Below are 55,648 nucleotides of genomic sequence, written 5' to 3'. Positions count from 1 at the left end.
TATTAGTCGTGGTACAAGCTGGTCTTTGCCTTGTAGGCTCTTGTTCAGGTGATCAGTGAGATCCACTAAAAATGCCAACCAGAGAGGGTCACTGAGCTCATGAAGAGTCCTTCTCTCTTAAAACTGGACCATTTCTGATCTCAGGGAATAAAACCGCTGCAGCACAGAGCCACGACTTAGCCAGCGCACATGAGAATAGTAGAGCAGCCCCCACCCTACCCCCGCCCAGCACCAGCATCAGAGAGGGAGGCTTGAAATAGTCTGTGCTAGAGCCCTGGTACTCAAATCAACAGCCTTACCTCTACTTTCCTCAGCGGACACCGTAGATTCCTTCGCGCTAGCCTGTCCCAGCTGGATCTCCATCCGTCATACCTCCACACAGCTCGTCCCATGTAAGTCCCATCATGCCAACTGCACCTGGCACAGCTTCAAAAACATCCTCACCCGTCGTGGTGCTCTTTAGACTGCTAACATCAAGCAGCTCCTCCGTAATGCAAAAGTGATCTTCATTAGTTATTAGCTGTGCTCTCATCGCACACCGCGTCTGAAGCTTTCTACACTCACTTGCTTTCCTACGTTTCCTTAATTCTGCCATTTTGGGTCACCTGTAGCACATTTCTTCTTCTATTACTCATTTTATAGAGAAGCTGCCTCGTTCAAGACAGTTACTCCACCTAGCGGTGAGACTAAGAAGTACAATACAGTACCGCGCAAGTTCCATGTGTGGGCCACATTACAATACATTTTTAGTATTTCCTGCGGGCCAATCAAAATTATTAGTTTGGACCTCTTTAGGAACCACCATTGTTGTTTCCGACACTTGCTTCTTGCCGTAGTCACACCTAAACCTCACGCATAGCTTGCGCTGATTGGTCTGAACCACTGTGGTTTGGCCACAAGTAAGTAAGTATATGGCAAGATGGATTTTTCATATGATTGTGATCTCGTGAATCCAGCTGCCCCACAAAGTTTATTGAATTTGACTTTTGGAGATTAGGATGCTGCCATCTTTTTGGCATGATATCATCTTGTATAAAATCCATTTTGATTAGCAACCATGACATCATGCTGGTAATATGTTGCAAAATCATGCACGCAGCCAGGAGCAATACTCACGCTGAAAATTGCGAAGAGATTTGAATTTGCAAAAGATTTGAAAAGTTAGGTGAGAACTTTTGAGGCTTTATTGAATTATGTTTTGTTTTTTTTTGTTATTTTTGAACTCATTCAGGATAGAATGAATACGTTGGACATCCATTAGAACTTGAAAACTGCCCCAAAACTAAAGTCAGGCAGGCAGCTTCATTTTTATAGAAAGCTAATGTGTCCGTGTCTTGAATTACAATATGAATTGAGGTGGGGGGTGGAGAGTTTACGAAAAAAAGACCTCACCCTGAAAGATTTGAGACAGGAAAGTAGAAGCACCCCCCATCCCCACCTCCATAAAGACCCTCTGGACTGTGAACTTCTAACAAATGCCTTGAACTGGGCCACTCTGGACCCCTGTGGTGGGAAAATGTTCTGAATGGGCTACTTGGTCTGTGAGGAAGGAATCTAGTTGAGGGAATAAAGGCTCTTTTTTTGGAGGGGTGGGGGCTGAATTAAGAATGTGTTTGGAGCAGGGGCTTCATCAAGCAGGAGTGATGTTTTAATTACAATCAGTCAGTAAAGACCACTGAAATTATTGGAGACTTTAATGGGAATCTCATGCACAAATCACTTCAAATTTACGGGGTTTGTGGCTGTTTGCATGTTTAAATCTTTTTCAAACCAACCTCAGTAATATTTAAGATCATTATACATATGCATACACATTTGCACATGATTGACCAGTCTTTCCCTCATACTTCCTGGTTGCTCTCTGGACAGAGGACCCTGGGAGAATGTGTGTGTCAAAAGGTTATGCAATCAGCCCACCACGCTGAGACTGCACAGACCTCTAGTGTGCTGTAGGGAGTGAGTGTGTGGGGGTGTCTGAATGGAATTGGATAAAAGGGGCGGGGGTGGTGGTGGTGTTGGTGGTGGGGTCTTCAGAGAGGGGCAACTCAGAGGGAAAATTTCCCTGAGGACTAGACCAAAGTTTTCAGATCCTCAAATCTCCGCCCCTCCATGAATGTTATATAGTGAAACCTGAAACGACAACAGGTATTTGGTGCCCCACTCTCCGCTTGGAGCATTGTGCAACATCATGAAAGGTGAGTGCCTTTGAATATTGATCATTTCTTTCCGATCAGAGATTGAGATTCAAGTGCAATTAATGCTATTTATGAGATATAATGAACATATTCGTAGACATTTTACATTTTTATTTGATTGTTTATTTATTGGCAGCCATGCTGATTGAAAGTTGTTGTTTCAGTGGATCTCTGGCACATTTAAATTCTTTGAGACATCTCTGCAATGTGTCCTGCTTGTTAAAGGCCTGCAATACTGAAACATTACTGACATGCCCAAGTACAAAGACTGTGTTTACAGGAATCAAAACTTGGCTTTTACACCAAAACAGTTTAATTCAGCACAGTTCACACCATGCTGATAACCATGCTGTTCCATGCTGTAATCAGACAGCAGATGAAATGAGACTAAATGTGCTGTTGATGTAAGACATGGAATGTAATTCACCCCCAGTCAATAGCTTAACGAGCATGTGTAGCTCAGTTTGCATCATCTAGAGATGAGTTATCTACCAGAGAAAAGGGCTTCTGCAGAGCATTATCACATGGAACGTGGATATCGTGCAAAAGATCTATCTGTATATCAAACATGTGACACCCACCAAAATATTGATTATTGATTAATATAAGGGGTTTATTATTGTTGATTAAAATAAAGGGTTTGCTAATCATTCATAGCTTATGCTATTGCTTTTATTTCATTTTGTGCATCAACCACTTGTAGACATTTCAATTAGTATTCAATGTGACATGCAGCAAGTGTAAATCTTTATGTTGTACAGCTAGACATATGGTACTTGGGTCCCCACCTTATGTAACCAACCGACTATGTATTAGCCTACAGTTATCGCACTGTGGGAGCAAGCTACGGGATACGTAACTCTTACCTCTGACAAGATTAGAAGAGGAGCCAGATTACTGCCTTTTGTCTGTGAGATATCCAGGCTCTGGCATCCTCAGGCTTTTGTTCCTATAAATTGTTATTATGACTACATACTATACTAATGGCTGACTGATCTATCAGTGCACTCTTTGGTGTTTTGTCACTTTCACCTTGAAAGTGTTGACTTAGGTGGACTTATCTCAGTTAGTGTGACTCATGCTAGCTGAGTAGTGGTATACATGTAAAATGTAAATAAAAGACAGTAATTCCAAAAGGAAAAAGATATCATTTTAAATCAATAATCATTCATTGCTAGTATGTTAAAGGGGTCACCAAGGACAAGTATCACCTGAAGCTCTGCAGAGTCTTTCAACTCTTTGCTTTGGTTTTACTGCCCACAACAGCCAAGGTTAGTGACTGGCTGGTGATCATAGTGGAACATTAAGAAGCTAAAGAGCCAGGGGTTTCCACCAGTGCATGGTTGAAAACAAAAGAATGCGCTAAAAATGAATGAATATTGGATTAAATTTGATTAGGGGCTAGAAAAACCACATCAACTAAAGGTGGGATGTTATGTCAGTTGTGTTTACTACTTATTCCCGCTGTCAATAAGTAATGAATACTAATCAGCTGTGGATGGTATTCATTCAACCATCTAATTTTATGACCTAAGTGTGGATGGACATGATAACAGGCAGACTTTTAACAAAAAGGCCTTGAGTTGAGGGTTGAGTCATGTATTGCAAATAAGGAATTTAAAGAGCAACTTAACTCTTAACTTAACAGTAACTGAAAACCCGCTGCAGTGATGAAGAAGCGCACTGTGACATGACTGTCGGTTGTAGTTATAAACGCAACAAAGCACTTTTCTGACCACGCCCTTCAGGATACAAAGGGTGCGACGCACATGAAAATTTAAACCAGAGGAGCAGTGGAGTGTTGCTTTTCAGTGTGGTGTTGAAGGGCATTTTACATATGAAGCTCAATTTACTTTACAAGTTCATTTTTTGTTCATTTTGAGTTGGATTATGGGAAATGTAGGATCCTGCGTATTTAGACGTTGACCCACTCTGCTGCTTTGAGCTTGACCATTTTTTTAAACTCTCTTTTCAGTCCCCCATCTTCATAAAAGTCCCCCATCTTAATAGGAGTACAATACTAAATCACTGTTGTATCCCTTTAAACCTCTTACTACCAACAATTTAGCATACAAGGATGACCAACTAATGACCAACCAAGAATGAGCTGTAAGAAACAACCATGATAGCAAACTGTTCACTATTTCTTCCCAAAACAGTCTTGGGAAATCTGTCTGCTGCATCTGCTGCATATTTTAAATTAGGACCCATGGGACCCATGGTAAACATGAACACAGTAAACAGTTCCATCTATTAAAACTCTATGGGCAGAATTAGGTGCTTATGACTGGGGTCCCCCAAGGCACCAATACATTGTTGTTGTTGTTTTTATAAAGCATTAATTAAAACAGAAACAGAAAATGGCATTATGTCATTTAGGAACAAGCTGTTTGGAAAGTCACAAAGTCACAAAGTTACCATTTAAAACAATGTCCCAAATGTCATCTACATTTGAGTTTAGCCAAGAGGCAAGCAGGTTGCTCAGCATCTTCATTTTGATGTTATGTTGACATCCACAGATTTTGCACGTCAAAAGTTATTTTTTATATCTTGGAGAGTACTTGAATTGGCAGCCAATTTGCATTGTGGGTGATGTAGGTGTCAGGTGTTGACAGGGAAGAATACTTGGAATAAAAATGAAGATACTGCTTGTTCTGCTGCATCAATCTTGATACTTTTTTCTACAGTTTCATATATACGTGCGACGCTAAATCGGTGGAGCACTATTTTTGTATGAGGACAAAATAGGTTTTGTCTATAGTCAGCCACACATTCAGTCAATCAGTCAGTCATTCAATAGGTCAGTCTGTCAGTCACTCACTCAGTCAGTCCACAGCTTTTCAGCGAGAGGTGAAGTTGGCACTGTTTCCTGGGATAAAGCTTCACTGTGCCTCAATGAGGTAATTCCCAATCTTGGCATATTTTCTCACAGTGTGCCTCTCCTCTAATGGTCTGTAAGCATCTATGTATAAAAGCTATTTCAGCCTGACTACTATAAATAATGATGTTTAGTCTCACCTATTAAATGGATCGTTTGAAGTGAGGCATTTGGCTTGTGTGTTGGAACTTCACAGAACCCACAAAGAAACTGTGAAAAACTGAGGTAAACTGTGATCTGGCTGCAACGCCAGTGAGGATTCTCATTTGCCAGAACAGAGCAGAGGGGCTCCCCCTCCCCCCCCCCTCCTCCTCCTCTCCCAGTTGCACCAAGCCTTCATTCCCACCAAGTACCTGTAGAAAACAAGTCACTCTATTTTTACCTCACACCACAATCTGACTCCAGTGCTGGAAATTTTGGCAACCCAAACGGGTCCATCCCCCAAACCCCACGCACACAGCACACACAGAGTCACACTTGTGCTGCACCTTGCCCTTTGCCAGTAGGAGCACATTCCTAAAGTTGGCCTCACACACGGTTTCTGACTAAATGGGATTTCCATCCTGTGTTGTTTTGTGAACTGAACTCAAAAGACATGGCAGCGTTGTTGGTCCTGTGAGACTCATGTGTTTGTTTGTGTGGAAGTGTAAAACATAAAGGAAGGGAAGGTGGTTTGGTGTTGACATGTATTCTTATAACTGAATTAGTTTGAGTATGTCTCCTGCAGACTGATGACCAATTTGTTTGAATTTGCAGAAGCGACCATGATGTGCTTTATAGAGAGGCAAAGGGGTAACAGAGGGCTGGTGAGAGGCCTGTTAATGTAACCTGACAGGAGTGAGCACAGTCAGTGAGCTGTCTGTTTCCTCCACAGAGAGAAATTCTTTCAGCAGCTCTGGCCCCCGAAACAGGGTCTGGCTGAGGGCTAATGCGGTCACATAACATCAAGCCATTACCTACTCATCTAACACAGGAAAAGTGGCATACATTATGGCTCATGTAAACATAAACAGGCATATTTGACACGCCACATGCACAGTGGGAATTCTCTACGAGAACTAGCCAAGGTCCTGAAACTCCTTCCTTTCCCTCCTGTTTTTTTTTCAATCTTCAAAAAGACCCCATTTATTACATAGCACTTGACACATTTAATCTTATTTTTCACATTTTATTACCAGTAAACTTCATGCCAAAACTGCATATAGGAAGAAGAAGAATGTGCAGAAGAATCTCATGAATGATAAACAAGAAAAGCAAATAACAAAAGTAGAAACACACACATGAGCTGTACAAAAGTCTCTTTAATTCTTTAACTCTAACTGCAATCTGCCCTACTATGACCTTTGGACCATTGTCATCCTGCTATATCTATGTCTTTTGCCCCATTCCTTTTCTCCTCCGACCTTTCCTGTCTCACTCACAGGGTGCAGAGATGACATGGAGAACATGTCCAAGGTGGAACCCTCCAATGGGCACAGCAGGCCGCTGGACATCGTGCCCAGTACGGAGGAGGAGAAGATGACAGACAGGGGTCAGTGGGGCAACAAGATTGAGTTTATTCTGTCAGTGGCTGGAGAAATTATTGGCCTGGGGAATGTCTGGCGTTTCCCCTACCTTTGTTATAAGAATGGAGGAGGTGAGTGCTTGGATTCTTTATCTCTGGTTTGCTCTCTCTGACAAGTTTCTGCGGTTAGTCATTATCATGGCAGGACTATCACAAGGAATAGGCACTTGGTTCAAGCATGTTTTGATCTGTAGAGATATGTAATCAGTAGGTGCAGTAGCCTCTTTTTCCTTTAAGTACTGACCGCACCACAACACCTAGAAACTAATTCCATAATTTTGCACCAGTCTCATTACTTGAGTTATCTGAGTGAGCTGATAATTTAATGTGTGTGCTGATGCAGGTGCCTTTTTCATCCCCTACCTCATCTTCTTGTTTGCCTGTGGGATCCCCGTCTTCTTCTTGGAGACGGCTCTGGGTCAGTACACCAGTGAGGGTGGCATCACCTGCTGGAGGAAAATCTGCCCATTGTTTGAAGGTAATCTACCTATTTTCTCAAGAAAGATCATTTAATGGAAGTTTTAATGATGCTTAAAAAACATCCTAGAAGCTTCAGTGCCATACTCTCCCAAGATCTGTTTATTTGACATTTTCATTATGCTTACATATTGTGTTTCATGGTGTCTAGAATTATGCAATTATCTAATCATCACAGTGATAACAGCTATGTTTGTACAACAGTGTTAGATGAAAGATGAATTTCAGATGGGTTTGTGCATTCATCATTTTAGTGCACACTATAAGCATTTGTGTACATACAGCACACATATGTGTGTGTGTGTGTGTGTGTGTGTGTGTGTGTGTGTGTGTGTGTGTGTGTGTGTCTGTGTGTGTGTGGGATGGTGATACATGCAATTGTAACAGTTCACAAGCAACCAACTCCATTTCCACTTCCATTTAATCAGTTCTAATCATAAACCGTACAGGAGGACAGCTGGTGAAGAGTCAAGTCAGTCAATCATATAATAATGGAACCTGGAGGAGGTTAACCTAAAAATTGCATCTACTATAATTTACCCTCCATTTAATGTACTCCACTGTGATGCAGTCATTTGAAAGGGCAGGATGGGTTTAATCAAATACTGCAAAGATGTGCTTTTCCATAGTTGAATTATGCCTCTGTGTCTATAGTGAATAGATCTGTCAGATCTGTCATCTGTTAGTGATTCAAAATCATTTCTGTGAGTCACTGAAATAAACTACAGTGATTTCGTTCATACAAAGCTACAAGTATATTGCAAATCTAAATCTAATCGTGTTGTTCTCAGATTGCTGTTGAACACAACACTGTAAGCAAACAACAGGAAGCTCACTCACTGAGGCATCGTGCGAGCAAACGTTACCTGCAGCACAAGTTCCTCAATGCAAGATGCATCGCTCAATTAAATCTGTGAAACTAAATCACATGTTACATGTACAGGACACATGCATTAGGTCACAAAGCCCTGGTGCTCCAGGGGACTGTAGGGGGAACTGAGAGACACTGTGTGAAAATTTCAGTAAGCTAAGACGACCCCACTGCACACACTGTGCGGACAGAAGCCATAGTTCAGAGTTTCTATTTTGTCACAATTCCCATCCCAACCTCCTTTTAAAACACACTGTGTGATCACAAGTGCAGCATCTTACTGTTCAGTCATAAACTTGTTGTTTTTTCCAGGAGTGGGTTATGCTACCCAGGTGATTGTTGGTCTTCTTAACATCTACTACATCGTGGTGTTAGCCTGGGCCATCTTCTTCCTGTCCCACTCCTTCACCTGGGATCTGCCCTGGGCCTCCTGCAACAACACCTGGAACACAGGTGAGACACAGGACACAATGCTGAAAGCAAAAGATATGCTTCTGCTAGACATATATACTATGTGTACAATCATCAATCAGGTGTTGCCAGGTTTCCATCTTACCATGCTTATGGCGGTCTGAACATTTTATCTGCATTGGCCAGACTCTTATATCTCAAGAACTTAACACTAAATTTTTAGTGAAATGTCTCAAAAAACATTGAAAAACTAACGAATAGCTGTAACATTTTTTTCATTTATTTTCCTATCTATTTCCATACATTTATTTATCAGGATGAAATGGAATAACTTTGGTGATCAGCTGATTTTTTTATTTAGCACCATCAACAGGCCAAAATGTAGATTTGTTCAGTACTTTGGTTTATGACCAAATGCCTAAAAAAACTAGTGACATTTCCATTAGCTCCAGCTGTACTTTGTGTTTAGAGTTAATTAGTATATATTAGCATGCTAATGCCCCAAATTAAGATGTTGTACATGGTAAATATTGTACCATCTGTTATGTTAGAATAACTGTTGACTTTTCGTGTTGTTTTCTATATAAGATAATGTTGCAAAAGTAGCTGTTTAGTTTGTCTTTTCTGGTGTTCCCCTTCATCATTTCATTAATTCATAGTTTTATTTTTTTCTTAAAGGAGTGAATGTTTCTGCACCATTTCACTCCTCTGTCTCAGTGGTGGCATTGTTTCACTTGTCTGTGTGTAACTTGGAAACCTCAAATAAAGCTTGGATTTCTTCACAGGATTGAATGTCTTTTTGTCTTTCATTCATTCAAGATTCCTGTATGGCATTTCAGAGGGGGAATAGCTCCATCAATCACCATGAGAACACCACCTCTCCTGTCATTGAGTTCTGGGAGTAAGTGCCTTTTTGTTTGGCCATGTCCTCAAATGGCCTCGGGTGCCAACAAGTTCACCAAGTAATTTACATTATACCACATTTTTCAACCGGATGCAACTTTTACTTCTCATTCTGGCATTTTGTTGCTCTGCCTTATATCCTTAGAATCTTTATAACTCTTGTGAGCATAGGCCAAATACTACATCGGAAAAGTTGTGAGCTCAAATACACTGTGTGTGGTATAAAATGAATTCTAAAACAAGATAAAACATTTCTAGAGTTTGTCCATTTTTTCTTTGTGTCTGTCCCAGGCACAGAGTGCTGAGAATTTCCTCAGGTATTCATCACATTGGTTCTCTGAACTGGGACCTCGTTATCTGTCTGGCCGTTGCATGGGTCATCTGCTACTTCTGCATCTGGAAGGGCGTCAAGTCTACCGGCAAGGTGAAACTCCTGCTCCATTCATGACAGACGGACAAACGCCTTTTTTACGCTTTAAAACATTGTCACAGATTGTAAACATTGACTGTTTCACACTTTGGTGAAGGATTCTGAAAGGGATGCATTGTCATAAGTCTTTTAGAAATGCGTATGTCTGATTAGGAGGTGCTGCTGTTTCCCTGCAGGTCGTTTACTTCACAGCCACATTCCCTTATGCTATGCTGCTGATCCTGCTGATCAGAGGGGTCACCCTTCCAGGAGCCTCCAGGGGAATCCACTTCTACCTCTACCCGGACCTGGGACGGCTGTCTGACCCACAGGTAGGCTGGAAAATCACTTGAATTTTAGTTGTACACATATGTATGCCTGTATGTATGTATGCCTCATACAAGTGAAAAAAAACTAAACAAAATAATACAAAAAAAAGACAATGATGTCATCAAAGAGGTGCCATTTTGCCGTATTTTTGGTGTCATTTTGAAACAGAACTGGATCTGACTTACAAATAAGCAATAATATGAGCCAAATTCTAAAACTGAGTCTGGACTATTGATTTTGGTGGAGGTCTGCGCTCTCCGAGCCTCGGGATATCCAGCCCAACAGAGTAATAACGCACATCTACACTATGGTCATATTCACCCATACTATCTCTGGTGTGTTTTTAAGAACACGGAGTTGGTAGTGAATCAAAAGAGTCATGCATGAGTTGTTTCACTAGTGGCAGATGAACAAAACAAACCAGGTTACTTTAAAGAACCGGTCTCTTCATTACTAGTCATTGTGAGTGTTTCTGATCTGCTTCCCCTTTGGCTGAAGTGCGGTTTGGGCAACTAAAAGTACTTGGATATGATGTTTGTCTGTTTTCATGTTCCAGTCTGCAACTTTACTGTACTCTTTTGATGATATTATCGTGTCAGTTTTGGGCCGTGGCTCTTTTCAGTTATGCCAGTTTTTGCTGGATGCATAAATAGGCGACAGTTTGCTAGCAAGTTTGCCATATTGAGTTAAATAATGATAAACTTGTCAGTGTTCTTTTCACAGCTTGCTTCCACTGCCCCCAAGTGGCCCAAAACTCAGTTACTGCAGGGTTAAGGATGCAGGGTGCAGTTTAAACAAACAAGAAATGATGAACCCCTTTTTTCCCAAGGGCACGGTGTCATTTAATAATGTGTCCAGCAGAATGTCAAGGACTTATTCACTGCTGGAGGACAGAGAGTGGGTTTGGAATGGTGGTGCTGAGTGGGACTTTACTTTCCTTGCCGTTAGATTGCAACAAGTGTGAAAACCTAAAATAGGGGCCCTCTTCAATCCCTCTCAGGGCTCTGGGGATGAATCTAAGCCCCGTGTGTGCAGGCCAAGACAAGCTAGGCTGGTATAGTTGCTGCCTTGGGAATACCTGCTTTTGTGCAGTGTTGTATCCTGAGCTTGTGTTGTTTGTTGGACCCCCAGTCAGTCTGATCTTCAGTGCTGGCTGCCAGCTATCTAAAACATGCCCCAGTGCCCCGGGAGCACTTTACCAGAATTGTAAGCATAGAGAGGAACCTAATTAGAATTTTGAAGTGTGAGTGAGTGGTGTGAGAGGGTAGAAAAGTGCTGCACTTCATGCCTCGGAGTGACTGGGATGAATAATAGTCTTTGCTGGGTGGGCGATGGTGAAGTTGAGCGGGTGAGTTTCACAGTAAGGCGTTTAGGGATTTGATGCATTGGGAGATTTTAGAAAGAGATTCAAATTGACTTTCAATACGAAGGATACAGGGGGGTGCTGTGTGATAATCATGCTTATAATGAAGTTGAAAAGTCATTTTTCTGTGACTCTGGTGTTGCTGTGGTGGAGAGCAGTCCCTAACACTTCACACACTCCAGCAGAATATATTTTCCTAAGCAATGATGAAAAAGCAAACGCAGTCCTTTTTTTTGTGTATGGGTTCAGTGACTGTGTAGTTCTTTGAGCCTCTGTCTGTCTGTTAGATTGTTGTTATTTTGGGATGCCCCAATAGCCCACCTAGTAGAGTGAGTACCATTAATTCTTAGTCCCGTGCCCTTTGCTATATGTCGTCCTTTCTCTGTCCCGTTTCCTGCCACTATCTCATAAAGCAGAAAATGCCAAAAATATTTCTACCGTTTGATAATCTTGTTTCTTTTCCGTCCTAAGGTATGGATGGATGCTGGAACTCAGATTTTCTTCTCCTATGCCATCTGCCTGGGTTGCCTCACCGCCCTAGGAAGCTACAACAAATACAACAACAACTGCTACAGGTGAGGTGAATTATGATCAACTGTACAACACTACATCTCACTATTCCGTCTCAAAAGTCAGCAAAATTGAACTTCTTTGACCATGCGCCACCATTATAGTCTATATTTTATCTTTATATGTGGAGTATCAGATTTCTTGTCCAGATAATGCGAGTTACCGTTCTCAACCCGTTAACAAATGCAGCTCCTAATCATTATATGCCACTCTCTCTGTGCTGTTTCCAGGGATTGCCTGTCCCTGTGTTTCCTGAACAGCGGTACCAGTTTTGTTGCTGGTTTTGCCATCTTCTCCATTCTGGGATTTATGTCCTACGAGCAGAACGTGCCCATCTCAGAAGTGGCTGAATCCGGTTGGTTCTTCTTTTACTATTCGTAAATAAATGTCACTGTACTCACTGTGTTAGGTAGATTACCCTCAAGGAGACAATCTGAGACCTGTTCCAAAGACCTTCTAATTCTGCTGTTTTACTTTGGTTGAATTATTTTGAAAGGTTTAGGATTTGAGTCAGGGTAGTTGGATGCAATATTATGATATGATACCAACAAGAATGGCCCATAATGGTGTTTTTGACAAATGACTTTTAAAATCTGTCTAACTTAGGTCCAGGTTTGGCCTTCATAGCCTATCCTCGAGCTGTGTCCATGATGCCTTTCTCCCCTCTATGGGCCTGCTGCTTCTTCATTATGATCGTCTTTCTGGGACTGGACAGTCAAGTGAGACACACATGCACCTCAAAGACACACACAAACAGAGAGCTTCAATACTATAGTTTCAAAAATAGTTCTAATAAAGCACCACAGATTCTTTGTTAAGCAAAAGTGCACGAGACATACAGGCATAAACTCATATATGTGAATATCTCATACTTGCTTGTTTCTCTCTTGATCAGTTTGTGTGTGTGGAGAGCCTGGTGACAGCCATGGTGGACATGTATCCCTCCACCTTCCGGCGTAAAAACCGCAGGGAGCTCTTCATCTTGGCAGTGGCTGTGGTGTCCTTCCTCATGGGGCTCATCATGCTGACAGAGGTTGGTCTCAGTCACTTCATAATGTCTTTACAGAATAAGCATATCATTTTTTCATATAAAAGAAGGTGACTGCACGCCCCTAGTTTCTATTTTCTATTTTTCAAAGATGCCCCACGTTCAGTTAGTCAGGCATGATTATCATGATGAAATAATATAGAGAGCTGAATTAATGGTGGCTCGTTGAAGGCTTGCTTGTGTTTCATGCCTAAATGAAGATGTCCTTGTTTTTGAGATTTTAAGCAGGTTGATCACAATCTACCAAATTAATTTTAAAGTGAAACTACATATTTCTACCTACTACAGCTTCTTATTAGAGCCTTTCAGTCCTCACACCACAGCAGATTCTCCCCAAATCCCCTTATCCCCACCCAATTGTTTCTTCATCTGTTTGTTGTCTATCTTTTTAACATAATATCGCCTGTGTGACACTTTGCAAACATTTCTGTCTCCGCAGGGAGGCATGTACGTTTTCCAGCTCTTTGACTACTATGCAGCCAGTGGGATGTGCCTCCTCTTTGTGGCTATTTTTGAGACTGTTTGCATTGCTTGGATCTATGGTGAGTGTGTTAGCCAGGCTGTTTGGGAATGCGTAGCGGCCATAATCAAAAGACTAAGGCTTTATTCTCACAAAGCACCATTCATCCTTGTCCACACTGCCCTCTACGTTCAGCCAATCAATGAAAATGAATGCTCTGTTTTTTTCTCTGATCCACTGATTGGGAGGCATCAGGCTGAGGGAGTGTTATTTCACTCTGTTGGTGTTATTTAGAGAATAAAACCAATGATAAGATGATTAGTTAAATTAGTAAAAATCACAATACAGTAATAAACCATGTCACAGCATATCTTATGATTATTGTAAGTATTAAGTATTATTAATGTCATGTTTTTATGTTTACATGTCCGCTGGTCAGACAGTGAATATTGACACAGATGACTGTCAGATATTCATGTGTGCTTCCACTGCGTTTCCCTCATCTCGCCCTGATCACAGGTGCTGACCGTTTCTATGACAACATAGAGGACATGATCGGGTATCGCCCCAGCCCTGTCATCAAATACTGCTGGCTTTTCTTCACCCCTGCAACATGCTTTGTGGGTTTTACATTCATTTTCAATGTGCATGCTCTACTCTCCTGACAGAAGAGCAGCCTCTGCTGGCCAACACTGAAAACACATATCATACATCGAATACAACAGATACAACACATTCAATTTGCAAACTACCACAAATGGCAACACAAGTATTTTTCTATATATATCTTAAAAACCTAGATACTGATTAAGGTTAAGATTGAAGATTATTGTCAGCTATTTACTTGAAATATTTACCAGTATTTCATTTCATCAGGTATGTAGTATCCAGTCAACATCCACCCATACTAAACTATGAAATATGTTTCTGTTATCAGGGAACCTTTGCTTTCGCCTTGATCAAGTACTCACCTCTGAAGTACAACAATGAATATGTATATCCATGGTGGGGCAATGGCATTGGCTGGATCCTGGCTCTGTCCTCCATGCTGTGTATCCCTTTATGGATAGCAGTGAAACTGTATTACACCCCTGGAACCCTGAGAGAGGTACGTTTTACCGAAAAGCTGGCCTTTTTAGGTGCAAATGAGTAACGGTCACTTTAGAAAAAGGAACGGAGAAAAGAGAGCGTTCATGAAAGAATCATGTCACAGCTGCTCTCGGTGGATTACATGATTGTTTAAGGGGTCACTCTCAGAGACAAACCCACAGAGAATTATCACCTAACTCTGCGGTTGCCCTCTGCTCTACCTTTGAGTGTCTAAGCGTTGTTCAGCTGATTGTCACTCTCTCAGTCTCATTGATTGCGATTTCATTAAGCATTAAGTTTTCAAGGCTCTGATATGCCCATTGTACACTACCTGCTCAGCACCAAATGGCAGGCAAACAATGTTGGCAACTAGCTGAGAATAGTGAAGCATTTAGCAACTAAAGAGACAGATATTTCTCTCAGGAGCTGGTGGAGACCAAAACAGAGCTAGAAGTAGGGTTCATATTGGAGTTGCATTCACCTTGAAGCCAAAAACATGATTCCAAATGAATGATTTAGTTGTTCTGTAGCTGCTCAATGTGCAAATAGGCAACTATTTGCGAACATAAACCTCATAATAACTTTAAGTTCGTAATATGTCAATATTGTGTTTACAGCAAGTTGCACTGCCTCAAGTGATGAAAAAATCAGAATTAAGAATTTGCAAGTTGCGTTCTTCTTATCTAGTAGTTATGGTTTGGTGGTTATCAATGAAATATAACAAGTCTTCCACCAATCAATCAATGTTTTCGTTCACAGCGCCTTGCTCTCTTGACCACTCCTTCCACTGAGTTACCGAAGACAAAGCAGGAGCAGGAGAAGCTGCTGGCCATCTTCGCAGCAGACGGCGACAGCCTCCATCAGAAATCTCCTCCCACTAAGGAGGGCTACTTCCCTGTTGACGAAAAGGAGTCTCATTGCTAGAGACTTGAGAGTTGTAATCAGAGCCTCAAAGGGGTCAAAGGTCACTCTTCAGCTTTGACACTCTGTCTGGCCCCATCCCAACTCTCTCTGCAATACCTCACCACACAAGGTGGCGAAAGAGGCGCGGCACAGACGTCGAGAGTCACCTGAACTGTAACTGCTGATCTGCTGCTGGAGCTTCATCCTTTGTATGCTGCCTTCAGTACACAGTATGATGGCATCAGCAATCTTACTGAAAGAGTTACATCCTTTTTTGGAGAGTTGATTACCATCTTACTCTCCAGTGGCAGTCACGTGCACATTTGAAATAAAAATGTTGCCATTGTTGTTACACAGTGGCTAAGAAATTACATTTGATCTTGTCTGCTTTCTAAGGAAGCATTATTTTCTGTTATGGACATCTCTAATGTTCAGTTAGTCTGACATGACATTCCAGTTACATTACTGGTTCTAACATCAGCTGCGAACAAGAGGTGTCACATGAGTGCACACATCAAAAAAGGTCACTTCAGTGAAAGCTATGTGGGTTTGAATGCACGCCTGTAATGCATGCAACCGCACTGTGTATTCCATCCATCAGTCCCATCATGCTGACGGCTCTGTTTTTACTGTATGGTAGAGAGTTATCGTCTCAGGATCTAAAATTTTCTAATAAAGAAAATTCCACAAAAGTATACTAAAAATTTAGATGAACTGACCACGACTCAACTCAATTAAGCTTTTCTTTTTTTTTTTTTACAGTTAATGTTACTATGTTCATTTATGCCATGTATTTTTATTTCTTCGCATGAGATGCATGAATATGTTGCATAAAGACATTGCTTTTTTTGAGTATTGATGTGATTATAATTTAGTCAGTTTTGCCTTATCTCTAATGCATTGAATTGTATGAAATTAAAATGTAAAGTGCCCGAAGGAGACAGTTGTGCCACTTAGATAACACGGAGAGGGCAGGCTGGTCAAAGGGTTTCATTCCAAAACAAGCATCTCTCTTGTCTCATCATCTCTTGTTTCTGCTGTATAATGATGAACTTCAGCCTGTGTTTCTTTGGATGTTGGAATGAATATATGATTATTGATTTCTGATAGGGGACACTTTTACATATATAACTTTTATAAGCTAAATTTTGTATGACTGAATAAAATATACCTTCATCTGGAACATGCATTTCTATTGAAAAAACATCTTTAAATTTTGTGGGACAAACAATTGATTATTCAACACATGAATAATCTTGCAGTCTTCATTTATAATATCCCAATTTCTATCAGGGAATCAGAGTATGACCTGCAATTTAGGGATACTATGGTGTCTGTAATAAAATGTTTCTTCTTTGTTTTACACAAGTTTGTATTAAAAGCAGCAGATGACTAATTTGCAGCATGTTCAACAAAGTAAAGTAATTGATAAACACTTTATAGTTATATGGCACTTTGTAATCTATTGTTTTAAGAGCCTTACTTATCTTAGAAAATAAGTATTTGAAGATATGGCGTTTGAAGATATAAGTGTTAAGCATTGCCAACCTAATGTAATGAATGCTTCATAACTGAATTTGAAAAATAGTATCAGGGTTCATGGTAAAAATATGTGTAACACAATGTAAAATAGGCACTACAATGTAGTTTATCTCAAGACTTGATGAAACGGTAAAGGATTTACTGCATTACTTTTTTATTGGAAGTTATCATTAAATTTTGCTCTCAACTTGTAAGAGTTCTAACATAGCCTTTATTCATCTATATCCGTGTTAACACTATGTTAACTCTCAAAATGCCAACTACTATGAAGCTTTAAAACATTTGCAAAGCAGTTTCATAGAGGTCAGTGTGATTGTATGAATCCTATAGATATAATTGTTGAAATAGTACGTTCATCATACCATTTACAAACAAACTTTCTTGCCAAAGGGCCTCAAACTAGTGTCACTTGAGTGTCAGTTTCACATCTATTCCTGTCTGCGGAATGCATATTGCATTTTTCTTTTTAATTAAAAATCCATATGCTGTACTTTCATGCACACCTTCAAAACCAGTAGGCTTTTTTGGATGTTGTTTCACACCAGCAGGATTCTCGGATAAAGTCAGACAAATATTTACCTAGACACAAAAAAAAAAGGCTTGTAAAATAAGGTATTTATATTCAGCGAAGAAGGGGAAATGTTATGACTAACACAAATCAGCTTTAAGCTGTCATTTCATAACGTCGGAAAAATCTCCAGAAATATTAGGAATGGCTTTGGGTTTTCTCTTTTAATGTTGTGACACGATTCAGAATGTGGTAAGGAAGTGAAGTTTATGGCTCAGACTGACATTTAGTGAAGTGTTATTACCACAATTCTAAAGTTCTGGTTGAAGTGCACTCTGAGCTACTGAGCATCAATAATTGATGATAATACCAGTCACAACTGTTGCATTGACAGTTTTCTAATATAAATACTACAATGAAAAAATTAAAAATCAAGAAAATGTGCTTGATTTGATTTAAAGATATTGTTGGGATTTAAAACCCTTAAGTAGAACAACTACATATGCTCTAATAACATTTTTTGCAACATTTAAGGATTTAAGGAGGCCAACTAATCTGAAAGTATTTGTACTTCACATATATGGTATGAAATGCTTTGCTACTCTCTTGTTGCTACTGTCAGAGCTGTTTGATGCTTCCCCTTTCATCACAATTCAAAAGGATTTAAGGAGGTGTGGAAGTTGGTCCCTGAGGACACGAGCTGTTTCTTCAGCAAGAAAGCAAAGAACTCCGGCAGCCCGAAAAACAAAGAGCCGGGTGGAGGGCTCCTTCTGGTTGTCACTGTGCAGCCTCAGGGAGTGGGTGCTCCTGTTTATCATGTCTGCGCATATCATTTTTCAGTCTCGCAAACAATATCCATCCTGACTAATACAACCTTACCTTAATGGATCTCATCCCTTGAGTGTAACATGACATCTTACATCATCATATAATACACACCTTTAAGTGTAATGAACTGGCAACTAACTGATTTGCAAATTGAGATATTTCATAAATCCGAGAAGCCGCCATCTAAATTATGTTTTCATTATTTAATATTCTCTAGAAGCTAGTATGTACAAAATAATGTTGAGTTTTAATTATTGGTCATAAAATTGAGTGGTGGTGGAAGGATTCAGGTCATCTACTTAAGTAAAATCGGCAATAACAAATGTCAAAATACTAATGCAAAAAGTAAGCATTCTATGTTTTGTAAAAGTTCAGAAGTAGCTTACTTCTACGATCAACAAGTATGTTCAAAATGAATCCAAAACTACTCATTATTATGTAGAACAACAATATGTTACTAGATTGTTTATTATTAGATTAATATACCGATGAAGAAACATTTAAGTAGCATTATTAATGGCATTGCTGGTTGAGTTGGAGCTTATTTGACCTGCTTGTTTCGAATGCAAAATCTCAATCATCCCCAAAAACAAGTGAAAACAGCTGTCAGATTAATGCAGTGGAGGAAAATGCACGATATTTTCCTCTTAAGTGTAGTAGACTGGAAGTATAAAGAAGCAGAAATTCTAAATACTCCAGTAAGTAACATTCCAACACTGTATAATTCATACAATAGAATAATTTTAATAATCAGCTGTGCCTACATCTGCTGGTGCAGCTTCTCTCCTGGCCTTTAGGTGGTGATTGTCGACGTGTGACTGTGCAGAAGACGTGGCTTGTCGTACCAGCCTTCTCCAGCAGGGGTCGCTGTAGCCATTATTCTGAATCGGTCACTGTTTACGGAAGTCCGAGTGACGTGTCACTGTCCACCGAAGCATTGTGGGAAGGAAAGTGGAGCTGACGGCCGTTGATGGCAGACAGCTGAATTTGGCAAATATATTCGATTAGAGAGCAGGCTTAAGAAACACACATTAAGCGGAGCGATGCCACTTCGGGAAGCTAATGTCAACGGGCCGTGAAGAAGAGGAACATATGCCGGTGTCATCGCTGCTCTCCTGCGGACGGGCGCCCAAAGCAGAGAAGTGGGATACTGTGTCAATGGACCGCGGCGTTTTTATTTTCTTTTCCGAGGGAGCCGAGTAAAGTAGCGACGGATTACAGCCCCGCCGTGAATGGGTGGGGGGCGACTGCGCTCCCGCATTCCTCATAGCTTGAAGTTTTTTCAGATTTCTGTCGAAGACGCCGTCAAAGATGTCGACCAGCAGTCCCGAAGCGGTGAAGAAATTGCTGGAGAACATGCAGACGGACCTGCGGTCTCTGTCTATGGAGTGCAAGAAGAAATTCCCCCCAGTCAAAGAGGTTAGCCGGCTAGTTAGCTTCACCGAGCTGTTACCCCGGTATTCAGCAGGTTGTCTTATTTGTGAATCTGATTTTATTTTCGTACTAATAAGTGTTTTTGGTTAATTGCTCCTTTGAGCCCGTTTCCCCACCGACCACAGGGCCTCCACTGTCTGGAGGGATGTGGACACTGACTTGTCCTCACGCTGTACGGCTAAATTAAAAGTTGTGTCACCTGCTGGGCCTTCCTGCCAACCAGGCGTTTAATTAAAGGCATATACGGGTGTTTAAAATGGCCAGTGTCACATCGTTTTAGCTAATATGGCTGATGTAAAGCATGCATGCAGTGGGGTGGGGGGGGCTAGCCAAATGAACCCAGCTGACCCAAGTTTGTATTTACATAATAGCGCACACCTAGCTGACTACATGCTGTGACTGGCATGTTAATTTAGAGACATCAGCCATCAGTGTCACAGTGTGGACAGAGATTATAAGGGGCAGTTCTCACAAATCACAAAAAAAAACAAATTTTTCTCATCCAGTGGCAGCTACATATCCAGTTTAACCTGTGCTAATTAAAAGTTTTGTGGCTATAATACCAGAGGTAAGTTAGAACATGTTTTTTCTCTGATTTGGGTGAACCAATCATCAATGCTGAATTTGAAATCGTCTTTAATGTGGTTCATTTTTACTATTGCAATGCCTCCTTTTGGATGGAAATAGATTGGAAATTATTGTTTCCTAATAGTTTTATTCCTCATGTTGTGATCACTAATTGAAAATATGCCCCCCGTGTATGATCTTTTGTTAAAATAACACACACATATTTTTATGCTTGTGTGCCATAAGGTTTGTGGATTATCCAAAATAAATGTGGAGGTTCTGAGACACCCATCTCTGGGTGTCTCAGAACCTCCACAGCTATGATCACGGCTACATAGATACCACTAAAGAGAAATGCTCTTGTGAGCTATGTTCATTTGTCGGAGAAGAGCCCTGTTGGTCTGTCTCTGATCTCACATTGCAAGTTGTTTTTAACCTTTGCAGCACTGACATTGGCACAGTCAAGAGCAATTCCATACAAGTGTGGTGTTCATTTTTTTTTCCCTCAGATTTTCTGTCTGCTTCTGCTGACTGGCTTGGTTGTGTAGCTGTGTTGGTGACATCATGGCTCTGTTTGAGAACAAGTAGTATAGTATAAGGTGGAGTGATGTCAGGGCCTTTTACAGTGTGCGTGTATTGTTAGATTCCCATGTAGAAGACAACAGTCGAGCCAGCTTTTATGGCTCTACTTTGCCCCAAGTGACACGACTTTCTTTATTATGCGCTCAGTTTTCAGCAATCCACAGGGCTGGGTCAGAGTTACTTACAGCGGGAATGTATATATGTACATATATATAGCTTTTGAACCTTAAATTCATGACAGAAAGTGAAACATAGATTATAAAGCTGGCGACATATGATATTGAATAAACGCAGCCTTCCTTCACTGTCTGTCACAGTTTGACGGCGCTACATTTCCTAACTGTGTTGACACATAGATGCTATTTTGTCATTTACTTGTCACTGACATGCACTCAAGGAGCAGAAAGTGTTAGCTCAAGATTCAGTTGACACCATCTCAGTCAGAGCCTCTTTATCTTAATTCTCTGTAATTCCCAGGTATAGCAGGCTCCCTGTTTGCTTGCATACGTAACAGTGGTCACACAGGGCATTAGATGAAATGCTGCACTGTACGTGGTGCTTTTGAGGCCTTGGAAATATTCATCAGCCGGCTCAATGGGGCGATACATATCAGGCTACAGTGGCTTAGTTTGTTTTCCCTCAACTCTCATCTTGGTTAAAGACGACATTACAATGACAAGGAAAAATACTTCAGCAAGTGCTTCCAGTTCTTTTGTGTTTCGGCCACTGCAGACTGATTCAGTCCGTCGACTCCAGTGATACTTCAAAATGAGCAGTGTGGCAGTCATGCAAGACCAATAAAAGCTTACATCTGGTCTCACATCTCAGGCTGCTCCCTGGCCCTTGCCTAAGGGCCTCATGAAGCATCTCCTTCAATATTGATTTATCATCACCCATGTTTCCTGGTCCTTACCGGTATCTCTTCCCTCAGGGATCACAGCAGCGCACAGAGCCACTTTGATGTTCCCCACAACCTGAGCTCTCTCATGCTCTGGTTGATAGTGTTGTGACTGAAACAGCCTCTTCCAATTTGAGCCTTCATTGTTATATTTGCTGGGGTGTTACTGTGCTGCAAACAAGCTCAGCACTGGTGGCCGTAGATGTGAATTCTAATTATTTGCGTGCCTGTAACTGCACACAAATGTAGTCCTCACTCTGTCAATTCAAATGTGATTTATTTCAAAGATTTTCAGTGAATTCAACACAGCTCCTATATTTCTCATGGACGATTCTCTTTTGAGTTACATTTTCAGCCGCTGAGACATTTTAAATCAATTACTACCATGTTTGTAAGTAGATTATCAAAGCTCAATAACAAAGCATTTTATCCTTATGGCAAGAAAAAGAATGAAGAAGCCCTGTTCTCATTTCCCAGTCAGTCTACATTCCAGTTCCTCCCCCCATTTCCCAATTCATCCCCCACAGTGACATTGCACCATAGCCAGCGGTTTCTCTGGGTTAAGAGGAGCCAAGAAGAGTGCCATTGATTTTTCTGCATCATAGCTTCACATGCAGAACCTCTCCTTCATTGAGTAGCAGTCAGTGAAACCACCAGGGCTTTGCTGTTTGTTGTGCTCTGATTGCTTTTGCCTAGGTGAAAAGAAACAGCCAGCCCTCTGCTCTCTCTGTGGATGAGTCAGGTGCTGTCAACTGCGTGGAGCTCACAGTAAAATGTGACTGTTTGTCTTGGGAAAACCTGCAGAATTAATGAAAGCGCTGTGGGCCACCTTTGTATGGCTCGCTTAGCACAACTCATTTGCTAGACGGATCATGACGGCTGTTCAGACACAAAATAACGAGCAACATGAAGTGAGGATTTGGTGAACTGATGCTATAATACTGAAGCTCTGACTGAATAAGCCTTTTTCATAATATGCTACTGCAAAGCCAGGCCCCCCCAAAAAAAAAAAAAAACGCTGAGTTTAGAGACTCTCACAGCATGTTTCTAAGGAAGTCAATCTGTGATGAGCTTCACTAATGTTGTTTTTCACCGAAATGAGCTGGCACTCAGACATGGGTCAGTTCTGTTTTGAGGAACACAAAAAAGGCTCTTGAGAAGAACTGAGCGTTTCACAGTACGGCCTGATTCTGACACTGTTTGGAGAGCAGAAAGCAGCATTTAATGTCCCTCTCTACTGGGTGGTTTTACTGACTAATCTAAAATATTAGCATGGAAAATGAATAATATACTTTCTGTCATTACTTGGTGAGATTAAAAGATAAACGTAAGACTAGATTAACTGTAAACATGTCACTTTTCTCAAACGCACTAAAATCCATCGCGAGGCCCTTTTTTAAACTTGGCATAGAAATGTGTTTAGGGTATCATTTCGGTACCAAATACCGAAACAATACTTTTTCAGCAAATTGGTATCCTCATTTATTGTCCTCTTAACACCGGCAGCCCTATTTGCCAAAGTAAAATATGTTAAAAATCGCAAAGTTATGATCTAGATAAAGAAATATCAAATCAAACTGTGAGTAAACAAATCTAAGAAGCTGACTGAGAATGTGACCCCAACTTTCGATACTTTTGATAACTGAGTATACGGTCACATTTTGGTTAATACTGGGAAAGTGTTGAGGTCTGATACCCAGCACTGGCAAACATAGAACAGCTATTAAATTATTTTAAGCTAGAAAAATCTACAGCAACTATGAGGTCCTGACAACATCCCAGTGGCTAAATAATTCTATCTTGGTTAAACGTTTTCAAAGTTTACTGTCCAGCACATTAATAATGTGTGGACCCCTCACCACTCTATAATATAGACAAAACTATGAAGTGGTTAGAGATCATAAGATATTCCATTAACTGGGCAGAGACGGACTCTCTGCTCTCTGTCACAATGACATCATCAGACTGGTGGTATTTCCCGTCACATGGAAGTGTCTACATAATGCTGACAGTTTTTAGAGAGAAGTAACGTCTACGATGTGCAACATAGAGCTTGAACAGCACTTTCCATGAGGGAGTAGGTGGAAATAAAATGTGTTTGCATGGAGAAAGAGATGTTTCACTGTTTTCATTTAACTCTGAGCTCCATGAAGAAGTAGGCCAGTATAAGGAAAGAGATTTTCCACCACGTGAACAAGGTTTTGTGCACAAAAATGTTACCTTATTGTTTTCTTTTTTTTTTTACATGCAGGGCTTTGTTGTCATTGGTTTCAAGATCGAACACGTGGTTCCACTCGAGGCCGAACAAAGGAAACCCAAATACTATGATTGTAATTAGAAGCTTTTATTGGCTTATTGGTTCTGTTAGACTGACTCACAGATTCTACAATAGTGGAAGGAAACATCTTTCTGAAGAGTTGTGCATTGGACAGATGAGACTATTCAAAACAATTTGTCAAGATGCACCTGTGTGTCTTATCATTATCAGCCTGAGCAAATCAGAGAGGATATTATCTTGTTAAATCACCTCCCGAACAGCCTCTATTGTCATTTAAACACATCCTGGTGCCCAAATATGTCGATAATTTAATTTTATTGTTCTGTCAGTGTGGTCTCCTGGCATTGCCACTTTAGCAAAGCCAGACCTTTTGATAAGAAACCTCTCACCAGAAGTATTTGAAGAACACTATTTATTGTATAACTTGGCGATTGGCGAAAACCTGGCCTTCCTCACCGCCCTTTAGCTGTAGCCTGCAGATTTTCGGGGTGACTCATTTCAGTTGACCAGATTGACAGCTGATGCACAGTGTGCAGTTAGGTTTTGTTGTGGTATATAGGCACTGATAGAGCATCACAGGCTGGCTGAAAACCAGCACAACTCATCTTGATATGATCTTGATGATGAGCAAATTGTCTTATTTTCAGATGCTGGCAAGAAAACGGCAAATAGATTTTTTCCGTTGATTAATGACTTTAACGATCGATTAATAACAATTACTGGATTTTCTGTTGACCGACTAGTTGTTGCAGCCCTATCTCATCGGACCACAGCTGTAACTTAGGTCTAAATTTATATGACCAATGTAAAACCAGAGGAAACATTGTCTGGGCTTCTATCATAAAGCTGGAAATATAGTTTCAGTCGTTTATTTCTTTAAAAACCTCATCACTACCCCAGACTCTGCACGTCTTTTCAGTTATCCTTCATAGCTGCAGTATATTATGGTCTCAGCCTGTGGGAATATCAAGAGCAGCCGCAGAGCAGTGGTAATTATTTGGGACTAAAAAAGCTCTGTGTTTTCCTCGTTGCCCTGTAAAGACCTCCGGCTCTGTTTGAGGAACAAAGGAGAAGTGGGAGACTAACATTTTTTGAAGATTAACTTTTTTAAGGATCTGCATGGTAACAGGCCAGTTCAGAGTTTGCATTAACAGCCCAGCCCTCTAACCAGAGGTTGCTTGGTAACCGACTGTTCAGCAGGTTATGAGTTGTTGACTTCCACAATAGCTCGACCTTGTGGCTGTTCAAATGACACGTTAAAGTGATACAATCATGTTGTTGGCCAGATATCTCATTCACTCCAATGTAAACGGCAGTTGTATTATTTGTCCTCATCAAGGTTGTCTAATCCAAAGTAGTATAAGTTGCTTATCATTACTCATCTAAAAGGTATTTTTCATCATGTTAGACTAAATAATAGACTAAATAAATTTTTTCTAAACTTGGGCTCATACTATATATATATATATATATATATATATATATATATGGTCATTACTATTATTATTATTATTATCATTATTATTATTATATGATTCAGCTCCTCGCTCTGTGTGTACATGTTGTTGTATATTATTGCTGGTAGTAGTAGTAGTGGTAGTAGTATTATTGGTATTATTTAGTACAGCGCCTTACTATGATTGTGCATGTTGTTATATATTTTTATTAGTAGTGGTATTATTGTTATTATTATTATTATTATTATAAGACTCTGGACTCACCTGGTGCAGTAATTTACCTCTGTGTAATAATTTGTAATAATAATTTTTAATACATCTTTTTTTTATTCATGCTTTTATATATTTATATTTTACTTGTGTTTGAAGTGTATTCTTATTCTTATTCTTTTGGAGCTGTGTGTAACAAAAAGCAATTTCCCCCTGGGGATTATTAAAGTAATTCTGATTCTGATTCTGATTCTGATACTTTATTTTTCTGGCTGCGGACATGATGGTTTGTGAAGCTCTATCATATGCATGCTCGGGATGTAGTCAGATCGCGGTAGTGGCTGTATGAAAAATGCATTAAAGTAATGTAGGTGCATTGGCTGTTTGCTCAGTTGAGGATGTTGCTGCTGTCACTGATGTTTGATCCGTTGACATGGCAGACGTGATTAAACGCTGCAATGTGCGAGTTGTTTTCCAAAAGACAATAATAGATGGATTAAATGCTATAAATGCTCCATTTTCCCTAAAGAAGTTGCATCAACAACAGTGATTAAAAAACATTGCTCGAAAAAACCAGAAGAGCTAAATGTATGACCGCGCAGCCTGCCTTTGATCACCAGGTGCTTCTTCCTTACCATGTCTGGGCTTTTCAGATGCTGGTGACCAAAAGACAGGCGCTCAATGAGATGACTGATAAAGGAGACGAGTAATGTAATTATGGTCTGTCAATCTGCAGACTTACGGTACAGTTTTTGTGTCAAGGTACACATTTGCACATTGTAGCTTAGAAGATGATTTGGTGAAGGAAGAGTAAGATTAAAAGAGTGAGAGAGAGAGAGTAGTGATGGGGAAGAGTGCGAGGGAGAGGAGGAGCACAGCTTTGACTGAAGGTGAGAACATCCTGACAGGCTTTTGGAGGCTTGCGGTTGTTGTCGAAAGATAAGGACAGTCTCTGTTATGACTGGTAAACGCTCAGCATTTCTGTTTCTCTTGTCTACTTTGACATTCCTCCTTCCCCTTTTTCATATCTTACCATCTCACCCCTGCCAGACGCCTCACTGGGGAAATCACGCTCTACTAGCACATCCTCCTTAAGTCGAAGCCCGTTTTTAACAGATTCACCAGCACTCCTCCCGTCTCTCTCCGCAGCCAGGCCTTACTGTTTCTCCCCTGTGGCCACCATTACAAGATGTTGTGTCTACCACCGATAGCAGAGTGCTGCTGCACCCTCAGCACCGTTTGACATACATTACACTGAATGTAAATGTCTCCTCTATCTTTCTAACCCCCAGGCTGCAGAGTCTGGCATTGTGAAGATTAAGACCATCGCAGCCAGGAATACAGAGATACTGGCAGGTGAGTTGCACTGTGAGACCGGTAGTGGTCGACCACAACTGAGAGAACTTCCTATCCCTTTGTCAGATTGACTCTTGATTGATTTGAAAATGATGATTTCTTCCACAAAATATTGCATATATTTGAGTTATTTCAATTGAATTTGATTATTTTTGATAGTATTAATATAGTAAATGTTGATTAATGTGCGCTGTCCCATACAGTATGAATGAAAAAGTACAAGCACAATCTAAAAGCCTTTGATTCCTCTAAAAAAAACATGTTGCAGTCATATTGCTCACCCAGCGCACTGTACGATAAAGAAGACCGGCATATACATTATATTACTGCTCATCCCTCAGCTTTGTGCATAATAAACATCTGCATGTTCTGAATTTACTACACAGCACTTTCAAATGTGGATTAACACTTGAAGAGAAAGTATGCAGAGTTGACACATAGTCGAAATTGTTCCACTGTTGACTGTCCGTCCGACTCTGACTGCCCCTCTGTGAACTGTAAACGGTGCGGCAGCTCATTGCAGAAGAGTTCATTCATCTTCGTTTCCAGAATGGATTTGTTAGTTGCCACCGCAGCGTAATGAGGCGTTACAAAAAAAGAGAGAACAGCGACCATCATCATCAAAGAAACCAAACCCGAGCTAATGACGGTGGAATGATACAGGTAGCTGGATGCAAAGCGCCGGTTCACTGTTATGATTAGACGGCACAAACGCATCAAGGCCACACATTCATCTCATATTTTTGCACGTTCGTCAATAACCATTTAAAATCCCATGATTAAAAACTCAGCACAAACACATCCTCAAACTTTGAGAGTTAAAAGAAATTAGATTGATGTTTTAAAAAGGTTTTTCATAATTCAACCTTGGATTAATAATTTAGCCGTCTGGAGCTTCCTCAGACGCTCATTTAAGGCTCCACAGAATGTTTTCCTTCTCTTGTTTTATTCAGTAGTTTTGACCATTGAATCTGTGACTTGGTATTTGTTCCCCCCTGCTGCTGTTGCGTTCAATACATAAAAGGACTCATATTTACAAGCTTTATTTGGATTTTTAAATGCTGTGTCCAAGGGAAGTTTTATATTTTCTACTCATTTCAAGGCGTTATAAATCATTGAAGGACATCTGATGACCGCGTCTTTGTACTGTTCCCCCCTAAATTTAAAGCCACTTAGCTTTATCTCTGTCCTTTTCCTGCAGCTCTGAAGGAGAACAGCTCAGAGGTCGTGCAGCCTTTTCTGATGGGCTGTGGCACCAAAGAGCCAAAGATCACCCAGCTGTGTCTGGCTGCCATCCAGAGACTCATGTCCCATGAGGTGGTGTCTGAGGTGAGGACCATGAGAGCTAGGCTGATATTCATAATGCTGACATATTCATTCAGCGCGCTACGGCTTCTGTTCAGAGATGTGTGTGAAGAAATGGAGATTAGCACATGATAGCACTATAACTAGAGACATCAACCGCACTTTGTGGACTTTGTAGCTCCATGTTTTGCTTAATGAATTCTAGGCTGGTAAAATATTAAATAGAAATACAAAATAGAAATATGTTGGCATGTCTCGTCTCACAATACTATTTGTCTAGCATAGTTTTTTATCTTGTCTTGACTTGTTCGGGTCACTTCTGAATTTGAGTATAAATGCATAAAACTGCAGAAAGACACAGCATCAAATAGTAAAGACACCTAGACGGTGTTAAGTTGCACTAGTTTTTCATTCAGGTTTCATTTCCCCCATCTACATTTCGCCTGCGGTAAGGTGGTTTAAACAAGTGAAATCAATGAGAGGCCATTGCTCTCAGCTGGATTCATCACCTTGTGACTTCGTAGAACGGCACAAGGTGATTATTCAAGTCGATACACACGTCCTTGTAGTGAATTTTTTTTTCCTATGTAGTCATTAAGAAAACACATTTGTACAGAACATGAGCATAGAGAGTATTTCCTTGTAGTGTCTGATTTGCTGTGTGCTGGAAGCCATGTTGATCACTTACATACTGTAGCTATTTGTTTTTCCAAGCCATTTCACCTTTGTCTGCATCAAAGATTAGTTTTGTTTAGATATTGTGAATTGTCACAATTAATACACGACCGCTGTTGATTCTCACTCGCCAGTTCAACCAACCTCTGAATAAATGCATACTGATGAAGACGTCAATGATGTCCTTAAGCTAATGTACGTTCAGTGTGTGCACGCTTGCAAATTTAAGTTCACTTACCACCCAAGGCACATCCTTTCTGATATCCAATTAATTCAGATCAATACAGGAATCAATGCAACTCATTAATTCACAATCAGACAATGTAAATGTCACAATTTTTAATTTAATCCTGTAACTGGTGGCTACATCTGACAGGTGCCAACCCCCACACCTCCCAGGGTTAGAGTTCCCTTTTCAGGTTTGCACAACCACTGAATCTTAGGCCTGGAAAAAAGTGTTAATAGGCTGTTCCAGTAGTTTGGCATGGTCTGTGTTTACATTGGCAGTGTAATAATGTCTTAACCACAAATGTATTTTAATGTAAGCTCATGTGATGAGTAAAGGGTTGAACCTTTTGAATAACCCAGCTGGAACCAGACACTCGATCAGAGCTGTTTCAGAGCTGGTACCCTGGAGCTGCTGCACAACTGCCTAGTTAACAAACCATAAAAGACTGTTATAAAAAGCTTATTGAGCCGTCCCGTGCTTTCTATATTTTGATGTCAGGTGTTTATTTAATTAGGTTAACATAGGTTTCTGCCTTTGGCAGGGGAGTCTCAGTGCTCCACACTCTCAGAATACAGCCTCTCAGAAGACATGGCAGGCTACTTGGCTTAATTCTTATCAAACCATTAACCACTTTTCTCTTTTTTCTGTTCATATTATTCACATTTGGGTTTCAGGTTATTATCATTACTTAATTGCTAGTTGTTTTTATTTTATATGTCAATAAATTCTAAAATATTATAAAATAGTTTAAAGAAAGATTCCACTCCCCAAAATGACATATTCACATTGTTTGCTTTGTCTCAACAAACAGCCGATATTCAACTTACACTTACATAAAAAAGGAACATCCTCACATTTGAGAAGCTGGAATCAGCCACTGTTTGTCTTTTTTTCTTTATCCATGATTATGGAATTTGTTTATGTATTTGATGTCAACTGTCAAACAATGTTTCAGTGCTAATCCACGTCAGTTCATACTGTGTCATATGTTCACTCAGAAAAATACTGACTCTAATCAATATAATCTCATTGTGGCCTACTTGAGTGGGTGGTGGTTGAATTCCTGGTTCAAGGGCAGCTCAACATGAGTGTGCGAGGCAGATTTCTTAGCTAGTCTGAAGTTTGGGGAGTTTTTCTTGGCCTTTAAGATAACTTTTTGTCTTTGTTTCTTTTTATTTTTCCATTTTCTTTTATAGTGCCCTCTGCCAGCGTTCTTTATCCTTGTATTCGGGTGGCTGTTATCACACTGTTGCTCCCAACAAACATCTAGAACATCCAAGACATCTAAAACCACACACTTCACATACTCCACAACACACACATTTTCTGATCCACCGAGCATTGTGACTCCTCTCATATCTCCGCCAGCAGCACTTCACCTCACCAGCAATCTAAACTGCAGGTTTGAAAATGTACCTGCAGTCCTCACTGCTATTGATTTTTAAGGTGCCTCTGGAGACAACCAAATCAAATAGCTTGTCATGTAGAGAGAACGTGGTGATTGTTAATGTTGTTTTGCTTCCTTGGGGAAGGAGAGGGATCTGTTTAAATAACTTAAAAGGACATGTTGTAATCGGACAGAACGGACACTGAATTGCCTTTCACCGATTGTGGCCACATTAGGTGACGCTCAACATCAACAACAAGACGGTTAACATTCCCAAATCTGGGCATCAGCCTCTGCAACGGAAACACTACACAGTAAAATGCGTCACGGTTGTTGCTGTTGGTTGATGTCATGACACACAGCAGAATCAACATTGGGGCGAATCCTGAACCAAATTGCATCAAAACCCCTGTGGAAATATTTTTGGGAGTTGTAACATAAACTCTACGAACATAGAACGTAGCTGTGGATTTAGAGCTGAAACAAATAGTATTAGACAGAAAATAATAATGCAACTTGATGATCAGTCAATTATATAAGTCATTAATCAGAATCATTACAACATCCAATTTTTAAAATGTGAGGAATTGCTGATTTTCTTCATTTAATATTATTGTATATTTTTTATGTTTTGGTTTTGGGCATAAAGCAATTCTGTGATTGATTTATTAATTTAGTAATACTTGACAGATTAATCTGTGTTATTTGCAGATCTAATGTTGACAGCAAGATGGTTGCAAAAATTCTCTATTTATCAGAAATAGTCCTTGATTTCCCCCCCCTCATTATCTTTAAAGGAATTAGCCTCCTGTGACCCGAGCCAGTAGTGCACAAAAGAGCAGAGCTCAGAGGGGTTGCGTGATGGGTAGTTGTATTTTGGACAGTTTGAACGACATCCTCTGTCACTTACTGTGAGCATCAAGTGACATAACATTAACTGGCAGCTAGAGTTGGTGTTACTGAACCCTGTGATGTTGTGGCCCCTAAGCAGGCAGCACCAGCTGATCCCAACAAGTGTGCGTTGTTGTGCACGTATTTGACTTCAGGTTTTGTGACCTCAAGCTGAGCTCTCACATGAGTTTTCTTTCTTTGACAATCTAGCAACTCATACTGTCCCCTGAGTTGACCTGCCGTTACTTCTGTATGCGCATATAAGAGCACACTGACAGATGGTCAATAAAATTGAGCTGCGATTTGAAAAAGCTCAGTGTAAAACATTTAAGTTATTTGTGTTGACAGGCAGCGGCAGGGAACATCATCAACATGCTGTGGCAGCTGATGGAAAACGGTTTGGAGGAGCTGAAACTTTTACAAACAGTCCTGGTCCTGCTAACCACCAACACAGTTGTACATGATGAAGTACTTTCCAAGGTATGAGAACAACACACTCCTATATCACACTAACTGTTTATATACATGTCCTGTGTGTATCTATATGTGGACTCAAGGCCTTGCAGGTGTTCTTAGAACCCAGTTCTGTTTCTCAGTGAGTCATCTTCCATTTATTATTAAACTGTGGCTATAACTTTGTATTATACGCATGAATGAACATATTTGTAATGTCCTTGCAGCTGCATAACACACTGCCAATATATATGGACTACCAGGCTCATTCTGATATCTAATTTTCATTAATGTTACAGGACATCAGTGTATTGAAAAGTAAAAAACTCTGTATGAAGTCACCACATCAATCCTTGTAACCTGTAATGGCTGATTTTATTTTACCCCCTCTTGAAGATGGACCACAAATGAAACTCATTCAGATTCAATTTATATGATAAATATGTGTGTGTTTCATACTTCTTTTATCTTCTGTCCCTGGCCAGGCCATTGTGCTGTGTTTCCGTCTTCACTTCACCAAGGATAACATCACCAACAACACAGCAGCTGCCACTGTCAGACAGGTCGTCACCGTGGTCTTTGAGAGGATGGTGGCTGAGGACGAGCGCTTCAAAGGTAAGAGGAGGTTGGTGCTATTTGAGAGAAAATGAGGAGTCCATATCATGATTCAACATTTATTGAGTCGTCTCTACTCTGAATGAACACATACCATATTGATTCACTTATTATAGCTGTTTTAATATCAATGAGCTGCTTAAATGTGTAACATATTAATTGTACCCCCCCCCCCCAGGCATTGTTGAGCAGCCCCCTCCTGTCCAGGGAAACACCAACAGGCGTTCTGTCAGCACTCTGAGGCCAAGTGCAAAAGATGCATACATGCTGTTCCAGGTATGTCCACCAGGGGGCGGCATCCTTCTACACAGTTGTAATGTCCTCTAGTGAAACCTTTGGCTGGTTTTAAAACATGACTCATGATCTCATCGTCTGTGCACTAGAGGCAAGACGTCAAAATTGTTCCCCACAAGTGCAAATTATTACAGATATTACCAACTTTGAGTTTTAAAATTTAAAACGAGTTAAATGTAATTACATCTCTTTCCAACTCTGAAATAAAGGCAGATTTGCAAGAAGTGATTCAAAGAACCCTTGTCTCAGAGTCCCTTGGCAGTCCTCACCCACGCTGCACTTTTGTGTCATCATGCTTTTCCTTCCAGCAGAGCTCAGTGACTACACTCTTTCAACCACTGTGATGTGTGACATGTGGGACATAACACTCCATTGTTTCAAATGCTGTTGTGTGCGTCCTTGCAGGATTTATGCCAGCTAGTGAATGCAGATGCCCCCTACTGGCTGGTGGGGATGACAGAGATGACCCGGACATTTGGCCTGGAGCTGCTGGAGTCTGTTCTCAACGATTTTCCTGGGGTATTCTTAGAGGTACACGCAGCCTTACATGTTATGGCTAGTATTATGGACACCTAAGCAGCTAAAGCGTCTTCCTAAAATTTCCTGTGTGATTTTTGCCGTATCATGTATTTCTCTTCTTTCTACCCCCTGTGTATTTTATATCCTCTTAACATCAGAGATTATGCGGCTCAGTGAAGTGACACAAATACTCTACAACAATTGTGTGTCTTAGCGTTACTGTGCTTGATCAGATCCCAGCATCCCTCACTCCCACCCTCTGTTTCCTACCCAGCACCAGGAGTTCAGCTTCCTGCTGAAGGAGCGGGTGTGTCCCCTTGTCATTAAGCTCTTTTCCCCGAACATCAAGTTCCGGCAGGGCAGCAATAGCGCCGCCTCACCGGCTCCTGTGGAGAAACCTTACTTTCCCATCTGCATGAGGCTGCTGCGTGTGGTCTCAGTCCTCATCAAGCACTTCTACAGCTTATTGGTAAGGGACCAGTCTGCAGTGATGGTCTACTGGCCAGACCTGCTGCCTGATGGATGCTTTTTAAGTAAGGGATTTTCTCCAGCACAGCTGATACACTAAATCGATCTGGTCTGGTTAGCATTGGATTATCAAGTTTTGCCTTAGTTCTGCTCCAGGCACTTTAATGAGCTTAACTGCCTCTTAGTAATTAAACATTGCAACTGTTTTTATTTAGTGATATTCTATCAATCCTTCAAGTGAGAATTTTTGCCTGTCACAGTCAAGAAGTGTGGTAAGCCACAGAATAGCTTCATCAAAGAGATTAAGGGATTTTGTCAGAAGCCAGCTTTCAGTTACAGGACAAAGCTGGCCAAACATCTGTCCCAATCACATGTATGTGTGTGTGTGTGTGTGTTTGTTTTGCAGGTGACTGAGTGTGAGATCTTCTTGTCTCTGCTGGTGAAGTTTTTGGATGGAGAAAAGCCACAGTGGCTGAGAGCGGTGGCTGTGGAATCAGTCCATAGACTATGTGTGCAGCCTCATTTATTACGGTAAATAATATTAAGCTCTACAAAACCCACCACACATTTTATTTCATGAGCCTCAAACCTTTGAAAGGTCATTTTTTTCACGTCTTTCATAAATGTTAACTAGTAATTAACAACTGCATTAAGTGAAAGACTGGAGGCGTTAAACACTTGATTGTTGGTAATCATTCCTTAATGACCTCAGCTGGCAGCCAAACACTGCAATGTATCTGGTCATTATATCTGAATGTTTCTATAACTGCTTATTTATCTGCCTCTTGATAAAACAACGGAGGTCAGGCTAACATATATAGCACCGCTGTGGTACACACTCCTCTTCTATCCAAATAACGTAAGATATTATTATGCAGCCTTCTCAAATCTTATGATTTATTCTGTCTTACGCTGTCAACAGGATATTAAATGGTTTGAATGGTATGAATGATTTTTTAACCATGCCATCGTTATGGATCTAGGATGTTGGTCTAAGATTCAATCCCAGTGTTGATGTCTGTAGTCCAGGTTGTAATGTATTTGCAACAAGTTTCATTGTAGGAGGTGTAGACGTCTATGGCTCCATAAATTGAGGGTGATATTTGCAGATTAACATGCCAGTGTTTAACATATAGAGTCTCTTAAAGGCAGCACGTTAGCATTCTACCAGCTGCTGCGCTGGTAGCTACACATGTCGGCTCAGCTTAGCCTGATGAAAACTGAGGGAAATGTGGCAAAATGGATCTGAGCCGGAGACGAGCAGAGTCTGAGTCCCAAAATGGTGTTTTTCTGCACTAAGTCAGAACCCAGATGGCTAGTGTCTGGCTGTTTCTTTCTTGCCAACCTCTCACCACAAAATGATGTGTTCTTTTCCTTTTTCAGTTCATTCTGCCAGTCATACGACATGAAACAGCACTCCACTAAGGTATTTAGAGATATTGTCAACGCCTTAGGCTCCTTCATTCAGTCCCTCTTCATCGTCCCCAATGCGGGCAACACTGCTGCCGTCAGTGCACCTGCTGGTCAGTAAACGGACACACAGTACACAGTATTTTCTTTTTATTCAACAATTAGGATTTCTGTGATCATGAAAAAAGTCCATTCATTTTCATGTGTCCTTAAAGTTCTCTAGATGTCAAGGAATTGTATTTTTATTCATGTATCATATTCTGCTTTTCCTGATTCTTTTCCCCCCCCAACGCTCTGACTTTCTGTCCAGGTGGCTCAGGTTCAGGAGCCCAGGGTGCAGCACAGGGCGGCCCGGGGACAGGAGGGGTCAGCGGCAACCTGACCACCCAGGCTGCGTTTGAATACCGCGGTACCTGGATCCCTCTTATGACTGTTAGTGTCCAGGGCAGCGCCAAGGCCACCTAGTAAGTACTCTCACCACACCACACAGACTTAAATACTTCACCTGCCTGACTCCCTTTACCAACTGTCTTTCATGTGTACACAAATTGAATTGCTTCAACACACAGAACAAGTGAAGAGTTGTAGGGATTACTGTCTCTGTGCTGCTAGGCAGCATAAATATAAGCTTGTATCATTACTGTAATATGGTCATTTGTGTAAAGAGAGGCAGTGTTTAGATGTCGAGATGGGACTCTTAAAAATACTGATAATGTGGTACACACACAGACACACACTTGAATTTATGGATGGATATTACAACATTTATAATTTATGGACAAAAATCAGTTCACACAAGCACACACACACTTTAACCTCCATCTCATTTGCTCTGTCCCTCCAGTCTCGAAATGCTAGACAAGGTAGAGCCCCCGTCCATCCCGGAGGGCTATGCCATGTCTGTGGCCTTCAGCGCCCTGCTGGACCTGGTGCGGGGCATCACCTCTATGATCGAAAGAGAGCTGGCCATGGAAGAGGAGGCAGCTGCTGAGTTCAGGGAGGCTCATCCTGATGAGGAGTGGCAGCCACAACCTGGTGAGAACGGACAGTGTACGGAGGAAGATGAGAGCAGGCTCTGATAATGCAGTGAAGTGTAGGATATAATCCAGTCAAATTAAACATGAAGAGATGAGGATGGTGGAGGAGGTGCTGCGAAGTGAAAAGCAATATCTTATGGGGGGGAATATTCAATGTTTTTTTCTGCATCATGCCAAAATCATCAGGATTCTGGATGGTAGCACGTCTATGTGGCCAGTAGTGTGCCTGTACGTAACCAAATCAGAATCAAAAAACAGAGGCGTGCTCTCTTTCTTTTCCCAAGTGATGACGTCTAAAGTGAATTGAATGAACTCACAGATGCTTTGCGTTTCTGTATCAGGAGCCCACCTGGTGTGGGAGGAGATGGTCAGTGCCTGTTGGTGTGGTCTACTTGCTGCTCTGTCTCTGCTACTAGATGCCAGGTACATGGGCCTTCAAACATAATCTTTCTCTTATACCAAACAAAAGTTTTGTAATCAGCCTTGATGGAAATTATGTTAAGATCACCGCTTACTAATTATACATATATGCATACTAAGTGTACACTAACATATGACACAAGAAACGATCATTTCCATAGACAAATAGATATTATGAGATGTTCTGGATATCAGACTACATTATTCTGTGTTTTTCCCTTCTCTTCAGCACTGATGAGACAGCCACAGAGAACATCCTGAAGGCAGAGTTGACCATGGCCTCGCTGTGTGGTCGTCTGGGCCTGGTGACGCCCCGTGATGCCTTCATCACAGCCATCTGCAAGGCCTCTCTGCCGCCACACTATGCCCTGACGGTTCTGAGCAGCAACGCAGCGAACCTCTCCAGCAAAGGTACGACTCTTCTGTTGAGAAGGCCACTTAAAGTTACATTGAAAACACAGTGAAAGCCTAAGGGGGCCTGTTACTTTTCCTCTTGCCTGCACACACACACACACACCTGTAATACCTGAATAACACTGCAAAGCAATTGGGGCTGATGTTGGTATTCCTGTTTTAATGTAGGTATCACAAAATCCAATAACTGTACCACACACAGCCCCCCTTTGCAACCCTGAGAATGGCCTCTGGTCATGTGTATTTATGTTAAACTAATGAGCATTTCTCATCTCCCATATGGTCTGATGTGTTTGCTGCAAACATGTAAACTGTTGGCTTTCTGCCTGCCCCTATTGTCCTACTCCTTTTTCACTGTGGCTTCTAATTAGGAATACCAAGAAGGATATGTCTGGGGAATGTAGATGCACACACACACACACACACACACACACAGCTGCTCTCAAACCAACTGCACAGACATTCATTATTTGCATATTAGCTTGTTGAGAATAAAGCCAGCAAATTGGGTCCCAACTTTCGATGTTTGCCTTGGAGTTAATTAAGAGAGCTTTTCTTGCATGTTGTAAGCTTGTTACAAAACCTGTTTGTGTCTGTTACTGACTCTCATTGAATGATTTGACTCCTGTGTGTGTGTGTGTGTATGTTTGTGTGTGTGTGTTCTCCACAGCCTACTCTATCCAGGGCCAGAGTGTGCAGATTATCAGCCCCTCCAGTGAATCTCATCAGCAGGTGGTGGCTGTGGGGCAGCCACTCACTGCTCAGCCGCAGGGCACTGTGGTGGTAAGGACAAACATACTCACATAATTATGAAGAAGCCATGGTTACACGTGATATTTGATCATTTAATTAATGCAGCAGTCTGTTGCTGCTTGGTAGGGCAAACACTGTGAATACTCTCAAAGAGAGCTGTAGTCCTGACTCCCTAACTCCAAGGCAACACAGAGCCCAGTTGAGTGCAACTCAAGACCAGTCCAAACTGTGACTGTGTCCGGACTAAGGCCGGGTATCTTTTAAAGAATTACAAAAGTAGAGTAATTCATTTGATATCTTTTCTCCATGCTTGACGAAGTGCTTTATCATGTTGCTCGTATTCCCAATTTTTCTGCCTTTAATGCATTTATTTTCATCAAACGCCTCAGGCGTGTGAGTATAGCCATACTTTTGAACGTTTTGGTGGTATCTCAGCACACTGAACTGACAGCTCCATCACATACACCATGCTTGACTTCACCACCTCAGACTGTCTGGATTGTAGCTGCTGCAGTGGGGGGGCCAAACACACGCTGCGTTAAAGCAAAGAATGCCTGCTGTGATTGGTTATGAGCAAAACCATACCAAATATTAATTTTGTGTAGAAAGGATCAAATGCAGGTCGGATACTACTTGGTACCGGGCTATTTACGCAACATTAGTCACGACCAGAAGAAACTTAACAAGACAAACCTTGAATTATAATTTGTATAGCATCACATTCAGTATTGTTTTAGTCAAGCATGGTTAGTTTTGGTGTATAAGATATAGCCCAAAGAATCGCTCAATCCTGCCATGCATAAAAAAAGCAGTCTCATCTGATGTTTCTCTGAGCATTCACACACAGATGCACACACAGCGTCAGATAAAATAAAATGCAAAGCAAAGCAATTTGTTTACCAGGTTGTATGAGTTCCTAATATGCACAGCATGCACAACATTCTCTCTTATAATAACGCCCACATAAAAACAGACACGGTCTCTCTCAAGGCACCATTCAGGCAAGGAACGACTGTTATGAACATAGACAGGGCAGGGGAGCCTGTGCATTTAAATTTCCCTTGAGGGCAATAACATGTCTAAATACATGGGCAGTGTCCTTGACCCTAACCTGGAGTCATTATGCTGTTATTAGAATTCTCCCCACAGTAATACTAATGTTAACATTGGTAGTAATATTACTATTGCAGTTTTTATGTTGTTGTTTTTGTGTGCATTTATTTCCCCACCTTCTTTTTGTTACCTTGGTCGTGTCATCTGTGACTGTTGTACTTCACAGATAATATAATAGCTCATAATTTTAGTTAACACAAGTTTAGTTTGAGCTTTTGCTGCCATTCCACTCATTGTGATTTTCTCTGGAGAAATGTATCGGCTAAATGCATGATGACATCAGAGGTAAAATGTACTTAAATAACTGTCTGTTCCACTGTCAGCTGACTGCCAAGAACATCCAGTGTATGCGAACCCTACTGAACCTGGCCCACTGCCACGGGGCCGTGCTGGGCACCTCCTGGCAGCTGGTACTGGCTACGCTGCAGGTACTACTACCACCTGGTACTACACATTTAACCCCACAAATATATGCACACGCTCTTATCTAATTAAACAAGGCGAAATAAACACTCCCCATTCTCTCTCTTTCTCACACACACACACACACACACACACACACACACACACACACACACACACACATACTGTAATACAAACATGCATAAATGTACATTTGCACTGCTTTCCGAACCAAAATGTGTTAGTTAACCTGTTTTGAATGCTTTTTGTTCATGTTTTGTGAAACTTTTAGAAACATGAGTTATGAATGAGTTAATTTAATCAAAAACTCGTTTGCTCGTCTTCTCATTTAGGGTGAATAATCATCTAACATCGTGTCAGTGTACATTTTACGACCTTGTATGTGGATGTAGATGTAGATGTAGTTTCTCCTCTTGTCAACCTCAGCTTCTGTCTTTCTCTTCCAGCACCTAGTGTGGATCCTGGGGCTTAAACCAGGGTTGGGCGGTGCCCTAAAGCCTGGCCGAGCTGTGGAGGGACCCAGTACGGTGGGTTTTTTTTTTTTTTTTTTAAAAGAAATGTGTGTTGAGCATGTATTGTACCATGTTTTTCACCTCCGCTAACTCGCAGCTAACCGTTTGTGGTTGTGTCTTTAACCTAATCAGGTGCTGACCACAGCAGTGATGACAGATCTGCCCGTCATCTCCAACATCCTGTCCAGACTATTCGAGAGCTCCCAGTAAGGACCAGTGTTTTGTCTCTGAAAATGAACACTCATTATAGAAACTCATTATGAAAAATATGCATTATACAATTTGTATTTTTTGTTTTCTAGGTACCTGGATGATGTGTCCCTCCATCACCTAATCAACGCTCTCTGTTCCCTCTCCCTGGAAGCCATGGAAATGGCTTATGGAAACAACAAGGTAAGGGCTTTCTGTATTAGTACTAGGTGAGTTTTGTTAAAATGTTAAATGTAGGCTAAGAGTTGCACTTCATCCAATTTTACAGGAATTGGATGTTGTTTTGCTTGACTGCAGTAGATAAACATACTTATGAATTTGATTAGCAAGGTCAGGGTACAAGGCATCCGGTATTTATGTATGTTTCTATTTTCTTGTCTTGGTTTAAGGAGCCATCTCTGTTTGCTGTGGCCAAGCTGCTGGAGACTGGCCTTGTCAACATGGATCGTATAGAGATCTTGTGGAGACCCCTAACGGGCCACTTACTGGAGGTACATCTGTGACATCTATTTAGAGCTCCATCCCACAATACGCGGATTAATAACGCCACATTTTATTCAAACTCGATGAAAGGTGAAGCTCATAAAAGTGGTATACTCTTGTCAACCACGGCCACACAGTAATCCTTGCAATCAGGTCAGAGAAGTGCAATTTGTTTTATTGGTTAGAGTTTGGTGAGACTGCATTTCACCCAGTGCAATAAGAGTACAAGGAATTGGACCTGTTAAACACTAATTGTCACTATTTCCATTGATCTCATTGGAGATGTCATTGAAAAGTTTGGAACCAAACTCTCAACGATAATGAAAGCTACAACCTAAAAGAATGTCAAAATTGCCTCCTTCTGCTAAACCCTTTTGGTTACTTTACACAGTACCAAGGCTCTAATAATGCATTTTTTTCCATGGAGTCTGGATCACACAAGCCCTCAAAATGAAGTAAAATTATAGCTGCAAGCGGCAACGCAGAGACAGAGCTCCAGTTTAGTGCTTTAGAGATGGAGCATGGAGAAAGAAGAAAAGTTGAACTGCATATTAAAGTTTTTGATAAAAGCAGAGGATATGCTAAAGTCTCCTCTTAGTTCTTACATATTGGTGAAACGTACAAAGTACGTAGTATTTTCAGCTGAATTTTATCAAAATGAATCTTCAATATTTTTTAAATTTAGATGGAACTAGTGCAGTTATTATATAATGTGTATCACAGAGAGAGAGACTGTAGATGTATCCCTGATGATACTACATAAGCATAAAAAACTTACTAAACTTACTAAAAGTGTATACTACACTCTCTGTAGTCACTGGCACCTGATGGCCCTAAGAGGATTCTTGTTTTCTGTGTGTGTGAAGGTGTGTGTTAAGAGGTTTTCTTCACATTTTCTTTGTCTCCCCTCTCTTTTGCACTCCTGTCTGTTTTGCAGAAGGTAAGCTCAGATTCCCTCCTCCATAATCATTGGCTCTCCTACCTTTTTTTTTTTTTTTTTTTTCCCCCCAGTCTGTTCTCTCTCCCTCTCAGTCTGGCATCAACATGTTGAGCTGAGAGGTCGCTGTGTCAAAATGTGTCCATTCGCTCCGCTACCAGTGTTTGACTCTACATTTTTGTGCACAATTTGCAATGTGAAGCTCTGATTTGTCACAGAAGCAGAATATGACGCTTGCACTTGCAAAGTACTCTTAATGCTTAAATAAAAATGCTGCTTATCTTTCTTTGCAGGCTTGTTCAAATTCAAATTCAGTGCTGTATATTTTAAAGGGATTGTGACAGTGACATCACTTTTATTATGTCTTTATTACACATGTACATTATGATACAGATCGACATTGAAATGTGAGGCGTTAATGATCATGCAGGGCTATGAAAGCCAAATTGATAGATAGATACACATGGACCATGTGGGTTCTGAAGGGGCACAGCCACAGTGTCTACTTTGGATTCTGTGTATGCTTGTAAATAATCCAAAGTTTTCCAAAGTCTGACTCCATAAAAGTAAAAATTTGTTTGACAGACCTCCCTATAGAGCAAAGATGATTTATTTGGGTCACAGATGAGCTTAAAATGTGTGTTTTTTTTTTTTTTTTTGTGAGACCCTTCAAGCAGAAGAAGTTTTATACGACACAAGTGTGCTTTTCTCTGCTGAGCCTGGCCGCTCCATGTGTATCTATACCAGATTTCATGATTACACTGTCTGTCACAGCATATCCTGTTATCACAGGGGATCCCAGTCTCTATCACACAGTCTGTGGTTTATTTCACCCACTTGTTTCACACCAACCCACTGTGACCACTGCTGGGAAACAGTGCTCTGAACAGCCGTCAGATCTGTTGTTGTGCGCATGTGTCTGCATTTGTGTGTCTATGTGATGTGTCCTGCAGGTCTGCCAGCACCCAAACTCCAGGATGAGAGAGTGGGGGGCCGAGGCGTTGACAGCGCTCATCAAAGCAGGCCTGGCCTACAAACACGACCCTCCACTGGCTCAAAATCAGGTAGCTAACACTACAGGTGTTTGTAGTCTAAAGCAGAAAAAAGCAGAAAAACAAAAGTCTGTGCAAGGAAATTGTGTGCATAAAACAGTGTGGAGCTTAAGGTAAGCAAAAAAAAAACATTTTCACTGTCACCTCTTCGCTATTACACCTTCTCCATCATGTAACCATTGTAGGCCGGATAGGCAGAATACTCAGGAGTATTTTATTAGATAAATGTCTTGTTTGTCTTCTCTGGGTTTCACTCCTTAATATTGGTTGTTTGTAATGCTGACATTTAAGAAATACCCTGCACGGTTACATGATAGATAAGAGTGTGTGCCAAATGCTTAGAACGTGGATAGCAGAAATGTCACTTTCTCTTGTCACTCACAAACACAGTCTATGACCTTTAACATAGTCCCTTTCACATATGCTCTGCAGCCCTGAACTTATCTAGACATTACCCAGAGGGACTGTATGTGAGAATACAAATCAGTTTTGACTGGGCATTAAACACACTTTACCCTGCCAGCTCCTGAGTACAAAGTCAGCGTAATGTCTGATTGAGACTTTTTGCATCGTGTCGTGCCGCCTGCATGCTGTAGCCTGCTCAGGTGCCCCCCCGCACCTAAACAAAGCAGAGTATTTCCAGTAGGTGAGAACGCGTCTGACACAATCTCCTGCTGTGTGCTTACGAGTGAAAGGGCATCTCTGGAAAATTAGGTCTGGACATTGTCCGGAGTTCATGTGAGAAAACCGATTTAGTCGCTTATCTGGAGGAGGGCAGGAGAATTGTGTGAATTGGGTTCTGTGGAGCAGAACAAGACAAAACCATACAAATAATTGCTGTTGTGTAGAAATGCACAATCAAATCACTTTTACAAAGCATTTTCTCGACGTCAGGGCAAGCTTTTAACATCGCATGCCGTGTGTCTTTTTACCCGCCAAGCGGCTCCAGCTTCTGTTGCTGAACCCCTTGAAGGAGTTATCCAATGTGCTGCATGCAGACATCCGGCAGAAACAGCTGGAGAGTGTCCTGCAGATCCTACAGAGCCAGGGAGACAGTCTGGGACCCGGATGGCCCCTTGTCTTGGGTGTCATAGGAGCTATCCGCAATGATCAAGGGTGAGTGCACAAGGGAGGAGAGACTGGACAAAGTAGACACGGCAACGGCAACGCTTATTTAACTGTTCCTGAAATAGTTGTTTTATGCTAAATGCAACTATTTTATATGTGAAAGCCATTCAATTTTTTTGTTGTAACTACAGTTACACTGCAAGCAATTCAAGAAGCTGAATTCCAAACCAAAACGCACCATGTGACTTGTTTCCCTGTAGAGAGTCGCTGATCCGAACAGCCTTCCAGTGCCTGCAGTTGGTGGTGACAGACTTCCTGCCCACCATGCCTTGCACGTGCCTCCAGATAGTAGTGGATGTAGCCGGCAGCTTCGGCCTGCAGAACCAGGAGCTCAACATCAGCCTCACCTCCATTGGCCTACTGGTGCGATAACAGATGTCTTTTTTTCGTGTGGTCTTTATACTTTATACTCACGTAAAGAACTGAGAAGATGCTCAGAAAACCATTTGATCAACCAGTTTACTTGGCTTTTGAGAGGCCACCAGTAGAATAATGTGACGTAACAGAAAATATGGTAATATGAATGAAAATAATAGAAATGTCCAGCCCTACATGCAGTATTATGGAAATATGACCAGTTTGCGAGAAAGTGAGTGGATGGACATTTTTGGACACTTTTCTTTTCCAATAGCTTTAAAGTTGAAACATAGTATGTTTAATATGATAAGACAATTATAAGGTCACATAATTTCTTGTTTTGTATTATTTTATCTAATTTAATAGCACTTAACCACTCCGCTGACATTTCATAGATGCTTTGCACAGTATTCAGGACATGTAAAACCCTATATTGATCTGTGGTTTGCAGAATTATTTCTCTTGGAGTGTGCCAATTCCTGTGGGATTACTTTATGGTAATAGGATATCAAGACTGCCAGAAGTGTTTTACCATTCTTCCTCTCCACTTATGCCCTCACTCTCTGCCCTCATTTCCCCTTTTTACCCACAGTGGAACATTTCCGACTACTTCTTCCAAAGGGGCGAAGCCATTACACAGGAGTTAGAAAGAGAGGAGGAGGCTCTGCAGAAGCAGGCCCAGGAGAAAGGAGAGACCCTGAACAGGCCGTTCCACCCCGCCCCTCCCTTCGATTGCCTGTGGCTGTGCCTATACGCCAAGCTGGGCGAGCTATGTGTCGACCCACGGCCCGCTGTGCGTAAGAGCGCTGGGCAGACATTGTTCTCCACCATCGCTGCCCACGGGACGCTGCTGCAGCAGCCAACGTGGCACATTGTGGTCTGGAAGGTATAGCGCAACAGTTTGTCATTGTCATTTGGTTTGGTTGTTCTAGAGGAGGCTGTCATCCATGTTGTTTTTACAATTTACTGTTAAAATAACAGAAGAGGTTCTTCCTGGAAAACAAATGTTATTTTACACACTTGTCCAAATCCAATATATGTGTTATTATTCTCAGATTTTGTGTAATATATCAAAACTAACTTTTCTTTTACATCTACACATTGTTACCTCATTTTGAATATAGACTATAGAGGTCTGTTAACAGCTCTGTTAATGGCAGAATGCACTGGTATGCACTTAATGGCAGAAATTGCTGCTGGTTAAACTATCTTTGGTGTCACCGTTAGGTACTCTTCCACCTGCTAGACTGCGTGCGGACTTCATCCACCACGGCGGACAAGGAGAAAATTGAGTCTGGTGGCGGCAACATCCTCATCCACCACTCACGTGACACAGCTGAAAAACAGTGGGCGGAGACGTGGGTCCTGACACTAGCTGGGGTGGCACGCATTTTTAACACGAGACGGTATCTTCTGCAGCAGTTAGGTGAGCCCCGCATTATCTGCTGTGATACACATAATCTGCATAACAACTGTATCAGATGCTGTTGTACATACGGTAGACTGTGACACAGTGCTACAGTTTACCGCAGCTGCCACAAAATTGTAAACAATGAAAATTACATATTGAAATGTATTCATAAATCTGTGCCAAGTGTAGCAAAGGTCCAGAAACGGCCCAGCTGTTACTGCTATATTACTGCACATTAAGTCATGTTAAGCCCCATGCAGACAGGATTAATATTCCAGGGAGATGTGAATGATAAAATATGAGCTCCTCATTAACTGCTCTCACCCCTCTGAACATTGTAGCAAGTGCCAAATTACAGGAGGTGACTCATAATATATAACACATTCCCAACCTAATACACATAAAATCACTTAGAGGAAGGCTGCTCTTCCCACTCAACACACAACCTAGATAAAATGAATAACTGTCGCTGGAAAAATAATATCACCATATGGGCATCCTAGGATCATTTTATTTCATTTAAAATAGGTATTTATTCATACTGACAAAGTTTATTAACTGGGAACAGTGTTTTTGACGGAAATACCTGCAGTTCTGGCCAGAACTCTCACTATGTGGCCTCTTTGAACTTCTGTTAGTTGACTCATGTTAGTTTGAAAACCTCACATCATTGCATCAAAGTGCTAATTGTCACACTTCATTTCCATTTGGCACATACAGCTAATTGGCAGTCTCATAATGTCCCATCATTTTGCTGTTTACCTGCAGGTGATTTCTTCGAGGCCTGGGAAGTGCTGCTGAACCACATTCAGTCAGCTGCTCTCAGCAAAAACAACGAGGTCTCACTGGCTGCCCTCAAGAGCTTTCAAGAGATCCTACAGATTGTTACACCTGTTAAAGACTCCGACAAAGCAGGGGATGCACTTGCTGCTATGGGCGTCCCCCCAGTGCTAATTGACCCCCTGTCAGCATCTGGTCCTGGCAGACCCCTTGTGCGCTCAGATTCACTAGTCGAGCGGCTGACACGATACAATGGCGCTGAGCTGCAGGCCCCTCCCCCAGGGGAGGAGTCAGCCTTAGAAGACTCTGCATTGTGGTGGTCGGCGTGGAACACATGGTATCGAACTGGAACGGACAGCACAAGGCCACCCAGTGGCCCGACAGAGAAGCTCTCCTTCATCCCCAGCCAGCCCTTCCTCACCGCATTGATCCAGATTTTCCCAGCACTCTACCAGCACATAAAAGCCAACTTCAGTATGGAGGACCTGAAGAAGCTGGGGGTCATTCTCCACGGGGCCGTGTCTGTGCCCATCAGCAGCGATGCCTCGCCCTTCATCCTCCCTTCCTACACTGAGGCGGTGCTCACCAGCCTGCAGGAAGCTGTTCTCACAGCTCTGGACGTATTGCAGAAGGTGGGCAAAGGAAGTGTTCTGTCAGAAAACAAAATGAGGTTACCAAAGAGGTTTTAAACATATGTGTTAAGTATTAATACAAAACAGCATTAAGATAAGAGCCAAGTGGGCCGTAATGTTGACTGAGGTGTTTAAGACTCATGTAACCACAATGTCCCAGACTTTAATCCCACAGGGGACCTTAATGGATCCTCCCCTCTTTCTCTCTCCAGATTTCATATTCATTAATCTACCTTATGCTCTCAGAAATGCCAAATAAAATCAAGTACCATGTAGATAAATGAAAAATGGAACACGTAGTCATCCCCTGGAGACTGCAGTGTTATTTGGCATCAGCTTCAATTCAGTGTTTATCCTGTATATCTCAATACTATAAATTACTTTTTATGGACCACAACTGATATTTATTTTCATCATGGATTATTCTGATTATTTCAGCTGTTTAGTCTTTAAAATGTCCATCACAATTCCTTTTGCTTGCTTAGTTTAATTTGAGAAGGGGGAACCAGGGAACCAGCAAATGTTTTACTCAGTAAAATCATAGATAATCAAAATAGTGGTGATCAATTTTCTGTATTGATTCAATGTGACTGGAATCAGTCATTTCAGCACAACTTTTTCTGTGTTTTCATTGGAATGATATATTTGATATAATTTGGGTAAAACATTCCCTTCTACCTTTTAATTGATGGCTTTGATAAAGCAACTCCAGCCCCCTCTAATGTGAATAATGTGTCTTTGAGAAATGTAGACCCTTACTCTCCCTGTCAAGCAAAGTTATTTCTTCTCATCAGCCCAAGAAACAATGTGTCAGTCTGCTAAATTATGCAATATGCAGTCCCGTGGTGGATGTCAGCAGTGTTTGTTCCTCCCTTCCCTCCCTGCTGCAGGCCATCTGTGTGGGCCCAGAGAACCTGCAGGTCATGTACCCAGCCATTTTTGAACAGCTGCTACTCTTCGTGGAGTTCTCCTGCAAGCCTCCTCAGTACGGCAGAATGGAAACCAAACACGTGGCCAATGCCAAATACAACCAGGTAGGGGGAAATGGAATTGGCAGTAAAACTGCTTGGTTTTCATTTGCAATGTTTTGATTTTTTTTTACAGTTTGCTTTAATAAAATGTTGGATTGTGTATACTTATTCATCACCCTTCTCTCCTTAGCCATTCTGAACAAGTTCATTCCTCTCCTTTAATGTTCATGAAGCACCTGCCCCCCCCCCCTTCAGTCTAGTCTTTATGGAGCCCCTATTGTGGCCCTTCATGCGATTGCCAGGTTCGTCTGGACCCTCATAAGTAGGGCCGAGTCATTTCGTCCTCATATTCCCTCACTCATCTTCATCTTGCCAGCAGCACGCCAGAGAAATGCTTCACCACTTTTAAGTTCAAACACAGTTGAAATTAATTTACAAAAAAATCCCTTTTATTTCCAAGTAACTTGAGCAAGATTACTTCATTTAGACCACACACACTTATCTCTTTTTTTTTTCTTCCCCGCAACATTGGTCTGATATCAGTGTCTTTCTTAATCCTTGCTGTTCTGGAAACCTACAAACTCCAGCAGGTGCATGGAGGTTGGTGAACGTTGTCCTGCTCTCACACTGGCAGGCCGGTACAATTGTGCCAACAAATGTTAGCACCACACACTTCATGTCTCAAATCCTGACTGTCAGTCTGTTAGTCCGGCATGTGGGCTCCAGACTCGGCTGTATATTCGACATATTTGTTGATCTGAATCTGTTTAAATTGTTTAAGCGAGAGCATCAAACAAAATTCCCACCCAGCCAAACAGATGTTATGGGTGGTCTTTATTGCCTCGTTGGCTTTTATCCAGTGTTGTCAGATTGCCTCACATGTCCTTGGTGCGAGGAGCGAGTGTTTTTTCCCTAAACGAGTCCTGGTTATTGACCCTCATGGAGCCAACAGCATTGCAAATTCGGTATAACTTAAGCACCAGTTTAATTGCAATCTTCTCTCATTCTGTTTCTTGGGACTACTCACTGGATAACCATTTTAGATCCAGCTGTTTGCGCCGGTGAGTTCTATCATCTCCTTCAGCCCCCTCTATAGTTTTACTAAGCTGTGCTGAATGGTGATGACCTACCCTCTGCGGTAGATGAGATATCATACCGCATGGTAGACTCTCACGTCTCATCTGCGTCTCTCACTCACTCCATGCTCCCCCTCTCTGCCTGCCACTAACTGGTGGTTCTGCCTGTGTTTGCACAGTCCCTGTGCAGTTCCATTTTCAGTTGATTCTGTGTTTTTGGTGATGTTCATATGCACATGTGTGGTTCTGTTTATATTTCGTAAAGACACACTTTGTATCAGCAAGTCATTTGTTTGGCTATAACATTTCAGCTGCGATACTCATATGAGCCTAACAAAACTTGAGGCAGACTAATTGCCACTGTAGCTTTAAAATAAATTTGTGTGTTACTTGTATACTTATACAAAGTGTGCCTTTAAAAACTGCTTTTGATGTGGCTCTGCCAAAAAAGTAGGCATTGCAGTTTTGTTCGACTAATGTCCATTCCTCTTTTTTTTTCTCCTTTTAATCCCCTCGCCCCGACAGGCGGAATGGGTTGCCTTAAACTATGTTCCCTTTGCTGAGCGCTCCCTGGAGGTGGTGGTGGACCTGTACCATAAAACAGCGTGCCACAAAGCTGTCATCAATGAGAAAGTTCTGCAGAACATCATCAAGGTATTTTCACCAGGATGGGGTATTCATGGTTTCCATGGTCAAGGAACTCTTAGTAAACTTTTGGATACGCTAGAAGTTTTGTTTTCTTAGACTGTAATTGTGTGACCAAACAGTGTAAGAGGCAACAGCAACGAAAAATTGTTTTGATAAATCTGTAAATGGATTACCATACCAATGTCAAAGCACAATTTGAGTCACATATGCATTCTCGTAATGTAAAATGTATAATAATGTGTCAACTCGTTTTAGCACTAGCCCAATAACTAGGACAGTGAGTTCTTTAGTTTACTCTCTCAACACTACTGGTCGCACATTGAGCTCCAGTTCTTGTTGAACCCTGTGCTGCCAAAAATGTGGTGTGATGTTTTGAAAAGGTTTTGTCATTTAAAGAGTATATTATAAATATATTTATATATCGCACAGGGAAGAAAATTGCTACTAACCTGCTATCTGTGTGATGAAACATTTCAGGCAAGTTGAACTTCTGGCAGATCAATGATGTCATAAGAGCGCTTTTCCATTAGCTGAATAAGGCACAGCACCAAATTTGGTGTCACAGTGTTGATTTTCTCGTAAAGCTGTCATGATTATGAAAGCTTTACGAGAAAATCAACAGTGGATCAAATTACTACATGTATGGGAAAGGAATCGCTTGTAGTGGCAAACCTAAACCTAAACCTCCGATATTCTGAGCTTTTTTGTCTTTTTAACACATTGTTTTTAACTCTGTTTGCTGTCGATGTCAACCAGCCTCTGAGCTGAAAGCATTGATTTCAGGAGTTACGTTTTACGTGTGGCAGATGTGAAGTGCAGATGTTGCCCAATGTCAGCAGCATTTTCCATACATTTTCTGAATGCGGTCTGACAAAGCCAAAGATTTTGTCAGTGTAAGTCTTCAAAAGGCTTAACATCTTAAAGTTGGCACAGGATCTTCTATTTTATCCAGTTTCTGACACCTGCTTTTAACTGCTATTTTCCCATAGTCTGTATATAAGAAACATCAAACTGCTGAATTTGTTAATTTGCCAGTGGAACTATTAAGAAAGTTCCCAAGGGACAGATCTGGCCCCCACCCTTTTCTTGTCTCCAAAACAAGAAGGCAATACTTGTAAAATCTCAACCTTGGGGAGCCCAGCTGTTCTCTGAAAAGAGGACTTTGTCTTAAAGATGGTCTATTATTTTATCTGGTTTTGTAGAATTGAACTTGAATGGGACCACTGCTGATTCAAACATGTTTTGAAATATACTGCTGCGATGTTAACTCTATGAAATAGAAGCTCTCCACTTCAGCATGAAAGAGAAGAAGGCGAAAAGCTGTCGGGATACTTGAGTTATCTTCATGGGTTTAGTTCTAGTTTTTTTATGTATTTCATTCTCACAATCTATTGATGTTGCTGTCTCTTCCTTTTTTTTTTTCCTTCACCATCAAGACTTTAAGAATGCCCTTGGGTTTGAAGTATGCTTGTCCATCAGAGAGCACCTGGAAGCTCGCTGTTTCGTCTCTGCTCAAGGTGCTGTCTATTGGACTGCCAGTGGCGCGCCAGCATGCCTCATCCGGAAAGTTTGACACAATGTGGCCAGAGCTGGCCAATGTCTTCGAAGACTTTCTTTTTACCAAAAGGTACAGGTTTAGACGGTTTTAAGATTGAGTGTGCATGATTTTGGAAGCTGCTAGAAAACTGAGCTTGTGGTTTTCCTTTTATAGCACACCTCCAGATAACCTTTCTATCCAGGAATTCCAGAAGAATGAAGCCATTGACGTAGAGGTAAGTACTTAGCTAGCATCCAGCATGTATCCAAGTAATAGCATCCAGTATGTCAACATGATTTTGGGAGGTAGCCCACGTAAGCATTGTGTCCTCTTCATTTTAGGTGGTCCAGCTGATCAGCACAGAGATTTTACCATTTGCCAATTTCATCCCCAAAGACTTTGTTGGCCAGATCATGGCTATGCTCAATAGAGGGTCCATTCACTCACAGTCTCCCTCATTCACAGGTGAGATATAACTTTGGCAGTCAAAATAATTTGAGTTCAGCCGTGATGTGTGGATGTATTTGGGACACTGGGACAGCATGATGACCAAGTGCTGGAATCATACTGTAACCCGTAAGCCCTTGGTTCAGAGCAAAAGCCCTCCCTGTGGCTCATCACTAACAATGGCGCCTGTCAAATTCTTAATATGTTGAGCAGGACAGTAAAGCTCCGTCTGTCACTTCATTGTAAATCACTCTGGCGAGCAGCATCAGCATAGTGTCTAATAAGCAAATGTGTTTTCTCTCGACAGAGGCTGAGATCGATGTGCGGATGAGGGAGGAGTTTTCAAAGGTGTGTTTTGAGACGCTGTTGCAGTTTTCCTTCAGCAACAAGGTGTCCACACCGCAGGAGGGCTACATCTCTCGCATGGCGCTCTCCGTGCTCCTCAAGAGATCCCAGGATGTTCTCCGACGCTACGTAGAGGACGAGAGGTTGAGCGGACGCTGCCCCCTGCCCAGGTAAACGAATAACGGAAATTGGTCAAAAACACCTGTTCATGGTCAGATTGTACCCTCAAACATTCAGCTCCAAACACTGGTGTTCGTTAATGTCATGAATTTACCACTGAGACATTTAGTAATGCAAAACCAAGACCACCCAGGCTCCAGCCACGCATCCATCTTTTTTTTTTTTTGTAAACGACGTGAAACCACTGTACTTATCCTGTTTGTAATGAGTGTAATGGGTCATTCTGCAATATGATTCTTTTTTCCCCAAGACACTAGAGATGTGACGTTCGCGAACGAGTCGAGTCTTTTGAACGGCTCTTTTAAGTGAACGATGAGAACCGATTCGCAGTTCAAAATAGTGATCTCACTTTCAAAGCATGTTGGTATGGCACCATCTTATGGAATGATTACACTGAAAACACAAGCCAAATGAAATTATAATCAATATTTCAGAATAATTCATGTACAAGGTGTACAGGTTTGAATTATTCTGAACCAAATCTTATTTTATAACTGCTACCAGTGATTGTTTCCTTGATTTAAAACAAGTTACCCCTGGTTAACTTCTAATAAATAAATAAATAAATATAACAACGAGTCTTTTGAACGGCTCCTCAAGACCCGGCTCCCTTCAAAGAGCCATAAATCCCATCTCTACAAGACACTATATAAGTTAAATGATTCCCAGATGGAAATCATGCCATTAATACCGATAATAGTAAAGGATGGCAGGGGGAGATGCCTTGCGATTGACTGGCAACCAGTCCAGGGTGTACCATCACCTCTCTGCTAATGTCAGCCGAGATTGGCTCCACCCCCCCGTGACCCTTAAGGATAAGCAGTATAGACGATGGATGGATTGATGGATAGTAATTAGATAATTAGAATATACACATGAATACACTAACAGCCTGAGGCTAAATTAGCCACCACTAGCACAACACATGTGAATCTCTTACAAAACTGCTGGAACCCAAGTTGCGTTGTGGGTAATGAAGGCACCAATTTTTGACAAGGAGACGAATGCTTGGAATCAAACAGACACCACTTCTGGTTCTGCGGCATCAGTTTTGTCCAGTGTTGTTCATCAGAGCTAATGTCTGGCAGGATCATTTGATACAGTGTAGTAATCTGCTACTTTCTCTTGTACAGTGAAGAGAAAATAAATCTTGGTTGCTATACACTGTAGTCATGCAAAGTAAACCTTTTCTGCGTTGGCTTATTCTTTCATGGACAAATTTATCATTTTTACATTCAGCAACTCTAATTAGAAAAAGGTCTTCGATCCAAATTAGGTCCCGACCCTCACCCTCTCTCCTTCTTGTTTCTTCTAATTGTAACATTTAAAGGTTTTATGTGCTGCATATCTTCGTAGCTAATGAAGGCCTTTGCTCTTTTTCATTTTAGGCAACAAGTCACAGAGATTATCTTTGTCTTGAAAGCTATCAGCACTTTGATGGACTCGCTTAAAAAGACACAGCCAGAAAATGGTGAGTATCAAGCTGCATCAAAGGATTAAATAGATCTTAGAAAGAGGTGACTCAATGATTTTCTTTTTAAAAAATACAATAATGACACCACATCTATCATCTATTCATCTCAGATAAATGTGTCAGAGTACAGTTGGGACCGTTTTTCCAAATGAGTTTTATCTCCAATCTGGGCGGAACTGTTTACGTTTCCAGCAAGGTCAATTACAAGAAATGATTTTTTTTTTTTTTATCAAGCAATAGATTGAAACGAGACACTCTAAAATTACGTTTTTGAATTGCCCTTCAAGATGTTTGCATTACATCGCCCTTCATTCAGAGCAAAACTCATTTCCATACGCCTGTGGGAATTTTTTCAAGAAAATGATTTCTTTGATTGCCTTCTATCACAATTTTTAACCTTGTCTTCCTCTCCCTCCCATCCCCTTCTCGTTCTGCAATTCTTTTGTTTACGGCCTGCAGTGGACGGCAACACATGGGCTCAAGTGATCGCCCTGTACCCCACGCTAGTAGAGTGCATTACATGCTCCTCTTCTGAGGTGAGCTCAGCCCTGAAGGAGGCCCTGGGGCCCTTTAAAGACTTTATGCAGCCGCCCGTCTCCAGAGTCCAGAACGGAGAGTCCTGACCAGGCTCGCTCTCAGCTCTTTGTTTTTTATAATGAAGAAATCTTGAATGTGTCTTCTCGACCCACGTGCTTTACAAGTGCGCGGACATGAACTCCATGTGAGCCCCATCCACGGTGACAAGAAGCAACCCACGGCGAGCAGAGATCCGCGGACCGCCCCGGACCACGTCGATGACCCCGACCCTCATACGCATCATCGTATGCTTCTCATGTGAGCTGATAATGCCTCTGCCCCCTCCATTCTCATACAGACTGGCTGCAGTCTTGTGTTAACTACAGAGATTTAAAAAAAAAAATTGCAGTGTTGCCTCTGGGTTTAGTTTGTTTTATTCTCCTAAAGAGGCTGAATCGATGTACAGTGTGTGGTGATAGTGCTGATGATGTAATTAAGAAAAAAAGTGCAAAAACTGGGGCTTTCTTGGTCTTAAAACTGAACACTTAAGACTTTTGCAACATTTTCAACAGTGAGGATTTTATGCAAGAAAACAAATCTTACTGTAACATTCCATGTCATCTTTAGCCAGCCATCTGAGAAGGGATGTACTTGTCTGTATAAAATAAATGGGACAATTCTACAATCACCTCTGTGCTACGAGTGTATATTGGAGTTACAGTGCATGTTAAGTTCCTTATCGTACCACCAGTCGGGCATTTTAAAAAAATTAATATCAGTCCCTTTCATTTCAAAGTGTGACCTTCATGATTAAAAAAAGACTCAAGTGAACAGGTTCAGTTTACATTCCTATTTTTTATTTTTAGCCAGGATGACCCTGTAACATTTGATATTTATTTTTAAAATGATATTTACGGTGTCCTTGTATAAAAACTAGCATTAGAATTGTTTATATATCATATGCCACTGAACCTTTTTAAAATGTCACCACCACCTCGTCCATCAGGTCCTATTTGTTGTGATTTACTCACAAATAATAGTTTGAAAAGCTTTGATTTTATTTAATTTTATTTTTCTTTCATCTATATGTTTTGGTTACGATTTTAATTAAAGGAAGGACGAGAAGATTCATCAACCAACGTTTTAAAGTGTAAAACCTCAAACACTGTACAAAACACAACTGCAAAAAAAAAAGGAAGAGAAATGAGGCTGTACCACTCATTGCCTGCAGGTGGCGTGAGCTACAGCAGCTACTTTGCTTGTCTGTAGGTGGCCACATTGAAATGCTGCTGCCTTGTCCTCTAGGTCAGCTGGCATGTGTAGGATTGGGAATGTACATGTGAAATAGTGAGTTTGTGACAGAAAAGAAAAGTTAACATAAGAGTTTTTATTATTTTATGAGCACATTACCATAA

General features: G+C 41.2%; 2 protein-coding genes across 3 annotated transcripts; both read left to right on the top strand.

The window, feature by feature from the left end:
- The first annotated feature begins 6,495 nt into the window (after positions 1-6,495).
- On the top strand, positions 6,496-15,503 carry slc6a13 (solute carrier family 6 member 13). Its single transcript, XM_070830861.1, has 14 exons — positions 6,496-6,709; positions 6,981-7,115; positions 8,298-8,438; positions 9,216-9,297; positions 9,591-9,723; positions 9,906-10,040; positions 11,873-11,976; positions 12,202-12,326; positions 12,578-12,690; positions 12,867-13,004; positions 13,459-13,561; positions 13,999-14,099; positions 14,417-14,587; positions 15,328-15,503. Exons 1-14 carry the CDS (start codon positions 6,511-6,513, stop codon positions 15,490-15,492), a joined length of 1,845 nt encoding a protein of 614 aa, XP_070686962.1. The 5' UTR covers positions 6,496-6,510; the 3' UTR covers positions 15,493-15,503.
- A 3,791-nt stretch (positions 15,504-19,294) lies between these two features.
- mon2 (MON2 homolog, regulator of endosome-to-Golgi trafficking) lies at positions 19,295-55,000 on the top strand. Of its 2 annotated transcripts, XM_070830859.1 has the most exons (35): positions 19,295-19,768; positions 27,068-27,131; positions 28,333-28,460; positions 31,967-32,098; positions 32,557-32,686; positions 32,865-32,962; positions 33,386-33,511; positions 33,774-33,968; positions 34,374-34,498; positions 35,351-35,490; positions 35,688-35,841; positions 36,222-36,412; positions 36,756-36,837; positions 37,064-37,245; positions 37,919-38,031; positions 39,438-39,542; positions 39,984-40,064; positions 40,182-40,255; positions 40,352-40,442; positions 40,649-40,750; positions 42,633-42,743; positions 43,672-43,847; positions 44,060-44,222; positions 44,809-45,102; positions 45,444-45,642; positions 46,396-47,039; positions 47,930-48,073; positions 49,054-49,071; positions 49,612-49,740; positions 51,171-51,361; positions 51,446-51,506; positions 51,613-51,736; positions 52,026-52,233; positions 53,632-53,714; positions 54,177-55,000. In XM_070830859.1, exons 1-35 carry the CDS (start codon positions 19,661-19,663, stop codon positions 54,338-54,340), a joined length of 5,130 nt encoding a protein of 1,709 aa, XP_070686960.1. In that variant the 5' UTR covers positions 19,295-19,660; the 3' UTR covers positions 54,341-55,000. The 2 variants fall into 2 exon arrangements, with proteins under 2 accessions (XP_070686960.1, XP_070686961.1); XM_070830860.1 differs by lacking the exon at positions 49,054-49,071.
- Positions 55,001-55,648: the final 648 nt, after the last annotated feature.

This window comes from Pempheris klunzingeri, chromosome 5, assembly GCF_042242105.1.
Source record: "Pempheris klunzingeri isolate RE-2024b chromosome 5, fPemKlu1.hap1, whole genome shotgun sequence".
NCBI lineage: Eukaryota > Metazoa > Chordata > Actinopteri > Acropomatiformes > Pempheridae > Pempheris > Pempheris klunzingeri.
This window is presented reverse-complemented; position numbering and strand designations above follow the sequence as displayed.

What these genes read in the sequence shown, in the direction of transcription:
- slc6a13 (XM_070830861.1), top strand. Translation starts at nt 6,511, where the DNA reads ATGGAGAACATGTCCAAGGTGGAACCCTCCAATGGGCACAGCAGGCCG. An exon ending in CAACAACACCTGGAACACAG is followed by an intron (nt 8,439 to 9,215) that starts GTGAGACACAGG and finishes CATTCATTCAAG; the next exon opens with ATTCCTGTATGGCATTTCAG. An exon ending in GACGGCTGTCTGACCCACAG is followed by an intron (nt 10,041 to 11,872) that starts GTAGGCTGGAAA and finishes TTCCGTCCTAAG; the next exon opens with GTATGGATGGATGCTGGAAC.
- mon2 (XM_070830859.1), top strand. Translation starts at nt 19,661, where the DNA reads ATGTCGACCAGCAGTCCCGAAGCGGTGAAGAAATTGCTGGAGAACATG. An exon ending in TTCCTGGGGTATTCTTAGAG is followed by an intron (nt 33,512 to 33,773) that starts GTACACGCAGCC and finishes TTTCCTACCCAG; the next exon opens with CACCAGGAGTTCAGCTTCCT. An exon ending in GGAGTGGCAGCCACAACCTG is followed by an intron (nt 36,413 to 36,755) that starts GTGAGAACGGAC and finishes TTTCTGTATCAG; the next exon opens with GAGCCCACCTGGTGTGGGAG.